Source organism: Thamnophis elegans, chromosome Z, assembly GCF_009769535.1.
Source record: "Thamnophis elegans isolate rThaEle1 chromosome Z, rThaEle1.pri, whole genome shotgun sequence".
In the NCBI taxonomy this organism is placed as follows: domain Eukaryota; kingdom Metazoa; phylum Chordata; class Lepidosauria; order Squamata; family Colubridae; genus Thamnophis; species Thamnophis elegans.
The window spans coordinates 71,681,938-71,754,026 of record NC_045558.1 but is presented as its reverse complement, the minus strand read 5'-3'; positions in this window follow the sequence as shown (position 1 = coordinate 71,754,026).

The window sequence follows — 72,089 nt, the reverse complement described above, 5'->3', positions numbered from 1 at the left end:
GCATCCCAGAGAAACATAAGAGAAGAATTATAGTATTTTATTTATTTGATTTCAGTGCCACCAGTGTCAGCAAATGATTCTATAGTTGAATATAACTGAAACTTTAAAAATAGGTTTACTCTTTTGTACTTAAAGTGCAAAGTTTATCAAGTCCAGACATAAAAAGACATTTGGTAACAGTTTTATGCACAAACTTTTTCATTGTTCCAATATATTTTATAACTTTATTACAAGCAAGTCTGTGAAAAGATGTTCAAAGCACTAACAATGTTTAGTTTTGAGAAAAAAATACTGAGGGCATGAGGGGAAAATGATAGTATTCTTCAAATATCTCAAAGAATATCATGCAGTCAGAATCTTGTCTGTCATCCTGTATAAGGCATACCAGATTTACATTATAGGAAAATAGTTTCTAACTTAATGTTAGAAAAAAAATTCCTAACAGAAGGAGCAGTTTGACAGCAATTACTGAGATGAGTTTCCCTTTGTTAGAGACCTTCTAGTGGATGTTTCAGCATCTGTCAGGGCTGTTTTAAATTTGATTTTGGCAAGGAGCAGTACTTTGATTTGATACTCTTTCTAATACATTTTCAAACTACAACAACCAAAATACACTAATATATTGTAGTTGTGATTGAAGTTTACAATATCAAGAAGGTAGAAAATTGAATAATTTCAATCTTCAGGCATTAAGAGGTCTAGTAATGTGAAAAGGTAGATAATTGAAGTATTTATCAGTTCCCAGTATAATGTTATGTCTTTACAATCTATGCAGTCAGGAAAGCCAAAGAATTGTTTGATATAATACTTCCTTTTGCTTTAGAAGTTTATATTCCTTTTTCCTAAGCAGTTCACAGTTATAGTTTTGGAGAAACCATTATGAAATGGGATGTAAAAGTCCTGAAAATTAAGTATTCAAAGAAATTAAACAAAACAGAGAGCAGCAGTATGCCACTAAAAGGCCATTTTCGACCAGTGAATATGGATAAATACCAAAAAGAATTGATTATAATCTTTGTCCAAAAATCCTTTGGATCAATATAGCGGCATTGGACCACTTTTTACATATTAATTATTTCTTTGAGATTTGTTTTGGATGCTTCTGGTGCCACAATAGGAATTATGCTTCAATTGAATGGTATTAACTGGTCCCTGTTAGAAATGAACAGTTGAGGAAATTTGTGAGGGAAATTTCATGCGTGTGCTAGAAACTCAAAAGACCAAGTGGCTGATGCATACATGTGCAACGGCCAGCTGGTCTTTGGGTTTCCGGCACTCTGGCGCGCATGTGCACACATCCAGTTTGGGCACTTGGTGCCAAAAAGGTTCTCTATTACTGCCCTATACATTTCAGACAAATGGTTGTCTAATCTTTTCTTTAAAACTTTCAATGTTGGAACTTCTATAACTTCTGAAGGCAAGTCATTCCATTGATTAATTATTTTAATTGTTTAGAAATTAGGTCTAGGTTTCTTCTCTCCTTGATTAGTTCCCATCCATTGCTTCTTAGTCTGCCTTCAGGTGCTTTGAAAAATAGGTTGATCCCCTCTTTTTTGTTGCAACCCCCTTAAATATTAAGATACTGTTATAATGTTATTTCTAGTGAGTTTTTTTCTTATCAAGCTAGACATACCCAATTTCTGCAACTGTTTTTCATGTTTTAGCCTGCAGTCCCCTAATCATGTTTGTTACTGTTCTTTGTATTCTTTCAAAAATCTCAACCTCTTTTTTCTATTGTGGCAATCAAAACTGGATGCAGTATTCCTAGTGTGGTCTTACCAAAGCATTATAAAATGGTATTAACACTTCATGTGACCTTGATTCTATCCCTCTGTTAATGCAGTATAGGATTGCATTGCTGGCTCATATTTAAGTAATTGTTCACTAGGATTCCAAGGTCCCTCACAATTACTACTATTGTGTTAGGTACCATACCTGTGTATTTGTTTTTTCTTGTCTAAATATAGTCTTACTTTTTTCACTATTGAAGTTCATTTTGTTAGATATGGCCCAGGTTCAAATCTGTTAAGATCTTTCTGTATCTTCAGTCTATCTTCTGAGGTTTTGGCTATTCCTTACAGCTTGATTTTTATCTGCAAATCTGATGAGTTCCCTTTCTATCTCCTCATCTAAATCATGATATTGAAGAGTACTGGGCACAAGACAGAGCATTGGGGCATTTTGCCCCAACTGGAGCTTCTGGATGCTCTTCAAGGGCAGCTCCATGTAGAGGGTGTTGCAGTAGTCAAGAAGGGAAGTGACTAGGCATGAATGACTGTGAGTAAGGACTGTTGGTCCAGGAAAGGGCATAACTGGCACACAACCTGCAGCTGCGCAAAGGGCCTCCTGGCCACAACTGCCACCTGCTCTTTGAGCAGGATTGTGAGTCCAGTAAAACCCCTAGATTACTCACAGGGTCTATTTGGGGTAGTGCCACCCCATCCAAGACCAAAGGTGGCAATTCTCCCTGAGCCAATGAACTGCAAACCCAGAGTCACCCAATCTTACAAGGGTTTATTTTCAACCCATTGCTCCCCATCTAGCCCCTAACAGCATCTAGGCATTGGGAGAGGGAGGACATGGCATCACTTAACTCACCACGGGCTGAGTATCATCGGCGCATGATGGCGCAGAACGTTCCAGAAGTGGGTTGTTACATCTTTATCTGCCCAGAAACTGAGTCATAGTTGAAGCCCCGCCTCCAATCCTCTCCTGCTTGGCTCCAATTCTGACTCAGTCTTTGCCTGATAGAGACATAAAAACCTTTGCTCATGAGTTTTAAGTGTGCTTAATTTTTCTCTTTTTTGTTCTATTTGGCTTTAATTGGCTTCCACAAAACATTTACAATTGGTTTTATAATTTTCCAATTGGCTTTAGTACAAATTTCAAATTTGCACTTTGGTATAGCTCCACTGAGTCAGACGGGAGTGCCGCTAACAGCACCGGAGATCGGGGCTCCAAAAGTGGGCTTTTGTTTCGGTACCGCATGTCTGATTTTTGGATGGCCCGACTTGTGTGATCCCACTGTGAGTTGCCACTGGGGATCAGCAGCCAGGTTGAATCAACGGCAGCACTGAGAAGAGCATGCACACATCTGAAGATCAACCATGGCTTTGGGAGACAGTGGCTGCGATCAGAGGAGCCAGGCACTCTGGGTGCCAACTTGTTTAGGTGCAGCAGTGACGATTGGCTTGGCCGGGCATTCTCGGAGCCGGCCAGCTGCCTCAGACGGACATGAAGTTACATGGCCACCATTTTGTCGGTCATGCTGCAGCCTAGGTGACCGCCATTTTGTTGGAGCCATGAGGTGATAGGGGCAGTGGCCATTTTGTTATCAGGACACTAGTACCAGTGGCCATTTTGTCATCATTGAAACGGCACGGTTCATTTGGGGCTGTTGCTTGCCTTGACTGGTCGCAAGAGCCCGGTGGAGCAGTTGCCAGGCCATTTCCCCTTCACCAGGAGGAATCATGTGGCAGTATCATGAGTTCCTACAAGGGTGTGGAGTGCGATGGTGGATTCCTCTGCTAGATTGGAGTGACCCTCTAAGGCTGCCTCATCATCTTCTTTGAAGAAGGCACAGGCAGGCCATAAGAAGAAGAATGCCTCCTCAGCTCAGCATATTCCCAAGGCAGTGCCCAAGCAGCCAGTGGCCCCACAGATTGCTTTATGCATTCCTTCCCCTTCCTCTAGTTCCAGGGATATTGGGGAAGATAGTGTCAGAGAGGGCAGAGGTCATCCTGGTCGCCCCTTACTGGCTTTGCAGACCTTGGTTTGCAGACCTAGTAGGTCTGTTCATTGCCAAACCATTGAGGATTCCATGGGAGAGGATTTCTCTATGCCAGGGGGTGCTGGTCCCTCCGGAGCCTCAGTGACTCCAGTTGACTGCCTAGTGTTTGAGAGGGAACTTCTGCGGAAAGCTAACTTCTTCTCAAGGGTGATGAGGATCATTGTGGCATCTAGATGCCCCTCCAAGGCTAGGATATACAATGCCACGTGGCTGGCTTTCTACAAGTGGTGTCACACGGCAAATGTGGACCCTAAAGGGCCATTTCTCCCCCACATCCTGGAATTTCTCCAAGATGGTCTGGACAAGGGCATGTCTCATAACACGCTTCACAGGCAGGTGGTGGCATTGTCCACCATCTTGGTGCTGGACAGCAGGGAGAGCCTGGTCCGACATCCATTATCAAATGGTTCATTCAGGGGAAGGCTAATCTTAAGCCACAGTGGTTCACAGATTCTCATCATGGGATCTGACCACGGTCCTCTTGTCTCTTCTTAAAGAACCTTTTGAGCCATTGAGAATTGTCTCCTTGCAGTTTCTCACTCTCAAACTTGTCTTTTTAGTCGTCATCACATCTGCAAAGTGCATATCAGAGCTAGGAGCTGTCTCAGTGAGGGAAGACCTCTGTGTGTTTCATCCCAACACTCTGGTGCTGAAATTAAACACCACCTTCATTTATAAGATTAACTCATACTTTCATAGGGCTCAGGAGATTGTTCACCCTGATTTTTGCCCCAATCCTTCTTATGGGAGGGAGAAATCTTGGCATAAATTGAATGTCAGGAGGGCTCCGTATTTAGATTTAGCGGACTGCTCCTTTTCAGAAAACGGAAGCATTATTCATTTCTTTTCAGCCTTCTGCATTGGGTTCTAGAGTCTCACCTTCTACCATAGGACGTTGGCTGAGAGCGTGTATCGCACGGGCTTATGAGGCTCAGGGTAAACCTGTGCCTCGGGATCACAGCACACTTGACTAGAAGTGCTGCCACTACGGCAGCATGGAATACTCAGGCCCCGATTGGGGATATTTGTAGGGCGGCTACATGGGCATCTCCATCACCATTCATAAAGCATTATAGGTTGGATGTGTTTGCATCCGCCAAGGCATCCTTCAAAGGATGCTTCAAAGATTGGGAACTTCACCATCGGGAACTACGGACCAGTAACTTCCCCACCCTGAGGAGAGCAGCCTTGGTTTGTCCCACTTCTTGAACGTCCTGTGCCATCAGCTGGAGAAGGAACGTTGGTCCTACTTGAACGTTCTCAGCGTGGCTCAGAACGATCCAGATCTTTCTCTGTCAGTCAAGTCTGTAGTCCACTGGGCTGGGTGAGCTGCAGGGAAGGGGCTGATCTTCTCTTGTTCTCTAGGTTGGAGCCGCATCTTTGTCAGAATTGGAATCAAGCAGGAGAGGACTGGAGGCATGGCTTCAACTATGACTCAGTCTCTGAGAAGATAAAGATGTAACAACTCACTTCTCGACTCTCCTCTGGTCAGGTTCTTCTCACCCATTCCATCTCACTCAGTGGCTTCATATAAATGTTGAACAGGAGTGGAGAGAATACCAAGCCTTGTGGAACCCATAAAGTAGTGGCCGAGGGCTGGATCTCTCCCCTCCTATCAACACTGATTGAGAGCAGCCGCAGAGGAAGGAAGTGAACCAGGATAGCACAAGGCCTCCCACTCCCATCCCCCAAAGCCACCCCAGGAGAATACCATGATCTATGGTATTGAAAGTCACCGAGAGGTCGAGTAGAGGAAGGATGGATGCACTACCCCATCCTGCTCTCACCAGAGATCATCCAAAAGTGCAACGAATGCCATTTCTGTCCCAAATCCAGGTCTGAATCCTGATTGGTAGGGGTCTGTTTCATCAAGCAACCTCTGGAGCTGCCACGCAACAACCTTCTCAACAATTTCCCCCAAAAATCCTGATCTGCCCATCAATATTATTTATTTATACTCTCAAGGTTCTTTGCCTTTTCCAAATTCTGATTTATGACTGTGGGTTAATTAGATCTTCTTACCAGGCTTTCATCTCATCTCCTGCATGCTATTGTTCAGTTGCTTTGGCCTGAAGTCAGCTTCAAGTGCAGCTATGTTGCCATGCTGCTGCACTGATGCCCATTCAGAGGGCAAATCTCAGACTTACGAGGGACCTGTTGCATTCCCTCTGGGTCTGATGAGACACTGCCCCTTCTTCACTTCCTCCCCCCCCACAGGGAGATTTCAATCCAAAAAGGATCGGCATTGGTTTGTCAGAGTTCATGTGAGGCTCTTCAGAGCTCACCCCCCCCCCACCGCTGTCCAGCTGAAGAACCTCCGGTCAACTCAGCAATGGCATCTTAAGAAGAGGGTAGACCACAGCCTCCTTAAAGTGCTGGGGCATCGCCCCTCCTGTAGAGAAGCATTAATCATCACCAGAGCCCACCTACCTGTCACCTCCTGGGAAGCTTTCACAAGCCAGGATGGACATGGGTCTAAAATACAGGTGCTTGCATGTGTACTCCTAGGATCCTGTTACTTCCTCGGGAGCAACAGGGTCAAACTGTTCCCAGATAACAGGGCAAGAACCTGCCTTGGGTTTCCACCAGATCAGCAACCACACTGACATCTAACTGGGAACAAAGTCAAGCGATTTTGTCTTCTAGAAAATCTGTAAATTCCTCAGCGCACCCCTTCAGGTGGACATCAATCAACTCCTTCCCTAGGAGGAGGTGCTTATCTTAAAGAAGGTCCCTGGGTGCAATTATTGTGAAGTATTTACATTTCGCCCCATGAATCACCACAAGGTAGCCTTAGTAGTCTCTTTTAAATTCTTAGGAGTGTTTATTAGTCAAGATCTCGCCTGGAAAAACAACACGTCTCTGGTGATTGGAAAGGCCCAACAGAGACTTCATTTCCTTAGAGTCCTGCGAAAAAATCAGGTGGAACAACGGCTGATGACCTCTTTTTATTGGTCCACCATTGAAAGTGTCCTCACATATTGTATTACAGCATGGTATGCTGGTTTAACAGCTGCGGACAGGAAGGCACTACAGAGAGTGATCAATTCGATACAAGAAACCATTGGTTGCCCTCTGACACCACTGGATCACATCGCCAGATCTCGCTGCTTTAGCAGAGTAAGGAAGATACTCAGAGATGATTCACACCCTGGTCAATATCTCTTTGCACTTCTACCATCAGGCAGAAGACATCAAGGTATAGCCAGCCGAACAAACAGTTTTAAAGATAGTTTCTATCTTTGGGCTGTGAGACTTTTAAATATAACCACAATCACTCCATACACACGCTAGTTATTTTTTCTTTTTCTTTCTTTTTTTCTTTCTGTTATAATTTTGCACCAGTGAGGTTAAAACCAATTTTGTTGTATTTAAGTACAATGACAATAAAGATTATACTTCTACTTAGTAGCGGTTCTTACCCATGTTAAATCAAGTTCATTCCCTGTCTTCCTCCAGCGGTGCTCTAGACATCTCCTCATCCCTCCCAGTTCCTCTGTATACCATGGGGAAAAGAGAAGTCTATGGGTGAGGAAGGGTCGCATGGGTACAATCCTATCCAGAGCCTCAGTCACCTTCCTATTCCAAACAGTGACTAATAATTTGGCTGGACTGTACAATAGATCTGCAGTTATAACACCCAGTTCCTTTTGGAACCCATCTGGGTCCATTAGTCAACTTCATTTAATTGAGGCTAGTTATAGCAACTATCAGTGAGACAAGTGGCTGTTGAAAGAAACAATAACAGGTAGCTGTATATCCTAGAGAGTGGTTAAGGTCAAGATTTCTTATCTTTCTGTAGGCAAGCATACTCACTGCTGGTCCTGTCTGCTTGTGCTGACAAGAGAAAAAGAGGAATGGATTATATATAGAAAACTTATAGTATAGGTTTTGCTAAACAAGGCTTTCAGTGACTGGATGCTTTTGGAATTTTGGTAGATAGTTGATTTTTTAAATAAAAGTATTTCATATTTTTAAAAACCCTAGATAATTTCCAATGTTTACACTCAGAGGTGAAATTCTTATATTGTACTAAGTCATTAAGCCATAAATTATAATTTATAAAATTGCAGTACTGAATTCACAGCCTTAATTCCAGGGATAAGCACAGCTGCCTTTATCTTGGGAGTTCCTGTTTTAATAATCCATGGTAAACTTTTGTTAACATTGAGGAAGAGCTGAGTTGAATCAAGAGGTATAAAGGTATTTTAGATTGCAGCCAAGCAGAGATAGAAGGGTAGATACAGTACATGTTCATATTTGGAATTTGGAATCCAGTCTAAAAGATGTACATTAAGCTAGACTGGTCATCTACAAAGCCAGGAAGGGATGGTAAACAGGACGTAAACCCTTCTAGCAGATAGTGCTTCCTATCTGCTATCTTCCTATATATGGGAAGGAGAGAAGCAATCTAGAACTAAGGAGAAATTTCCTAATGGTGAGAGCAATCAACCAATGGAATAACTTGTTTTCTGAAGTTATGGGTACTCCGTTACTGGGGGCTTTCAAAAAGAGACTTGGCAATCATTTATCTGAAATAGTATAGAGTCTCTTGCTGAAGCAGTGGGTTGGACTAGAAGACCTACAAGGTCCCTTCCAATTCTATTATTCTATGGTCTATGATCTATCTTTCTGATTTGTTGAACTTCTGAAGCTATTTGACCAAAACCCATTTTGTTTATGAAATTACAATGAATAATATCCCATAGTTTTAAACTGAATTAATTATATCCCAAATATGATTTTTAGAACCATTTCAAAGTCAGTAGGCCTTATTTCATGAAAAAAAATATGTATAGTATTGAAACTTGATTGTAAATATAGTTTCATAGTTGTGTTTGAATCCCACATTTAATTTCCTACTTTCATCACAATTCATAGTGTCAATTGGTGTTCAGAAAGTGTACAGAAAAGCACACATGTCTGTATGTTGCAGGTAAAATCCAAAAACTTTCTTGCTGGCTTTTAACTTTCTGAGAAAAGATCTTGATTGTCAACACCAGATGGTGCTGCAGGACCTTGGCTATTTTACAGAGCTCATAATCCTATTAACAAATCCTTTTAATAACAGAAAATGTACAATCTTCATTTCAGGTACTGGGAAAAATTTGAATTTCTTGACCTGTTTTGCTTTAGTGAACTCCTATCCTATCGTCAATCAGAAACAAATGCTTTCAACATAGTAATTCAGTTATTCTTTGTTTGAACTCATGGTGCAAGTAGTATTTAAATTTCAAAGTGTATTATAATATATGATTGGGCAGTGACATCCACTGGGGGAGGGAGTCAAAATGGCAAACACTCTGTTACAATCAAAGCCCTTTTTAATGTACATGCAAAAAGGATGGGGCTTTGATCACACACTGTGCTTCCCATCTTGCAAAGGTTGACACCCACTGTGGATGCTACAATAAAAAACATTCTTATAGTCATTATTTGAAGAAGGCTGTTCTTCTAACACCATTCTTGTGATAGTGCTGTGGTTTAAATTAAGTTTTTTTTTCTTTTGGCAGCCTCTTATAGCAGTGAATGTAATGACTTTTTCATTTGTAAGAATTGGCAGGTAGTAATTGTTTTATGCAGTTCCCTGGGGGGGACAAATATGGGATAATACTCCATGATTTTGAAGGCTTCAAGGTTTGTTTTGGTGCTGAAATTTCCTTTATCCCCACCACTGGATACCACAGGAGAAAAAAAGACCCTAAATCTATCCAAGACCTGAGGGGAGGAAAGTTGGGGGCAGGGCAGTGTTAATCTATTCCATTTGTAGCAGTCATTGTCTTCCTGCTAAGATGAAGTACAGACTTTGGATACCAAAAAGTATACCCTTGTAGTGGGTATTTTCATTAAATCATTCAATTTAATTTCAAATGCCATTAAAAAATCAGTGTTAGGTTATGTTCTTGGAGTCTGCCAATGACACCTGGACCATCATCACCAAGATTAGCTTTTCATGCTGTCATCTTAAACTGCTTTTTGTCTGTGTAGACAATTTACAATAAATTGTAAATTTATTGTTGTAATAAATTTACAATAAATGTTAAATCATTTTTTAAAAAATCAAGAAAATGCCCCAAACAATTGTTTGTTCTCTTTCATTACAACATAGTTCCAATCAGAAATGATATATGAGAATCAGGCTGGCTCCAGGGTTGACCTGCTTCTTTATGTTTTGGTATTACTTGGCCTTGAGCTTGTAGGTGGCTTGAAAGTTGTCATCTTCAATTTCTCGTATAGCCTGGAGTTTAATGGTGCTCTCAGATATTTTCCCAGAATTCGTTCTCTAGCATGATATTTCTCAACTTTGGCAACATTAAGATGTATGAACGTCAACTCCCAGAATTCCCCAATCAAATTCTTATTCATTAATCCAATCATTTGGTCATTTTATGATCCAACATATTATGTGAAGGCAAAAAAATTGATTAATTAATTTGCAATTAGTACCCTATGCTTGATGATCCATCAAGAGGCCTAGTTATATATTGTGTTAACCAGATATTTTACAGTCACCTTGTTTTCCAAAGGAAAAATGAACTTTATTAACATATTAATATTAGCACTTGTCATAATCACTTTCCATATTGGAGAAATTAATAGTGGGAAGCAATATTGTAATTAGTCAACATCACCGTAACTGTACTTCTTTTATTTAATTTGGAGATAGGGTCAACAGTTATATATAAATGCTTGAAAGAAAGGGGGGAAAAGTTATGTGTTGGTTTCCAGTTCCTCTTCATTATTGCAAGTTTAACATTGTTGCTGAAAGTTAAAGTTGCAGTAAAAACTTTATGCCAATATTAGGACTGTGGATAACTAACCTCCCCCTCCCCCCTCTCCATAGTCTTACATTTCAATTATTGGCAGTCTTCATTTTGCAATTGCCTCATCTAGCAACTATTTGCAGTTACAACAGTGATGAAAAGTAGTTTTTCATGAATAAATTTACAACCTTCACAGATCTGTAAAGCAAAGGAAAGCTGAAATACAGTAATAAGCAAAGGTGCTATTTCACTTAGTGACTACTTTACTTAACAATTGAGTTGCTGGTCCCAATTGGGTTGCTAAATGAAAAATATCTATATATCTTCGGTCAAGTATGATATATTGGTGTTCTTCAACATGACTGAAATTGGGACCTGGTTTCCAGTGGTGAGATAAGTTATATGGCACTCATTTCACCAGATCTGATTTTACAACAATATTTGCAACAGTCATAAAGCAAACATCATGATTGTAAATGTGAACCTATTTTTCTGAATGGGTGTTTCTTTCTGGAAAGCAGTAAAAAATATTAGAAACTAGCAAAAATGTACACACGATGCAGTCACATGACTATAAAGACGAGCTGGTTGCCAAATGCCTGAAATGTCATGTGACCATAGGGAACACATTATTTTACAACTGCCAGAAGTGCTTCAGGATGATACATTTGTCATTTTAAAGCAAATTCACCAAATTAAAGCATTCACCCTAAGTTTACCTAGCAAGCTTTATAACAAAACAAGGGTTGAAACCTAGTATAGACCTCTAAGCCAGCGGTCCCCAAACTTTTGGGCACCAGGGAGCAGTTTCGTGGGAAACAATTTTTCTATGGATTGGGGTGAGGTGTGGTTTTTGCACACTATCTAGAACTCACATATGAACAGATAAAGCTTCGGTTTACTTGCATGGCCCAGTTCCTACTGGTCCATAGACTGGAAATTGGGGACTCTTGCTCTAAGCAATGCTGCCTTCCAGTTCTCCAAACATCTCTTTTTCTGTTGTCTTTGCAGCAAACAATAAAACAACAGCTCACTTAGAAGCTATGGTCACTGCTGCCTGGTCTTTCTCTGCCTGAAAAGCAATATTAGACATTTTCTATAATAAGGTGGCAGTTCACCTGCTTCTCCTCAAACACTGCTCTTCACCATCAAAGCTGACCAGAAACTTGTCTATTTTATATCTTGATAACCCTCACTTTGTTACATGAAATCCAAAACTATTAAAATCCAAAAATCTTTATTATATGAATGAAACATTCACTTGATAATATGTTTATAATAGTACTCTCTAAGCAAAAAGTCCTAAGAAAGAGAATCAATAAGATTTTTTTTCAAATGATTAGGTCAAAATTGTCTGCCTCTTGTTCTTTTGCTGAGCTGTGAAGAGAACAAGAAGATGGCTACTGACCTAATCATCACTTCAGAATTAGTAAGTCATATTATTGGAAAGATGAGAAGCCTGCAATTCTTTCTAGGCTAAACAGACTGCTTCGTCTTCTTACTGACTAGTTCAAAACTGTTGTCAAATTGGTATTGCAAGGACACATGCTTACTGTAGATATTCTTAATAATATGTATACTCTAGATGTTGTACATCCCCCAAGATAAATCAAAACATAGGCCGGAATAGGTGGCAGGGTAACAGTTATAAACTAGGGAATTATAGGATACATAGAAAACAGGATGAGAGCAATAAGTGAGTAAAAGGATAAGGGGTCCCCTCCTCACTTGAATGGAAGTAATATACTAGGGGGCTGACACCTGCTTTTTCAAGTTATTTTTGCAAACGGCTGGAATAAATGGGCATAAAATTTCTCTGTCTTCCTCTGAATCTTGTTTTCATAGCATAAGGCAAAAATTCTAGTTGCATAATCCTTTGACCAAGCAAAGGAACAAATCAACTCCTGAACCGGTTCCCTTGGTGTTGCTGCACTGCCACCATTTTGCTTTTTGGTCCCTGTGTGTGCGCGTGCGCAGTTCACTGCAAATTTACAGTTCACTGCATGTGCAAAGAACAATTTACACTGGACAGCGCACGCGCATGCAGCGCATGTTGCAGGCAGGTTGCAAACCAGTAGTAAAACCGGCAGCAATCCACTCCTGTGTATATTATATATAGAGAGAGACTATCAGTGCTAGGAATCAGTTGTCATTCAAGGTTCAGCCTTTTTTGGCAATAACCAAACAACAAGATTCACACTATTTATTTTTGTTCTTTATTGCCATACCTTTTCTTTTGCTATGCATTATATTCTCTGTATTTTGTTTGGGTTTATTGTAGGCATTTTGGAATCAGACAATATTCAAATTGAATAAATTAAATTTATGGATTATTTTCTAATCAGAAATTGATGTTTCTATTGTATTGGACTTCAATTACTCTAATCTGTAATGATTAGAACAAAGAAATTAGTCCGAGAGATCTGAAAAGCAACTATTTGGGAATCTTATGTCTTTATAATTAATTTTTATTTAGCCTGAAAAGAGTGCTTGTACAAACTTAGATTGAGTATGGTTTTATATATTTGCTCTTCAAATTGAATTTACGAGGCAAAGAGATGTAACAATTCTAATAAAACAATCTTAAAAGTTACTCATTGAATGTTTGTTGATATATAAATATAATTAAATTGGCAATCTGTGTATTCTATTGATTATACCATAATAAATTATTTAGTATTTCTATGAAGATATGTTTTAAGCTACTGTTGTTCACCAATATCATTCTTACTTAATTTTCTAACAATAAATTGGTTGTTTTGTTATAAGTTAGTTTGAAAGATATAGTATGGAAAACCATTATTGATAAAGATTAATAAAGTTATATCCAATATCCAGTCAAAACTAAGTACTTTATAATATGATCATATGAATATTTTACTCATAATTTCTAGGTAAAGATATATTTTAACAATACAGCACCCCTGATTTTAGCCAAGGAACCATGACCTTAGTTTCATTGCAATTAATTTTTTAAAGACAGAATAAATTGTGTTTTACTTTCATTAAAATGAATGATTTTTCATACAAATCACCTGAGAATACCCTTTAACAGTCAGGATGTCCAGATGTATGGGGGGTAAATTGTGATAGGGTGCTTGGAATGTTATACATGGGGAACAGACGAGGAGCCAGATTCCAGCAATGCTGTTTATTCAAGATAAGAGCAGACTATAAACCATGCAGCTTCTGGTTGATAGCTCCCTTTAAGGGGAGCTATCAGCCATCAACCAATAACTTTAAAATAGGTCCTGCACTTACACGGCAGTAGGAAAAGCCTCTACTTGTGCCTGTGTGGATGTAACACTCTTCCCACCTGCTGGATATTCCATTAATTTAGTACTACACAAACATAATCATCCAGATACATTGGTTTTTGATGGCTTTGTGTCGACTTGTGGTTCTCCTGTATTTCTATTGGGCCCCTATCCTTCAACCACATCCTCGATACTTCTTCAACTACATCAGATGGATTACTAATGCTCTCCAGGGTCTCCAGCTGGGCATATCCCTCAACTGAAGATGAAGAAGAGCGAGACAGACTCCGTGGTAGTGGACCCTCAACAACAGGTGTTTCATTCTGCACTAAACTTGGCCTTTCCAATCCCCACCCAGGTTCACTTTTTTCCAGCTCCCTAGCAGCTGTCCCCAACGCATGGTTCCGAAGCTGGTCAATATGTCAACGCCACTGTCATCCATCCTCGAGCTCCACCCAATATGAATGGGAACCTGTGACTTCTGTGATATGTGCCAGCACCCATAGGAATTGACAGGTACAATTTTGGGCAAATACTCAGCCACCTTGCTCAAATGTTCTGCCGTATTTTCCCAGTCTGAAAGGGTTTCTATTGAATTATCTGGATGTATTCTGTCAAAATTTGTTCTCAAGTGATGACTGGGCTCCTACCGGTGGCTACACAAGGAGGGACATGTTGGTTGAACAAATACTTATTAAGTTTCTCCTAAGGGTCCCCGGGGCCCATTTGAGTCAATGCCTCTTTTGTCGTTCACACCATTTGTTCTGCCTGCCCATTACTCGCTTGGTGAAATGGTGCAACAAGGTTGTGATGTATTTATTGATTTGCTAGGAATACCTTGAATGCAGTTGCCATAAATTGATGCCCATTGTCCGATACCAACATGTCCGGCAACCCATGTGTTGCAAACATTTTGTTTAGTACCCTGGTAATGGCATCCATCATAGTTGACCTCATCATGGCCACCTCCAGTCATTTGGAATACACATCAATGACAATTAGAAAAGACATTCGATTTATTGGCCCCACAAAATAGATGTGAACTCTAACCCAGGGGCCTTTCAGTGTTTCCCAATCCCATGGTGGCAACTGAAGGAGGTGCCAGTCTCCATTCCTGGAATGCTTGGCACACTCTGCAATATCTCTATCTATATTTGGCCACCTCAGATAGCTATGAGCCAACGCCTTCATCCTTACGATCCCGGGGTGACCTTCATGTAGAGTCTCTAGCAGTGATTTCCTTAGCCTTGATGTTATCACTACTCGGTTCCCCCACAGCAGACAACCCTTTTGCACAGAAAGTTTGTACTGCCTTCCATGGAATGGCTTAAACTCTACACTTCCTGTCTCTTTAGGCACCCCCCCCCCCTCATACCCAGTTTAATGCTTGCATGATCTTTTGATCTTTTCTTGACTGGTTTGCCACTTCTGCAGCTGTAACAAGTTTGGACGGCATAGTCTCTATTCGCAATACCGATGCTGCTGGAGCCTCCACTAGATTTGGTAGCGGACAACGGCTTAGGCCGTCAACATGGCCCAGTTCTGTGCCAGGTTGATATATAAATCGATAGTTATACGCTGCTAAAAACTCCATCCAGCATGTCATCCATGGGGACAGGACCTGCAGTGTTTGCTGGTCCCCCACAATTAGTCCCAGCCGCAGCTTATGTTCCATTGCTAAATCAAATTTCCTTCCATAAACATATTCATGGAATCTCTTAATACCAGAGACTGCAACCAACATCTCTTTATCAAGTTGGCTGTAGTTTCTCTCAGCTGATGATAGCGTCCTGAAAAGAATGCTATTGGAGCTTCACGATTGTCTAGATTGTCCCCCCCGACTCCAAATGGGGATGCATCACAAGTCAGGACTAACAGCAGGTGTTCATTATAACCAAGCATTAGTGAACCCCTTGACTATATTAGACAATTTTTGATTAGCAAGATTTCATAACTTTCAGTATTACATTGGCAGCAGAGGGTAGTGGTTAAACTTGTACAAAGAGTATAGCATAATGAGCTGAATTAAGCAGATCCAAAGCCAAATGAAGTCAACTCAAATTTATAAATGAAGCTTGCAAGACTAGTGACCCATGAAATGAAAGAAAGTCATATACCAGCCATACCAACATATACAGTATGGCAGTCCATTAAAAGCTCTGTTACCTTTCTGATTTTGATGTCTGTTTGGGACTGGAAAAATGGCATTATTGAGTATATGTCTCCATTTTTCTTGGTTGGTTACCCTGCATGTATTCAGTATAGATAAATAAGCAGAGTGCCACTGATTTCAGTAAGACTTAAATGCATTTAGCTTCTAGATTACATTCCAGAGCTTTGGATAGTATATTTTTGTGACATTGCCTGAATTACATTTATACAGTTATTGATCCTAATGAAACTAAAAGAGGGTATTCGATGTTAAACATAAAGTACCTTTCTTGATTTAGGATTCTACAAGGCAAAGGAAATAATGATGTGGTAGTGAAATAAACTGGGTATCTTATGAAATAGTTAGAATGACTGGGTGCTACTGATATCCACTGTGATTTTTAAAAAATTGCTTCGTAGGTTTTGTGCAGTCAACAACAATATAATCAAAGTCATGCCAATATTGTCCCAGTTTTACAAAGCAGTGAGTTAGTATTACAATGTGCTGAACTCTAAGTGGGAATGTGTTGTGCATATGTTTATGAGTAGGCTCTACTCATTATACTTTTACCAAGAAAGAACAATAGAGGAACTCATATGATTGCAAATTGTTTCAAATCCACAATGGTCAGATCCACAGAGATCTTTTTGCAAACACTGGAATAGTCAGTGCACCAGTTAATCTTGAGTTGTTTAACTTCACCTCTGGTGTCCGCTGCTCCCTCCTGTTATAATACAGATAGACTGCTGTGACTCTATTAGTTGTTCTGCCTGGAATTTCACTACAAAATGATTGCTCAAACAAAGAATATGTGTTGTAGAAGGTAAAGGGAGAATCCAGTGTGAATGATCGTGCTGTGAAGATCTCATAAACTACTCACAAAGAGCATTCTCAGAATTTATTTTTTTTCTGTATTGCAACCATATAGTCTGGTTCATATGTTCATAAATTCCAGACTGTAATGGTGAGAATAAAGCAAGAATTGAAAAATTCACAGAACAGGGGCAAGGTCTCAGAACTATTTCTATACTATAAATTAATGCAAATCAAATTACCGGTAATCCTTATTTTAGTGATAGACCAGCATAAGAAAGTGGGATATAGTCTTAAAAAGAAGCCTATATCTCTATCTCTCTCTGTAGATTATAAAAGTAAGCTTCCATATGGAGTTATAAAAGACTAGAAAATACTAAAATTCTATTTTTGTTGGCATTCTGATATTAGCCATTGAGACTTGAATATTTCCAAAAATCATATATTTTGTTCTCATATCCCAGTTACACTTTAAGGCTCTATTTGTCAAGGAAAAATGTGTTTTCCCCATGCACTGCATTTATAATATTTTGTTATGGTTATGATAGCTGCATATATGAAGTTACAAATAAAACAACTTCCCACAAAGCAATTTGGCAGTTTTTTTAAAAAAAACAAAATCCTCGGGGCTTCGAGGGGAGGAGCTGCCGCCGTCGGGAGCCAAAAAAAAGCTCCTGCCAGGACTCTGGTTCGTATATCTTATAAGATCTATAGATATCTCCCCTTTCTGGCAGAAAGGGGCAGGGAGGAGGTCAGTCGTTAGGATCTCTTTGTAATTCATAGCTTTTTTTTTGCTGTGAATGGAGAAGAGATTCAACATTAGCTGAGCCTTTACTCCGGCCAGTTTTCCGCGCTGCCTTTTTTGCAGCCTAGGCAGATTGCCTCCCCCCCAGGACAAAGCTAAGCTATTTAAAAGCCAATCCGGGCGGGGACCATTCCCGAGGAATTTCTTCTATTACTATTTAAAATACCAGCTTCAATTTCGCAAAAGGCTCCCTTTCTTTTTTAGCTGCGTCACAAGATGGCGATCTCGTAGCTTTTGTGTTTGATCTGACGGAGCTAGTTGACCCTACCCTCCTGAAGGCTTCTCCGTACTAATTGCTAAAAGATTAACTGAGGGGAGCACAGACTTTGATTTTTGGCTCGCTTGATTGCTTGTCTTTTATTTTTATTCTGGAATGGCTCCCAAATCTAAACAGAAGCGCTTCCTTAATAACATATCTCCAAAAACTGCTATGAAGGCGCTACCCTTGTCTCCTACACCCTCCACGGGAGATTTGCTAACACAAGAATTCCTTCTCAAAACGCTTAATGATTTCAGACAGGAGATTAATCAACTGATATCGGATTTATGTGATCAATTTGATGCTAAAATTGCTCAGGCAAAGCAGGATATGATCGGTGTAATGACAGTCATGACAGATTATATTGCTGAAACAGAGGACAAATTGGAACTTTTGGAAGAAACTAACCTTAATCTGATATCAAAAATTCAAACGTTAGAACAGGAAATTGAATCTGCCCAAAAGAACTTGTCATGATAAATTATAACAAGACTGCCTTTGCGATACGAGTTAGAGGACTGCGTGAAAACCAACAGGAGAATTTGAAACAGACATTCTTTGAGGCTTTCAGTCGCTTGGTGGGAAGTCCGGGACTTAACTTTGATTGGCAGATTCAAAGAATTTACCGCCAGAATTCCTGGGTAGCAAAACAGCGACAGCTTCCGAGGGACATAATAATATACTTTACTACAAGGGAATCTAGAAATGAGATAATACAGAGGCTCTACGGAAAGAGGTTGAGAATTGATGGGGAAGACTTGATTGTTTTTAAAGAGATACCATTTCAAATATTAAGAACAAGAAGACAGTACGCTTTCTTAACCGAAAGAACTCAGAAACTCTCAGATTTCATACAAATGGGAAGTCCCAGCTGGTATTACAGTTACATTTGGCAACCAAAAACACCGCATTAACTCCGTTTGTGAAGCCCGAAAATTTTACTACGAGACCCTGAAGGCGGGACTTCCTGATTCATCCGGATCTGGGGAGAGACAAGGAGAAGGAGAAGACAAACAGCGAGACACGTGGCTACAAGGCGGAGGGTGTTGTTTTTCTCTTCCGGAAGGGCAGAAGACTAAGGAATAAAGACTAAGCGATGTTTGTAAAGTTTTATGATTTCCGTCTGGGATAAAATGGAAAAGTGGCATATCGATGATGAGACATGGAGACTGAAAGAAGCGTTGCTGATTGTGGACACATATTGTACAGAAGTTTTGTCTGAACTCTAACTCAAATTGTGCATGAACTATTTTCTTAGGCGAGGAGAGCGGAAATTGTGATCTTTTTGAGTTGCGGTTTGGGACGAACGGAGTTGGGAGGTGCGTGGGAGAGGGAAGGGCAGCGAAAGTTTAATTAGATTACCTGGGGCTAGAACGCAAGCTGATGTTTGTTTGAGTTGCTATATCAATATAAGGTTAAGAAAGATTGGTCGGAGAATCTTCAGGAAAGTGGAGTAAACATGGGAGGAGCAATGAATGTGGATAAAATATATATGTGGATATGGATAAAGGCAGGGTGGAAGGTAAAAAATTTACATGTGGAGGTGGGTAAGGATAGAAAGGGAGGTGTTGGAAATGAAAAATGAAAGAAGTATTTGAGTTTAATGGTGTTATAGAAAGGTTTGGATATTTGGATAAAAAAGAGATAAATTAAAGGTCTGAATAGATAGACAAAGCAAGGAGACTTTTAGTTGGGGAATTCTAATTGATCAACTTACCTGGCTCTAATACAGTTTGAAACCCTGCAAGTAGCAAAATAATCGAAATTTGGAATGAGTCACATTGTTTAAGATTTACAGATAATGGGAAGCTGTGTTAACGTAGTGGGTTTATTGACCCTTTTTGTTTCTTTCTTCTTTTTGTGTGTGAGTGTGGGTGTTTTTTTTTTTTGTTTATTTCTTATTTTCTACTATTTTTCCTTTTTCTTTTGGCTTTACTTTATCTTATTTTTTTAATTTTAAAGTTAGCTGGCCTTATTATACTCAAATGCTTGTTAAAGAATTATGCCGGGTATGGGACCTGCGAAGCCGTAAGGGGGTTGGGGAGGGGGGATTATAGGGGGGAGGGGGGAGGGTGGAATTACAGTTTCAATCCTTAGAACAATAAGAATTCACTTGTGTACTGTGGCTCGTTTTTCTTTTTTTTTTTTCTTTTTTTCCTTTTCTACTTTTATTGTAAAAAACAAATTGAATTGTATGGATACACCAAAGTGAGGAGAAGAGGGAAAGAGAAGGGAGAAGTAAAGAGGGAGTGAGAGGGAATGTAAGGAGGGTGAAATGGAGGGAGGGGGAGACGTCTGAGGGGGTAGGGAAGTAGAAGAGGGGAATGCTGGAGGGGTGAAAGGAAAGTTGGAGGGGGAGAAGAGAGGGTGTATGGGGGAATGAAGTGTTATGTTGGGTTTTTTTTCTTCCTTTTTTCTTTTTTTTATGCACAGTATATAAGTGATTGTATAAAATGAAAATGAAAATGAAATAAAAATATGTTTTATAGGAAAAAAAAAAAAAAACAAAAAAACAAAATCCTCCTCCCTGCCCTCAAATTCTTCTCTTCCTTTTGAGTCACTTCTTATCTATGGTTTGATCTTTTGCGTGTCTGCAATTACACTTTTACTGAATCACCAAAGAGCCTCTTCTAATAAAATGCCGTGCCTTTTGATTATTCCAGATGCTTTCTCCATTGGCCATTCAGGCTTGTTAAACTGGGCCTTTGTATGTCTGTCCTACTTCTGAATGTACTGTTCCTTAACATCTTTTAGCAGAAAGATCAGAATTCTGTTTACCTGTAAGTATTTCTGAGAAATGTGTTCTTGGACTCTTCTTGTAAACTTTAATTTCCTGGGATTCCAAAGGTGTTCCTAGGATTTGCTTTCACAAGGAAAAGAAATAATTCCTGCTGTACTATAAAAGGGATGGGTACACCAATATTTCACCCATCCTAATTAGATGTCCTTAGTGGTGAAATGTTTTAGAATTGGGTCAGAAAAACATTTTTAGATCTCTTTTCTGATCCTGGTTCCCATCAAAGAGCTGATAAACAGCTCTGGCCAAGAAGCAGGTAGACAGCCAAGCTAAAACAGACCTGTTCCTGAGTTAGAAGATGCAACCTGATTCATCCGACTGATGCACTCGCAATTTAGAGATGTGGGCCAGCATATAGAACTGAAGAGCAGATTGTGACAGGCTGAAGGAGTTAGTCTGGGAGTTCAGGAGAATGGCTGGAAAACTGAGACTGGCCATAAAGACTCCTAGTCCACACGTTCAAGAACACCTTAGATCCTGAACTGAGGAGAGCTTGCAGCATAAGGGAGGGTGTGTGTCTCAGAATGGATGCAGAATTGGTACACCACTGCAATCCTGCTGGACCATGATCTTCACCACCATCGAAAGCCTACTGCAGAAAGACCTGCTACAAGGTCTTTGGGGTGCCGAATGCAGATGAAGCAAGCTGAGAAGCCTCTCCCCTCCCAAAGGGGGGGCAATAAAATGTTACTGGTGCAGTCAACCTGGCCATAGAGCATCAGAGTGCCTGGCTCCATCCCCAGTCCCACAAGTGTGTGCACCACCCACCAGCGTGATAAAGAAAAGGCCCCAAAAGCTACTGGAAAAAGGTTGTCTGGTCCAACAACCTAAGAAGCCTGATTCCCAACCTAAAGAGACGAAGAGTCCAACCACTGGGGAGATCCCTTCCACCTCGGAGAAGGAGGAGGAGAATAGTGAAGACGACCCGATGGTAAGTGCACCCATCCACCCCTTTACCATCAAAAGCAAATTCCAAGTGCCCGAAATGGAGGTAGAAGGGGAAGTTAGGGTAATTGTGGACACCGGCTGCATCCAGTGCTTAATCAGCATGTCTATTGTAGAGCAGCTAGGCATAAGCACAAGACGCCTAGCCCATCCCATTCGGTGTGAGCAGGTAGATGGAACACTAATGGGGGGGGGGGCAGCCACACTAATTAATTGGTAAAGTTACTGATAGGCTGCCACTATGGTTCTTCAGATTCATCATGGCTCCAAAAATGCATGAATCAATTAACTTGGGGCTTGCATGGCTGTACAAGTGGGCACCTACAATAAAGTGGGAGGACGGCATTCGGAAATTGATTATCAGCTTTGGGCCGCTACCACCGGTGAAGCCAGAGGGCCACCCTGGGACGATTGAACCCAATAAAGCAGACGACCCAGAGCCTGCAGCCTATAGCAATAGCAATAGCAGTTAGACTTATATACCGCTTCATAGGGCTTTCAGCCCTCTCTAAGCGGTTTACAGAGTCAGCATATTGCCCCCAACAACAATCCAGGTCCTCATTTTACCCACCTTGGAAGGATGAAAGGCTGAGTCAACCCTGAGCCGCTGAGATTTGAACAGCCGAACTGCAGAACTGCAGTCAGCTGAAGTAGCCTGCAGTGCTGCATTTAACCACTGCGCCACCTTGGCTCCTCTGCCGCAGATGCAAAACCCCCAGAGATCCAGCAAGTACCAAAAGAGGGACTTTTGGGGAAAACTGAGAAGCTTCAGATTCAGGTTTTCCCAATTGTGCCACACTGGCTCCCTTAATAAATTGGAACTTTGAGCAGTACTTTGCCTTGGACTCGGATTTAATTTTGAGTGCTATCTGTAATGCTGACAGGTGGATGATTTCTGTGTAGATGTGCATTTTATGTCTAGATGTTATTCAAACATTTTTGAAGGAATACATATTTCTCTCCCATCTGGTCTAGCCAATCTATGCCTCATATGTATAATTATATTACTGAACAGGAATATAAAATCTAAAAAACCTGAAACATTAGGAATGAAACTATCATCAGAATACAGTAAGGCACAATACAGGTGAAACTTGAAAAATTAGAATATTGTGCAAAAGTTCATTTATTTCAGTAATGCAACTTAAAAGATGAAACTAATATATGAGATAGACTCATTGCATGCATAGCAAGATAGTTCAAGCTGTGATTTGTAATAATTGTGATGATTATGGCTTACACCTCCTGAAAATCCCAAATCCACAATCTCAGAAAATTAGAATATTATATGCAATCAATAAAACAATGATTGTACATCAATGTTCCCTCCAACTGCCGGGTAGTGTTTTTTAATGTCTTAAAATATGACTTAAAATATTCCCCCTCCCCCCCTCCCTCCCTCCCTCCCTCCCTCCTTTCTCTGCACCAAACTCTCTCCTCGAGAGGGTGAAGTCAAGGAAGACTCTGCCCGGAGACCGATGATGTTGTGAAGGGAGAATTCCCATTGGTCATCTGGGGCTTCGTCGGTTCCTGGGAAAATGCAATTCACTAGTTGTAGCCTGCATTTCTCTGCACATCCTGTGTTTTTCAGGCATTGCATCATCTGAAACCCCGTTCTGGGCTCAGCAGCCTTTCTGCGATTCCTTTGCTTTGCGGAGAGAGGGAAGCAGCATGGAGTTGGATTGCCTGAGCCAAAGGAGTCCATCGGATCTTGAAACTTGATTTTTGAGCAGTACCAATCCATTCCACTCTTTCCTTTCTCTTTCTGTCCTCTTCCTTTTCCTTTCCCTTTTTTCCTTTTCTTTCTCTTTTCATTTCATTTCCTTATTTTCTTTTCCTTTCTTTTTTCTTTTCCCTTCCCTTTCCCTCCCTTCTTCATCCTTTCCTTTCTTCCTTCCCATTTCCTTTCCCCTTTCCTTCATTTCCATTCCCTTTCCCTTTTCCTTTCTCTTTTCCTTTCCTTTCTGTTTTCCTTTCCTTTCCTTATTTCCTTTTCCCTTCTTTTTTCTTTTCCCTTCCCTTTCCCTCCCTTCATACTTTCCTTTCTTCTTTCCCATTACCTTTCCTTTTTCCTTTCCTTCTTTTCCATTTCCTTTCCTTTTTCCTTTCCTTTCTCTTTTCCTTTCCTTTCTCCTTTCCTTTCTCTTTTCCTTTCTCTTTTCCTTTCCTTTCTGTTTTCCTTTCCTTATTTCCTTTTCCCTTCTTTTTTCTTTTCTCTTCCCTTCCCTTCCCTTCATGCTTACCTTTTCTTCTTTCCCATTTCCTTTCCTTTCCCCATCTCCCTTCCCTTCCTTCCTTCCTGGGGGTCTGGGGGAGAGGGAGGGGATCCTTTTCCTCCTTGCCCGCCTCCCCAACATCTGCTCTGATGCAATTATGGCTAAAAAAAATTCAGGTGCTCAGGCACGAAAATGTGCCGCTCAAACACTATACTTTTCCGCACACACTGAAAAAAAACTAGAGGGAACATTGTTGTACATAGAACAATATCAGACCTCTGAAAAGTATAAGCATGCATATGTACTCAGTACTTGGTTTGGGCCCCTTTTGCAGCAATTACTGACTCAATGCGGCGTGGCCTGGAAGCTATCAGCTTTTGGCACTGCTGAGGTGTTATGGAAGACCAGGATGCTTCAATAGAGGTCTTCAGCTCTTCTGCATTGTTCGGTCTCACATCTCTCATCTTTCTCTTGGCAATGCTCCATAGATTCTCTATGGAGTTCAGGTCAGGTGAGTTTGCTGGGCAATCAAGCACAGTAATCCCACGGTCATTGAACCAGGTTTTGGTGCTTTTGGCAGTGTGGGCAGGTGCCAAGTCCTGCTGGAAAATGAAGTCAGTATCCCATAAAGCTTGTCTGCGGAAGGAAGCATGAAGTGCTCCAAAATCTCCTGGTAGATGGCTGCGTTGACCTTGGACTTAATGAAGCACAGTGAACCAGCACCAGCAGATGGCATGGCTCCCCAAATCAACACAGACTGTGGAAACTTCACACTGGACTTCAAGCATCTTGCAGTGTGTGCCTCTCCATTCTTTCTCCATACTCTGGATTCTTGGTTTCCAAATGAGATGCAAAAGTTGCTCTCATCAGAAAATAGGACTTTGGACCACTGAGCAACAGACCAGGTCTGTTTTTCTTTAGCCCAGGTAAGACACTTCTGATGTTGTTTGTTGTTCAGGAGCGGCTTGACAAGAGGAATACATTACATTTTCCTGACAATCCTCTCCAGGCTGCTTGTGCACCTTTTTCTTCCACACTTTTCCCTTCCACATAACTTTCTATTAATGTGCTTTAATACAGCACTTTGGGAACATCCAACTTCTTTTGCAATTACCTTTTGAGGCTTTCCCTCCTTATACAGGGTGTCAATGATAGTTTTCTGCACAACTGTTAGGTCAACAGTTTTTCCCGTGATTGTGATTCCTACTGAATCAGACTGAGAGACCATTTAAAGGCTCAGGAACCATTTGCAGGTGTTATAGCTTAATTAGCTGATTACAGTGGGACACTTTGAGCCTAGAATATTGCACCTTTTCACAATATTCTAATTTTCTGAGATTGTGGATTTGGGGTTTTCATGAGCTGTAAGCCATAATCATCACAATTATGACAAATCACGGCTTGAATTCTTGCTTTGCATGTAATGAGTCTATCTCATATATTAGTTTCACCTTTTAAGTTGCATTACTGAAATAAATGAACTTTTGTACGATATTCTATTTTTTTGAGTTTCACCTGTATATACAACTATTACTTGGTAATAGAAACATAACCCCAGCCCATGGTGCAGTCAAAATGAAAGGTAAAGGAAAATTTAATTTGCTTACATTAATATAATCAAACCCTCAAATCCCAAGACTAGGTATAATTATCCAAAATAAAAGTCAAATATTTTTATATTGAATATAAAATTTAAGGCTGCAAAGTTTATCCTATGAAATGGGGAATGGGGAACAGCTGAAAATAAGTGTGAAAATTGAATTAAACTTTGGATAGTGTAAGAAATATATTTAATTAACTTTCCATTGTCATTTTGCTCTCTTTCCAGTGACGTGCAGTCAGGGGTGGCAGGGGAGGCGGAGCCTCACCACTGTCATCGTGAAAAGAAAAAAAATTAAAAGGAAAAAGGCTGAGCTAATTGCTGCCAGAATCACCATGGATGACTTTGCTTAGTGCTTAACTGTTTAAAAAAGCCTCTAAAAGAGTACCTTCTACAGGAGAAGGCAGGAGAACCACGTGCCTCATTTAGTCTGACTTTATGATAACTCGAGCAGAGTTAAGCAAGGGTTAAAAGCCGAAAAATTCCTTATGTAGATGAAGCATGTGGTTCTCTTGCCTCCTCCTGTAGAGGGCGGTTTTAGAGGCTTTTTTTAAACAGTTAAGCAGAGTCATCCATTGGGGACTCTGGCAGCAGCTAGACCAGCCTGACCTCAGCAGCTCTTGCCTTTTTCCTTTTACATTTTTAAATTTTCATGATGGCAGGCAAGAGCAGAGTTGAAATCCTCTGTGAAACAGCTGAAAAAGTTTGTTTGAGAGTGAAGAGAGGAAAAGGGGTAGGAAAGGCAGGGAGGGCAGCCCGCCAGCTTTCTTTCTCTGTGTCCGGGGCAGCCCGCCAGCAGAGGCAGGTCTTTTGCCCATCTCTGCTGGCGGGCTGGCGCATTCTTTCTTTTGCCCAGAGGTGGTACCCCGCCTGAGCTGCCCACCTCTGGGCAAAAGAAAGAAAGCGGCAGCCCATCGCTGGCTTTCTTTTGCCTGCCTCTATGTCCGCCGCGGACATAGAGACGGGCAAAAGAAAGCAAGCTGGCGGGCCTGGCGCTTTTTTTCTTTTGCCCAGAGGTGGGCAGCTCAGGCTGGCAAAAGAAAGAAAGCACTTTAGACAGTGGGATGTTGGGGGAGAAGACTGCCTCACCAGCCATAAATCTCACTGCACATCACTGTCTCTTTCTGATAGTTTTTTTTTCATTATGGAGTAAGGTATCAGATAATGTGATTAGAATGATCTAAAATTATCACAAAAGTGAGTTACATTTTATGAGATTTATGAGAAATAATTAGTATTTGGATATATCTTTCATTTCTGGAAGCATCTGAGAGCCCAGTTTATTCTTTTTCATCTAAATAGACAATTTAATAGATATAACAATTATGTTACAATTTTTCATTTTGTATATTTTTAAAACCAAGGTGTCAGCCTCTGCTTTGCTGCTGCTTCAGCTGCCATTGTAACGGGGAGGGGTGGGGACACGGTATTTGAGAGGGGAATCATGATGTGCTGGAGAAAGATTCTAGACGCTGACCTGACCATCTTACTGCGGATGTGGAGGAAGGGAGTTTCCCGCCAAGGTTAACTATCCGGCATTCCATCCTGGTGATGTGTTTTGAAGTTATCTCCCACCTGACAATTGGGTGCATTATAATTGGACTATGGACTGGGGTGTCAAAGGGAGGGGATTGAATTATACATGATATTCTTCGCTTTCGCGCCTAGTTAACCAGATACAGCTTAGCTTTGCTACTGTTCATTTATAATTAGTAAAAGTACACTTGATTTCAAACAAATGGAGTTGAGTGGTTTCTTTCCTGATTATTAAATGAAGTCGCAGCTATAAGCTGAATCTCAATAGCACCCATCCTGAAGCGAACAACTTCCGTGGGGGGTGCCCTCACAAGAAGAAAAGAAAATGTCTTTGCATGAAAGCAACCAGGAGGAAGAAGTGGGGGCAGCGGTGGGACCATCGCTAACAGAAAGACTGGCCGAACTGAGAGTGGAAGAACCTGCCATCCGTCCCAGATGGACTTGGGGTGTGGGACAGAAAGAGGAACCTGAGGAATTACAAGCTGGAGTCACGAGAAGGAGGCCAAAGAAAAAACCAGCGGCTGACTGGAGTGGTACTGGAGGAGAAGACTACAAAATCTCCCACGCCATGAGGCTCCTCAAAGAGGCATGGAGTGAACGTCGAATTCGAGAGAGAGCTGTGGGAAGGGAGCCAACAGAGGAGTTGGAGAAAAGGTACTCAATGCCTAGCTTAAGGTAAACTGGAGGGGCCGAAGGGGGATGTGCACAAGAAAACCCAGAACCAGCCACCCCCCCTGCGGCTAGAGACATTCCAAGAGAAGGGGGGGGGGCAGGCAACGCCGGATGGCTAAGGTCCCACCCTTAAGCGTAAAATATGATGCAGATCCCAGAGGCCTCGGGTTGTTTATTATTCAGGTCTGGAATTATATGGAAATATATGGACCTGATTTAGAGACAGATGAAACTAAAGTGAGAATGGTGTTAATGGCTTTGGAGAAGAAAGCGGCCGACTGGATGGTCGGGCTACATAAATGCAATTCCCCTCTCCTAAGGAATTTTGATGAATTTATGGCAGCCATGAGAAGAAGGTTCGATGACCCTTTGACCGAGCGTCGAGCTAGGCTGAAATTTACGGCCCTTAAACAGGGAAAGAAAACTGTGCCTGACTAGGTGCAGGAATTTCAGGAATTGTCAGCCTATTTAGGGGGTGGTCGGAAGAGGCCTTGCTGGATCAATTCGCTGATGGCTTGGATAAAGATGTTTACCAGCAATGCATAAACAGACCCCTTCCCCGTCATTTAGAAACTTGGTATGAAAACGCAGCAGACGTGGAATTGGATTTAGTCAGATTGTGTTGCATGAGAGAGGGAGAAGTTGAGAAATCCCCCCCAGCACCTAACCACCCCCCCCCCCGCCCAAGGAGTGAAGGCAGGGGAAGTTTTGCGGGCAAAGCCAAGCCTTTCGCTTGTTTCCGCTGTGGAAAGAAGGGGCATCGTGCTATGAATTGCCGTATCAAACTGACTCAACCCACTCCACCCCCCCCCCCCCAGAGGGAGGGGAAACTGGAGAAGACTCCAAGTAAGAGGAGGGAGGTTGCTTTCGCTGCTGAGAATGTTTCTCAACGCTTCGAGCCAGAGGAGGAGGGAGACGGAAGCCCCAGCTCGTCTGACGAATCTGATGACAAGAATTCTTAGCGCTGGGTAAATTCCCAATCTGGTCCTATGCTTATCCCAATTGAGCTCAGAGTGCCCTCTTCTGGCCCAACAGAGAAACTTTTAGCTCTATTAGACTCTGGGTGTTCCCGTTGCATGATAAGCCCTGAGATGGTGAAGAAACGGGGCTTAAATAATTTAGCTATTATAAGCAGAGATATTACCAGAATAATAAATTTTGTATTACAAATGGGGAAAAGTTGTTTAAAATAAGAATTCTGAGTCCTGGGTCCTGCTTGATCTAAAAAAAAAGTAAAATGAAAGATCCAAGTATTTTTTAATAAAAACATCAGCTAATAATAGCACATTCTTCAAGACACCCCTAGAATTAAATCCCCCCCAATTATTTAGTAAGTGCCTAATTTGCTACTGGAAAGAAAATGACATGGTTGCTTCTAAATTATTAAGCAATATTTTGATGGCATTGACAGATGACAGAACAAACAGAGCAATATTGACCAGAGACATCAACGCATGGATAAATTCTTTGTCCCTGTCCTTTAAAGTGAAATTGGAGAAAAACAACAACAACTTATGAGCTAGCTACACACCATGGTGGAGAGATCCACAGAATATATAAAGATAAAAATAAAAAGTCCCCATTTGTCCAAAGATATCAGCACTTTACTTGAAAAACATGGGTGCAAAGACAGTGCAGATGAAAACAAATCCAATAAATACATCATTTGTGTTGGTGGATCTGTCCTTAAAATCCTGCAACAATTGTGCCATCATTCAGAAAAGCTGAAATACTTGTGTTTTCCCCTTAAAAGCATTTAGGAAGGATATACATCCACATTCACACTCACAGATTTGTAAGTCAAGCTATAGGCCAGCAGGTATAGCATTACTTTAGATCATTAATATTGCAAGCCCTCTTTTATTTCCCTTCCCTCCTCTGCAAATGCCTCCCTCTTTGGTTTTAAGATTTTTTTTGCTGTATACTTTTTTCTGAAAACACAAGAGAGTCAAGCCTTCCAGACAAATGCATTTACCTTGACTGAATGCATCTTCAGTTGTTTTTGACAATGGCCTAGAGAATACTTGCACTTCACATTGCAGTTATTTTTAATATATATTAATTACTGCTTGGGAAATGGACTCAGTGTACAAGTCTAATTTTTGGTTACCTCACCTACTTTTTCTATCCAGGGAGAAAAAGAATGAATAGGTCAATCACCTGACATATTTCCATCCAATTTCAAGAGTAGAATGTGTTCATTTTCTGACTAATGGTATGTCATTTTGCAAAAGCCTTTGCTTGCGAATTAATCCTGGAATCAAAACAGATTTTCCAGGGAGCAATGTTCCATCAAGTATTGATTTTTTTACACTGATAGAGCCTGTACTCTCTAATTTAACCTGACAATGATTGTGCACAATGGTCTGGGAGAACCTTGGCAACTCACAGAAGGAACTTTTACCATCTGTTCTGTTTTTAACTTGGGAGGGAAGGGGGAAAACAATAGGAAGAAACGGTATAGTTGTTCAGAGATGGGGGAAGCATTTTTCAACTTCCCCCTACTGTTGCTGAGTAAAGCAGAGAGAAATAATAGATACCTGGTTTCATCTATCTGTCTTTTCTGGGTTATTGCTTCAAATAGATGCCTAGCCTGCTTGTGTGAATAAGCCACAAGAATCCATTTGGATGTGTCTTTGTGCAAGGAATTGATGCAATAGATAGATAAGAGATAAATAATAGATAGATAATAGGAAAGTAGGTAGGTAGGTAGGTAGGTAGAGATAGATAGAAAGAAAGAAAGAAAGACAGACAGACAGACAGAAAGAAAGAAAGAAAGAAAGAAAGAAAGAAAGAAAGAAAGAAAGAAAGAAAGAAGAGGATGGATGGATAGTCAGACAGGGCGGCCGGCAGATAAACTGGCAGATTTAGAAATTAGCTCTATTATATGAATTTCAGTTGATAGTGTTCCTCCTTCATTTTTTTATTTTTTTATTTTTTGCAAACTGTTACTTATAATTATATATAGAAGAGTGTATGGATGACTTTGGAGAAAACTTCAGTAAAATATAAGCTGGGAAAACCAGAAAGAATTAGAAATATATATATATTTTGCACATTGGAGAGACCCTTTGGACAGGCAAGTTTTGCTGTTTTCATTTGGCGAGTTTCCACCTCCTTAAAGATGATGGTGTAAATTTTATTTTAAAAGTTTACAAGAACTTTTTTTGTACTATGCAGCAAAAAAGATAATATGGATATATTAATAATTTATATATATATATATATGATAGATAGATAGATAGATAGATAGATAGATAGATAGATAGATAGATAGATAGATAGATAGATATAGATATAGATATAGATATAGATATAGATATAGATATAGATATAGATATAGATATAAAAAATAACAGATTAAAGCAGAGATGACCAACCAGTGAGCCACAGACAACTGGTGGTATGTGAGAAAATTTTGTGGTTCACAGTGCAATTTTAGTGGTCCATTTACTCCATATTCCAGACCGGGAGCAAAGCTTTATCTCTTGCTGAGTCTTGTGGGTGTTTCTTCTGGCCCTTGTTGGTGCTGTGCGACTGGAGACATGTGACTTCCCCTCCGCCCCAAATTAGGTGTGTGTGTGTGTGTGAGAGAGAGAGAGAGAGAGATGAGAGATGAGAAAGAGAGAGAGAGAGAGACAGAGTGATGAGAGAGAGAAAGAATAAGGTGACCAGACGTCCCGATTTCAGCGTGACAAGCACGCTTTATAACAATTTTTCCCGTTTCCTGCTGCGTTTTTATAAAGTCCCGATTTTCTGGCTTCATGTTGAAAGCCCAGTGGATTTGCTTAAGAAATCCTAACCGGGGCAAGACAAAAGACACCCTGTCTAATGCCTCTGTCTCAGTACTTTCATTGAAGATATTAAAACGTTAAAGCAACAAAACAGACCTCCCCCCGTGCCGCTTTTTACCTCATTTTATAAGAAAAAAATGATCTAGTACCATAGAGCTGCAGGAAATGGCTAGAGAGGTTACTTCCTGGATTTTCCAGAGGGGAGGGGCACGGAGCTTGGAGGTCTGCTCCGAAAAATGGTGGCATTTTTCCCTGACTAATTTCACCACTTCAATTTGTTCAGTTCTTTGTATTAACATCTACATCATTCTGGGTTTACTTGGAGTGCAAGCCTGCTGGTAAGTGGGTTTTTTCTTTTATTTTTTAATGTATTTTAAAATAGTATTTTATTTATTGTGCATAGGATTTATTAAAATAGTTTTATTCTGTGTGGATTTAAGTTAAGAACTCCCTGTTATTAAGCTTTCCTCAATTAATCTCTGAGTAGATTCCCACCAACTTCAAGATCCCAAGGGCACATCTTGGAAGCTACACCTTTGCTTAGTTTATAGATGATGCCTTTCCTTAAATATGAAAATAAATACATTTATTGTTCAAATGTGTACATCTCAATAGAAATGACTCTCAGGGGTGACAACAATCCACTAAAATAATAATATAAAACAGTAATTACAAAAACAGGAGCAACTGTTATGAAAATTATTAAAAAATAAAGAATAAAAATGGAGTTATTAAGTATATTAATTGCAGCAACCACAATACAATACCTCGGTCCTTCTTTTCATTAAATTAGACATACCCAATTCCAAGGAATTAAAAGACCCTTGCTCCTGGGGAGGAAAGCTATGGCAAATCTAGACAGCATCCTAAAAAGCAAGGTGACCAGATTTTCAGTAAAGAGGGACACCTTTGACTGGAGGTGGGGGCTTGATTAAAAATTATATAAGGAGCAACAAAAATTTTCGTACAACGCAAAAATAGTATTGTAATATTTTTTTTATTTCAACATAACTACAATTTACAAATATAAATTGTAACTGTTGCCAAACATCAAAATTTTGATCGCATGACCATGAGGATGCTGCAACGGTCACTAAGTGTGAAAATGGTCGCTAACTGTGAAAAATGGTCATCAGTCACTTTTTTCAATGCCATTGTAACTTTGGTCACTAAGCCCATTATATCACCTTTCTTGCCACAGTTCGTAAGTGAATAACTGCAGCTGGTATTTTGTATTTTGGATAGAATCTTTTTTTAAATTGTCTTAGACTATTTTAAAAAAGATTCTATCCAAAATACAAAATACCAGCTGCAATTATTCACTTAAGAACTGTGGCAAGAAAGGTGGTATAGTGACCAAAGTTACAATGGCATTGAAAAAAGTGACTGATGACCATTTTTCACACTTAGCGACCGTTGCAGTATCCTCATGGTCATGTGATCAAAATTTTGATGTTTGGCAACAGTTACAATTTATATTTGTAAATTGTAGTTATGTTGAAATAAAAAAAATATTACAATACTATTTTTGTGTTGTATGAAAATTTTTGTTGCTCCGTATAAAATTTTTAATCAAGCGCCCCCCCCCCCCTTGGTCAAAGGTGTCCCTCTTTACCAATCTGAAAATCTGGTCACCTTAAGAAAGAGAGATGAGTGAAGAATGATGTATGTATGTATGTATGTATGTATGTATGTGCGTGCATCTCCCAGTGTTTTGTTTTCTGTAGGAAACGGGTCCAAATGGCTCTTTGAGTGTTTAAGGTTGCAGAAAGAGGCGGCCAACCTAACTGCCTTAAGGATCCCATCCCATCACTGGGAGTCCAGGTGCTTCAGCAAGCAGCATACTGGATTCATATTAGTGGTCCGTGGGATTTAAAATTATGAATTTAGTTGTTCCTGAAGTCCGAAAGGATGGGGACCCTTGGATTAAAGGATCAAAAGAATTTGGAATTACAGATCTGAATTCTTTAGAAAATATTTTATCATGGGTAAATGGTGTATGCTTTTATTTTCTTTTATAATAAGGAAATACTAAATATTTGACACTACAGCAAGAAGATAAAGGAAATGGAACAGAAATCCTTAGTGAAAATTTCTGAATATCTTTCAACCATTTCTATGGATGTTCTCAGTCGTCCAGGTCACAGTTACCTTTTGAAAAAGCATCTTTGAGATCTTTCAACCATGTTTGATCAAACATGGATCAAATACTTGATTAAATAGAAAGAGCATGTTCTAATTAGGTTGTAAAACAAGAATGAATGACAATAGATGTCTATGAAATTAATTTGAAGAGGATTTTAAATGTAGGTACAAATAGATCTGATGGATATCTCATTTCCTAAGGAGATGAGCAGATATTAAACCAGGAAAATGATCTGGATGATTTTTTTCCTTCTGGACAATAAAAAGAGCCCTGCTAAGATTTGCAAGTTCTAGACTTCTGGGGGCGGAGCCTGTTGCCGAAGAGGGCTCAACTGAGCTCCTCTCAGAGATCTGGTCTGTATATCTAAATAAGATCATAGATATCACCCCTTTTTGGCTAGAAAGGGGCAGGGAGAACCTCAGTGGCTAGGGTCTATTCGTAGTTCACAGCCTTTTCTTTTTTTTTGGCTGTGGACAGAGATTAGATCCAGCGTAAGCTGAGCTCTTATCTCCAGCCAGTTCTTCTCAGCTGTTTTTTTTGCAGCCCTAGACAGGTGACTCCCCCCTCAGGACAAAGCAAAGTTGTTTGAAGCTATGATTAATACGAGCGGGTCCCACCCCTGAGAGATTTTTGCTTTTATTACTATCTTAAACACCAGCCTCATTTGTCCTAGAGGCTTCTTTGTTTAAATGCACTTCAAAATGGCGATTTTTCTCCGTTGGTGACTGATAGGGGATGTACTTAGCCGGCTTTACCTTCCTGCAGACCACTCCTTATTAACTATCCAAAATCTATAAACAAAATAATTTTTTTTTTGGAAACAGAGGGGAGCGAGAGCGCTGTTTATTTGTTTATTTATAATGGCTCCCAGGTCAAAACCGAAGCGTTTCTCTACGAATGTGCTTAAAGAATCTACTATGAAATCGCTGCCCTTGTCTCCTACGCCCTCTACTGGAGAATTCTTAACACAGGAATTTTTCTTTCAAATGCTTAATGACTTTAAACAGGAAATTAAAGAATTTGTATTGGAGCTATATGATAATTTAAAGACTAAGATTGCCCAAATGAAGGCGAATACGTTTGTAGCCGTGTCTGCGCTGACAGATTATACCGCTGAAATGGAGAATAAATTGGAAAGTTTGGAGGAGGCTAATTCTAATTTGACTACTAATATCCAAACATTACAACAAAAAATTAGAGATACTCAAGAACAGCTCGTTATGATAAATTTTAATAAGAAGGCATTTGCAATAAGAGTCAGAGGATTGCGCAAAAAGGAGCGAGAGAATTTGAAACAGACCTTTGTTGAGGCCTTCAGCCATGCAGTGGGAAGCCCGGGATTTAATTTTGATTGGCAGATTCGGAAAATCTATCGCCAGAATTCGTTGGTAGCGGAACAGCGACAGCTCCCGAGGGACATAATTATATATTTCTCCACAAAAGAATCCAGAAATGCGATCATGCAAAAGTTTTACAATAACAGGTTGCGAGTCGATGGGCAGGATTTGATTGTCTTCAAAGAAATACCATCCCAGATGTTAAAAGCAAGAAGAGACTATACTTTCTTAACTAAAGAGCTTATAAACCACCAGATACAATATAAATGGGAAGCCCCAGCCGGCATTACGGTCACATTTGAGAATCAAAGATTTCGTCTCAATTCTGTTTCGGAGGCTCGAGATTTCTACTATAAGACTTTGAAGGCAGGACTTCCTGATTCACTTGGAAAAGAGGAAAGACAAGCCGAAGGAGAAGGCACGCAGCAGACCACATGGCTGCAAGATGGAGGAGGTAGCTCTCCCTCTCTCGGAGAAGCAGAAGAGCGGAGATCGAGGATTTAGACATTCCAAAATATTCGCCAAAGTTGTGGATTGAATGGGGGTTTGCGATCTCTCTCCGGTAGAAAAAGCGGAATTGGATATTGGTGGTGTGATAATGGGACTGAATTATGTGGATGCTGAATGTATATTTCACGGGACTTGTATGTCTGAACTTTAATTTAAACTGTCCAGGACTCTAAAATGAAGAGAGTGGAGATGGTAACCTTACTGAACTTTAGTTTGGGAGGAGGGAGCCGGGTAACGCAGGATAGGTGGAGGGAGAGCGAAAGCCTGATCAGAGTATTTCGAGTTAAAAGGTAAACTGACTTTTGTGTGAATTATTGTTTGAAAATAAGGTTAAGAAAGATTATTTGGAGGGACTATGGGAAATAGTGGTAAACATCAGAGAAGCAAGGGACGAGGGTAAAATGCATGCGGAATGATTTACGTTGTTTAAATCCTATTAGAAGGGAAAGCTTGATGAGATTATTTTAAGATAGAATGCAAACTGATTCTTGTGTAAAGTATTATTTGAATATGTGGAATGATTCACGCTGCTTAAATCTTACTAGAAGGGAAAGTTTGGTGAGATTATTCTGAGCTAGATTGTAAACTGATGTCTGCACAAATTTGTATAAATTTTTATTTGAATATAAGGTTAAGGAAGATGAACTGGAGAGTCTACAGGAGGTTGGGGTAAATAACAAAGAAGCAAGAGACGAGAATAAAATACATATAGAATGATTTATACTGTTTAAACATAAATAAAGATGGGGGGCTGAGCTTAATACAAAGTTCTTTTTTTTTCTTTTTTTCTCTTTTTTTTCTTTTCTTTTCCTTTTTATAATTTGTAAATTCTTTTTATCTATTTTTTTATATTACTTTTATCTTTAATTCACACGATCATAAGATACTTTAGAAGGGGTTTGACAGAGGGCAGTGCCAGGTGTGGGCCCTGGGAAGTCGGGGGGACTAGGGATGGGGATCTACGGGGGGTGGGTGGGTGGGTGCTAATATAGTTTCAATAAGAAGAAGAATGCACTTGTATACGGTTGTTCTTTCTTTTTTTCTTTTCTTTCTTTATATTTTTTTCCTTGGTTTATTTTATTTTTTATTTTTTATTTTTTATTATATTATAGTTCAATATTAATAAATAAGAGTTGAATAAAGGAACACACCAAGGGGAGAGGTAGAGGGAAAGAGGAGGGAGGAGTAAGGAAGGAGTAAGGGGAATGTAAGGAGGGCGTAAGGGGAATGCTAGGAGGAAGGGGAGAAAGGAAGGTTTGAGGGGAAAGGGAAGTAGGGAAGGGGAGTGTTAGAGGGAGGAAAGGAAAGTTGGAGGTGGAAGATGGGGTGTATGGAGGATGGAAGTGTCAGGTGGGGTTGTGAATGATGATGAGTTGTGTTTTCTTTTTTATTTTATTTTATTTCTTTTCTTATAGCAAATATTCAGTATATAAGTGACTGTAAAATGGAATGTGAAAATGAATAAAATATATTAAAAAAAAAAGATTTGCAAGTTCTAAATCTAAAGGATTTTTGCTTTGAAATATAGATGAATAGCAAACTATTCCTGAAGCTTATTTGATGGGATTAAAGAATAGTTTAAAAAAAAAAATCAGGGAAGGTAAGATAAGATTGGCTTCTTTGAGCAGGGTTAAAAGAAGAAAATAGTTACATCTGGTTGCCCTTACTGGTGTTTGGTTAATTGATTAGATTGATTGATGTACCATTTGGATTTTCTGATCCTTTTCTAAGAGATGGGCTGTGGAAGGGAAAAATTATTTTGTTTATAAATTGTGATAAGTTATTAAAAATAGTTTTTACCTGTTTGAATGAAAGGGAAAGTTACTTCTTTTTCCCCTTCTCTTTTCCTTCCTTCCTTCCTTCCTTCTTCCCTCCCTCCCCTCCCTCTCTCCCTCCCTTCTTAGTAGTTTGTATTGATTTTTATTCTCTTTGTTTTAATTCTTAATAAAATTATTTGAAAAAAGGAAGTGGAAGTAGTGTCTGCATCATGTGTATCTCTGTCTGAAAATGGTCAAGATGGCAATTGCGGCAGCAATAATGAAACCCATCCTTCATATACCGTATTTATCGGCGTATAACACGCAGTTTTAAAACTAAAATTGCAAGCTTAAACCCTGCCTGCGTGTTATACGCCAATACTGCGTGTTATACGCCGGGTCCACTGTTCCCTCTAAGGTGCGCGGCCGCGCGGCCGCGCACATGGCAAGAAACCCCCGCGCAGAGGTTTCTAACTCCCGCGCAGAGGTTTCTTTCAAAGCAAACGTGGGGAAGTCCTTTGCAGGCAGCTAGAACTGGCTGCCTGCAAAGGACCTCCCCAAACTTGTTTCAGCGGCAGCTCTCAGCCTGGCGGCAGCGTCACACAGACTGTGGAAGGAGGGGGAGGAGGAGGGAACCAAAGAGAGCTTTTACCGAGTCTGCGCCCCACAGCCAGGACCGTCCTGGCGCCTCCAGCCGCGTTTCTTCCCCGCAAAGCCCTTCGGGCAACCCGAGAGTTCCGCTTGACGCCAGAAGGGCTTTGCAGGAAGAAACGCGGCGTTTCTTCCTGCAAAGCCCTTCTGGCGCCAAAAGGAACTCTCGGGTTGCCCGAAGGGCTTTGCGGGGAAGAAACGCGGCTGGAGGCGCCAGGACGGTCCTGGCTGTGGGGCGCAGACTCGGTAAAAGCCTCTCTTTGGTTCCCTCCTCCTCCTCCTCCTCCTCCTCCTCCTCCTCCTTCTTTCTGGAGCCCCTTCCTCAAAGATTTGGTACCAAAGCAATGGCGGTGAGGAAGTTGTGTCTTTTGGATTTTGCACTGTTGTCTTTTCAATGGTTCTCAGACTGGTTGAACCTTTAGCAGCTGGGGTGATATTCTTTACTGTTAAGGTTACAATTGGATGTGTTGGACAAATCTTAAAAGATGAAACTTTTATTAAAACGTTTGACTTAACTAAAAACGTCTTCCTTTTTCTTCTTCTTCTTAAATATGATTTATTTATTTATTTTTACTTCAGAAGTTTGATGACCGTTGTACAAACTAATCCAACCTAAATGTAGAGGAGGAGAAGAAGGGGGGGGGATTTAAAAAGAGCAGAGGAAAAAGAAAAGAAAGCATGAAGAAAACATAAAGAAAGGGATGGGAGGGAGGGAAGGAAGGAAGGCACTTTATGTTGAAACAGAAAATATTATATAAGGAAGAAAATGGAAATAACTTAGGAAGGAAGGAAGGAAGGAAGGAATTGCACTTAATATTGAAGGAAAAGAGAATGAAGGAAAAAGTATTGGAAGGATTGAAAGAAGGAAGGAGGAACAAAGAATTACACTTAATATTGAAATGGAAAAGAAAATATAATGAATGAAAGAAGAAGTATAGGAAGGGAAGGAAGGAAGAAAGAAAGAAACAAAGACTGTTGAAACAGAAAAGATAATATAAGGAAGAAAATGGAAAGACGTATAGGAAGGAAGGAAGGAAAAAAGGAAGACAATGTTGAAATGGAAAAGAATATAAGGAAGAAAATGGAAAAAAGTATAGGAAGAAAGGAAGAAATGTACTTAATATTGAAACAGACAAGGGAATGAAGGAAAAAATATTGGAAGGATTGAAAGAAGGAAGAAAGAATGGAAGGAACAAAGACAATGTTGAAATGGAAAAGAATATAAGGGAAAAAATGGAAAAATGTTAGGAAGGAAGAATTACACTTAATATTGAAACAATTGAATATAATGAAGGAAAAGGAAACAGGAATAAGGGAGGGCTGAAGAATTCTGGGAACTGAAGTCCACCCCTCGTAAAGTGACCAAGGCTGGGAAAAGAATCCACACTAGTAGGGACAATGCAAGCTATGCTTCACCCCGTCAGTCCATCTTAGCGTGCAAGAAAGACATCAGACAACGCCATAGTTGCTATGGTAGCATTTGGCTATGCGCAGCGATGCTCTCCTGGTCTTTATGGGTGGGAGGGGGGCAGTTGAGCTATGATGCTAATCCCCTCGTGGGAACACAGAGGGTGGGAGAAGAGAACCAAAGAACTTCAAACTCCAAGGTTCTGGAGTGGAGAATAAGGGGATCAACTTTGTCTAAATGATATTGACATATAAAGAACGGTTGTAGGAACTGGGTATGTCCAGTTTGATGAAAAGAAGGACTAGGGGAGACATGATAGCAGTCTTCCAATATCTCAGGGCCCAGGGTTGCTCCAAAGAAGAGGGAGTCAAACTATTCTCCAAGGCACCTGAAGGCTGGACAAGAAGCAATGGATGGAAACTAATCAAGGAGAGAAGCAACCTAGAACTAAGGATAAATTTCCTGACAGTGAGAACAATTAACCAATGGACCAACTTGCCTCCAGAAGTTGGGAATGCTCCAACACTGGAAGTTTTAAAGAAGATTTTGGATAACCGTTTGTCTTAAGTAGTGTAGGGTTTCCTGCCTAGGCAGGGGGTTGGACTAGAAGACCTCCAAGGTCCCTTCTGTCATTCTATTCTACGATTAGGGGACTGGAGGCTAAAACATATGAAGAATGGTTGCAAGAACTGGGTATAATGAAAAGAAGGAATTGGGGAGACATGATAGCAGTCTTCCAATATCTCAGGGGTTGCCACAAAAAAAGAGGGAGTCAAGCTATTCTCCAAAGCACCTGAGGGCAGGACAAGAAGCAATGGGTGGAAACTAATCAAGGAGAGAAGAAACTTAGAACTAAGGAGAAAATTCCTAACAGTTAAAACAATTAACGGAACAGCTTGCCTCCAGAAGTTGTGAATGCCCCAACACTGGAAGTCTTTAAGAAGATGTGGGATAGCCATTTGTCTTAAGTGGTGTAGGGTTTCCTGCCTAAGCAGGGAGTTGGACTAGAAGACCTCCAAGGTCCCTTCCAATTCTATTTCTATTGTATTCTCTATATTCTATTCTTTCTCTGTTCTATTCTAATCTCTTCTGAACTAAATGTTTATCTAGAACTCAAATAAATAGCTGCTTTTTGGTTTTATTTTTTTTAATATTTATCAGTCTCTCTTTTATTCCATACTTCTGGTTGAAAGACTATTCTATGTCATGCTAAACAAATGCATATTCTAGTGGTGGCGGGAGCTCGTTGGCATCTTCAGCAGCAGCCCTGCCTCCTGTGAAAAAACCGAAGATGGAGCAGATCCACGCAGATGACGTTGCTGCAACATGACTGGAGGAGGAATTCTGGGAGTTGAAGTCCACAAGGCTTAAAGCTGTCAGGTTTGAAGACCCCTGGGTTTTTTTTCCTAAAGGGTTAGGGGTGCGAGGGTCTTGTAACTTGACAGCTTTAAGACTTGCACGCTTCAATGCCAGAGTTTCTGAGCCAACATTTTGGTTGCTAAGCAGGACCGTTGTTAAGTGATACTGATATTATATAACACTTTTAATTAAGCGGGTACCTTGAATAAACATAACTTTGAGTTTCAAATAATACTGATTTCGTTGTTGTCTTAGGTGACATCTGTGAAAAAAATTCAGGTGCTCAGGCATGAAAATGTGCCGCTCAAACACTATACTTTTCCGCTCACACTGAAAAAAAATTAGAGGGAACATTGCTTGCAGCAGTGGCGGCAGCTCTCCAGCCACCTGCTGTTCGCTTTAACCCCATCATTGAACAAGCGGCGGCTGGAGAGCCGCCCGCTGCCTGATTTAACCCCATCCTAGCAGCAGCGGCTCGCAGCGGCCAGAGAGCCGCCCGCTGCCTGTATTTTTTCTCCATCATTGCGGGTGCTTACCTTCCCGCCCGCCTGCTCTCTGGTCCCAAGTGTACGCGCCGGCATTCTCCCAATCAGCTGTGAGTCCGCAGCCGCCCGCGCTGCTGTTACTTCTGCCGTACTTCTGACGAGTGACGTCCCTGACGTTACGCTGAGGACGTTACTCGTCAGCGCAATTAAAGAGTAACCTGAGTCTGCTAGCGACACAGGCCAGGTACTGTGGTGAAAACAAAAACATATAGAAATAGGGGTTTATGTGGGGGGGGCTTGTTATGTGGCGCAGGGGGAAAGAGTATGTGATATGGGGGGTGGGGTTATATGGTACAGGTGGTATCAGGACTATGTGGTACAGGGGGATTAGGTTGTACAGGTGGATCTGGGGGGGGATTAGGTGGTACAGGGGGATCAGAGGGGGGAAAATGATGTGACAGAAGAGGGTGGGGAAGTGAAGTGGCAGAGGGGGAAATGAACCGCATGTCTGACGGTAACTTTTATTGTTTAAACAGCCATAGGTAAAATACTGTATATCCCTGATGGAATCAAGACAGAAGCGTTCAGCATATACAGCTGCTTTCAAGTTAAAAGTTGTAGAATATGCCAAGCAACATGGGAATAGGGCTGCAGCAAGGCATTTTGGAGAGCCACCAACAGAATGCACAATACGAGAGTGGCGAAAAAATGTCGAAAAAATCAAGATGTTACCAAAATCAAAATGTGCTTTGCGCAGTGGCATAACGAAATGGCCACAACTAGAAAGTAAAGTGAAGGAATTCGTCCTGAACCAAAGAAAAGCAGGCATTGCTTTATCAACAAAAATGCTGACTTTTGAAGCTGTGAAAATCAGCAAAGAGCTGCAAATCCAGGATTTTAAAGGGACAACGTCATGGTGCCAAAGATTTATGAAGAGGCATGACCTTCGGATGCGAACAAGAACAAGGATTGCCCAGCGTATGCCAGATGATTATGAGGAAAAGATAATACATTTTCATAGATTTATTATCAATGCAAGAAAAAGACAAAATTTTGAAATGGGTCAAATCGGCAACATGGACGAAGTTCCCCTCACTTTCGATGTTCCTTCAAATAAAACTGTGGATTCAAAAGGTACTAAAACAGTAACAATTAAAACTTCAGGGCATGAAAAAAATCGTTACACTCTTGTTCTTGCCTGCACTGCAGATGGAAATAAGCTGCCTCCATTGGTAATTTTTAAAAGAAAAACGTTACCAAAGGAGAGAATTCCTAGTGGCGTACAAGTGCATGTTCATCCAAACGGATGGATAGATGAAGAAGGCATGAAGCTTTGGATTAAAAATGTGTGGGGGAAGCGCCCAGGTGCTTTGTTAAAGAAGCCATGCTTATTGGTATTGGACGCATTTAGATCTCATCTTACAGAAAGAACAAAGGCGGAGTTTCAAAAGTTCAAAACTGATATAGCAGTTATTCCAGGCGGACTGACCTCACAATTACAGCCATTAGATGTTTGCATTAACAAGCCCTTCAAAGCTTTTATGCGTGAAGAGTGGAATAAATACATGTGTGATGAAACTCAACATGAAGTTACAAATTCTGGGCGAATGAAAAGACCTAGCATTTCAAAAGTGTGTCAGTGGGTGAAAACATCATGGGACGCAGTCAAAGAAGATATTGTTATCAACTCTTTTAAGAAATGTGGCATAAGCAATGCTTTGGATGGGGAAGAAGACGAACTGATCTATGAAGACAGTGAAAGCAGTGAAAGCAGTGCTCAGTTTGATTTTGAGGATACAAGTGAAGATGAGGAAGAGTTTTTTGGTTTTCCAAAAAGCAGTGATTCTGATTAAGTTTTTTTGCTCAAAGAGGTGTTTTTTCATTTCATATTTGCCTTTTAAGAGGAGTTAATGTTATAATTCATGTTCTAATGTTATAAATTTTAATCCAACATTAAGTTCCGAGCTTCCAAGTCATTTATTTTTAATGAAAAAAATTTTTACTCAAATTTTTGTGTTAAAATGGGGGATGCGTGTTATACGCCGGTGCGTGTTATACGCCGATAAATACGGTATATATCATTCAATATTGCATGAACATACAAAATACAATGGTTTGCCATGATCTCTATCTTGATTCTGCCTGAAGATGCTGCTGTTAAATAAAATTATTAACTTAATTGTTCTTGGCAGTCTGTTTTCCAAAAGATCTTAGGAGCCTTCAAAAAAAAACCCTCAGCATTTCCAATATAGTGAAGCTGATTTCCCAGGATTTTTACGTAAGTCTTGCACTATATTATTACATTAGAGTCTTCATATGAGGAATGCCTGACACAAGTATTAGCATATTAGAAGCTTCCTGGTACATTAAAAACACAAGAAAGTCATATAGATGATGGTAGGTAGCAACCAGTGGTGGGTTCCGGATCCTGTTGCAACTGGTATGGTGCAACAGGGCCAGAGTCCACCACATAAATGCGCGCAGCGCACACATGCATACTTATCACCTGCGATGCTCTGCACTCCAGCTGATCGGCGGAGCATCGTGCAGGTGCCGTATGCTCTGTGCGCATGCGCGGAAGTCTCAAAGAGCTTAAATACCGGTAAGGAGTGCAGCACTGAGAAAGTGGCTGACCCAAGTTCATCCAAATACATCTGTCATAGATGAAGAAAGTTCTTGCTAACAAGAGTCCATTCAACAATCAACATTTTGGTCTTTAAAATCTACCTTGGATTTTCAGAAGAGACAAATATGCTATTTTACACTAACTGTTTATTGAAACATCAGTGTTTCAATAAATCAATTGTTTATTGAAACTTCATTGTTTCAATGCCAAATTAGCAGTAATGGAATCATCAAAAATACTGAAAAAATATAAAATCTAAATAGCAATAATACAGCCGACATGTCAAAATTAAATCTAAGAAACAGAGGATCTTTTGGACATTAACCACCCAGAAGCATGATTGAAAATAAATGTACTTCCTTGTCGAACTAAAAAGATGAAGTTCAGCACTGTGACAATATGCAGTAACCCAGGGCTATCTGCCATCCTGTCATGTGAGCTTGCTAACATATTGCCTATTCCTTTTAGCTGATACCAGAATGGATATTAGGAAAGATGGCATACTTTTTCATAGACAGTAAGTTTCGCATAGGAAAAAAAAAGGGAGGAAGTGTTATTCTTGCTGCACTGACAAGAGGGGAAAAAAATTGGAGAGTGACTTCTGGAAAGAGGAAGGGGGTTGTTTGTTTGACAAATTAAAAATAGATTCTAGAAAGCATTAGCTGATGAAAATTTGTTAGTTCCAAAAGAAGCCTGAGGACAAAACTGTTGCTGCAGAGCTGGTGGGGCCCAGAGGAGACCCACAGAAGAATGGAGGAACATGAGAAAATTCCACTTATCACAGATAGCTTCAATGGGAAGCTAATGAAAAGAGAAGATGGAAGCCATATTCTGTCACCCTAAATGACAAAATGCCAGCCATACATAATAATTTCATATACAAACTTTCCTTACTAATTCATATATTTTATATTTTAAATTGTTATACCACTCCAAGTCACTTTATGAGATAGGTGATCTTTAAATTGGATGGATAAATAAATAAGTAAGTTTAAGTAAGTAAGTAAGTAAGTAAGTAAGTAAGTAAGTAAGTAAGTAAAAAATAAAGTAGGATCCAGAAATAAGAATATACACATTTAGACTGTTGGATCATACATATCCATTTGAGAGAGTTAAATTTAAAAATAACTTGACCAACTGTCCCTAAACCAAGCCTTTTGTTTATTACTTTACTACTGCTTATGAGAAAGGCAGATTAAGAAGGCAGGAAAATAGAAGAATAGGATTTAACTCAATAATGTATTCCTTACCTACTGTAATTAAATATGCCCAATATTCTTTCATATAGAAAAAATAAATTAAAAACTTGCCTTATTTTGCTAACAAAAAAGGAAAAAAAACACAATTTAATATGCTGTTGCTGTGAATGGGTTCAAGTTCTATAAATCATGCCCTTATGATAAACATACTTCAAATGTGTTTATGACATTTTAAAGAATGCTTAAAATTATACTTAAAGAGAAAAAAACCTACTTTGTAATAAGCGGAATAGCAATTCAGTAATGAATCAGATATAAGATGTTATAGATTCTACCAAAGGACTTCATATAATGGGGTCAGTTTGAGTGCTTGAACACTACCCATTAGGGATTTATTTCATGTACCAAAATGAACTCTTTGTATTGGAATTTGGCTATAGTTTATTTATCCTGCTACAATTCTATATAATAGCTAGCCAAGCATAGATCTTCAAGACCAAAGAGAAGTTTTCAATTGATAGTGTGTGTGTGTGGGGGGGGGAGCATCGAAGTAGAGTAGAGAGCTCCTTTGCTCTGAAAATAACACTTTTTAAAAAAAGAGGTAGAAAGATGTTGCATATCCCTTTGTAATAGATGACTTTAGTTGTCCTGCCAATATATGCATTTTTATGAAGTTTTGACTTTAATAATTTGACTGCATAATTTATTTTCTTAAAGGCAGTCAAGAAGAAAAGGAAGATGTCTAATGTTTTTAATCAAATGAGCCTCCTCCTGGTTTAGCACAATGATACCTGAATAAATCCATCATTGGTGAAATTGTGCCCTGAAAAATAAAGTCTTTGAACATGTATAAGCGATAGATTGCGTACCATCAGAGGTGGGTTGCTCCCAGTTCAGCCCAGATCAGGTGAACCAGTAGTGGCGGTGGTGAGAGGCTCCGTCCACCCACCCTGATGCTTCTGCGCATGCGCATGTGCACAAACCAGTAGTAAAAAATGGAAACCCACCACTGTATACCATGATACAAATCAAGATTGTCTGCCAGCAGATATATTACAGGCATGGATATCCTGAGGGTACTGAAAATAGTTGTGAGAAAAAGATAAAAGAGGACAAATCATGTATTAAGCATGCCTCTTATTTGAATACATGAATACCCAAATACTTACACGCTAGAAATTGCTAGTGTTCAACTCCAGATAAATTGCTGTATTGATTGTTACAAAACCAATTAATAAAAAAGTAAAAGTCCTGAATTGTCTTCAGGAGTAATGCTTCTATTATGGTAACAGACCAGAGAATATAGCATAAAACGCACAAATTTCTAAAGTAGAAAAACTCCAAAATTTATTTTTTCCTTTCAATGACAGTGGTGTGAATTAAGGAAACAATTTGATTTATCTTCATAGTCCCTTTCCTGTGAATTTACCTTCTGTTGAATATAGCACACATTAAAGCTTATAATGTGAAAAATCAGTCAATCAATCAATCAATCTTCCTCATGGTCACAGACCAGCAAACAAATCCATGAAAAATGGGATGCACCAGGATTAGATCTGTGGAGAAGCCCCACAGCTCTATGGCTCAAAGCTGGGAAAAGACAGTATCTTGTTCCACCAAAGTTTATATCATAGTTTCAACATATCACCCAGAATTCTCCCAGTAGTTCCTGTCTATCATACTCTAGAATTCTAGTTTCTATGCAATTATTTTGTCAGTGCCAACACATTTAATTTGAAAGGGATGAACAGGCAACAGATGTGTGATGCAATTTTTAACCCTCAATCTTCAAACCATAGAGAACCATCTGGGAACAAAAACAGTGTCATATTGCTATCTTTCTGATGGCACCATTGTTCTTCTGACAGAAAGCTGATGAAGGCTGCTGAGTAGGTTTATTCTTCTCTATCTTTTCTCTTCAGCTTCAACCAAAATGCTGCCACTAATAAGAAGAATCCTTGAGCGGGAAGTATAAAACAAACATTGGTACTTACCTGAACATCGCTTCTCAGGGTGTCGTGGGAGGGGTCACAGTTAGGATATTGTCACAGCCTGATTGGTCGAGACTGAGTGTCAATCTTGAAGCCACACCTCTCCTGTAACTCCCAGTTTGTTGCGAGGTCATGGTAGAAGGTCAAGTTGTAATGATAAGAAAGGGAACTGTACCCAGGCCACCCTGACCCTAACTCGTTAGACAGAAATAGGGATGTGACCCCTCCCGTGACACCCTGAGAAGCGATATTCAGGTAAGTACCAATGTTCATTCTCCAGGGCATTGCTGGAGGGGTCACAGTTGGAACATACCCAAGGTACTGTCCTAAGGGGGGGGGCACCTCCTAAATCCCGAGATGTCAGAGTGGCCACTACCTGTTGGAGTACTCTTCAGCCGAAAGATGCCTCCACGGAAGTGAAGGCATCCAGCCTGTAATGGCAAATGAAGGGTGAGGTGTCGCCCAAGTGGCTCCCCTGCAGATGTCCTCAAAGGGGGCCCTAGTCACCCAAACTGCTGTGGTAGCCGCACTGCATGTGGAATGAACTGTGACCCCCTGTGCTGGCGTCTGTCCCTTAGCCTCATAAGCCTGAACGATCATGGCTCTCAACCAGCAACCAATGTTTGAAGGGGTGACCCTTGCCCCTATGGTTGCAGACTGGAAATAAACTAGAAGAGCTTCAGACTTATGCACGGATGCCGTGCGATGCAAATAAATGTGCAGAAGATGACCAAAATCTTTCTCTGTCCTGGGAGGGAACTGGGCAAAAATCTGGCAGGATGACCTCCTGGGCCCCGTGGAAAGTGGTGTTGACCTTTGTGATGAAGGTAGGATCTAACCTAAGGACCACCCTGCCCAGATAGAATACACACAAGTCGTCCCTGGAACACAAGACCCCCAGCTCAGAGATGCGCCTGGCCAAAGTTATGGCAATCAGGAATGCAACCTTGAATGTTAGAAACTGAAGACTAACTCTGTGTACAAGGATTCAAATGGTGGGCCTGTCAGGGCCTGGAGAACTAGGGACAAGTCCCATGTGGGGAAACGGTGGATGGTAGGTGGGCGCAGGTTTGTAGCCCCACTGAGAAACCTGTTAATGATCAACAACCTAGAGGCCCAGAACCCTCCCCCACTAGGACAGTGGAAAGTGCCACCAGTTGGCGGTGAATGTATTATGAGAGAGGCCCTTGTCCAGACCTTCCTGCAGGAAATCTAGGACCTGTGGGGGATAAGCCAAAGTGGCCACTATGTTGGCCACCTGGCACCACCAGGCAAATGTCAACCATGTGGAGCCAAAGATCCATATGGTTATGGCCTGCGAGCTGCCTCTATAGTTGCAATCACCCTCAAAGAATAGCTGGTGTTCCTCAGGAGGCTCCATCACATTCCAGGCGGTCAAGTGGAGCTACTGGGGCTCCAGGTGGACCAAGATGTCCTGGTACAGATGAACCTTTTCCTGTGGAATCCTCCACAGGGGAGGGGGAGAGAGACAGTAGGACTAGGTCCATCTACCATCGTCTCCGAGGCCAATGTGGTGCTGTGAGGACAATCTCTGCCCTCCCTACTTCTACCTTTTTCAGGGTCTCTGGGATGAGTGAAGGGGAGGGGAAAAGTAGAGAAGACCACTTGGCCATCTGCTTCAAAGAGCATCTGTCCCACTCTGCTCCTTGGCTCGGAAAGGGAGAAAAACTAGGGAAGCTGGGTGTTCAGCGAGTTCATGAAGAAGTCCACTTGTGGGGTGCTGAAGTGTTGGCAGATGCTTTGGAATAAGTCTGGATGTAACTGCTATTCTCCGTGATCAACGGTCACTTGGCTGAGCCAATTATCCTGATGATTGGCTACCCCAGAGATGTGATCTGCCACTATGGAAGCAAGGTGTCTCTCTCTGCCAAATGCCTGAGTCTCAATGTCTCGCTCCAAAGAGCCTTGGAATGAGTCACCCCTGACAGTTGATGTGCACCTTTGTGGCAATGTTGTCCATCAGGAGGAGGATGTGACAGCCCTTGACAGCCCTTCGGAAGTGGAGCAATGCCAGGCGAGCAGCCTTCAACTCGAGCCAGTTGATGTTGTGGTGCAGGTCTGCCACTGTCCATCGACCCTGCACCATCTGTGACTCTGGTAGAGCCCCCCAGCTGAAGAGGCTTGCATCTGTCATGATGGTAATCCTTGCTGGTTCCCTGAACTCAGACCCCTTGGACAGCACAGGGGAGATCCACTATCAGAGGGACAGGCATATTGAGACCAACACCCGAAGAAGGCAGGTGGAATTGCTCATCATGTTCCTCTGGTAGGGAATGAGTGCCCATTGAAAAGTCCTTGCATTGGCTTCCGGTGGGCAGAGCCTGACAGGGGGTTGTTATTTTTAACAGCTCTGGAATCTGGCATCGTTAAACTGTCTAAACAGTAATCCATCAAGCTGTCTAGCAGTTTATTTACCCTCTCTTCGGGCCTAGAAGAGAGAGGTGAGAAGCTATGCATTGGAAGCCCTCTAACTAACCCTCTCAGCCTAAATGCTGGGAGGAAGGGGGAGGGCACCGGCTGCAGCATAGCAGCTCCGAGCCCGGGTTCATTCTGCCTTTTGTTGCAGAACAAAGGTTTTCGCTCATCCTCAGCATAAATGATTTACTGTGGACTTCAAGACGAGCTGAACCAATATTTGTGAACACCTAATTGTATGTATAAACCCTTAGCTCCATTTGCAAAGAATTCCTTCTGCTAATTACTTGCTGAAAGTTCTATAAAAAATGCACCGAGCTGTGTAGGAGGGGCGTGACTCGGATAGAATTTTTGTGAAGCGAGAAATGATTTATTATCAAACCAAATAGCAATTGCTGTATAATTGGACTGCTTGGACTTTTTAACTGACTAAAGAAGATTAAACTTGATATGGCTTCTAAGCAAAAAATTTCCTCCCTCCTCCCCCTGCATCGAAAAGTGTCAGAAATTCACCAGCACCTTCTGCTAAATTACAGTCATTACTTCCTTCTACTTCTGCAGGGGACCCCTTGACAAAGGAAATTCTGCAGAAAGAATTGATTGATGCATTAAAAAATCATGCTGTTACAATGGAAGCAAAACTTAAGGAAGAGATAGTTGCTTCTAACAAACAGATGTCTGAAGAACTTATGACATGTAACCAAATGATTAGAGGAGATTTTCTGATGGCTCTGAATTCTCTATCTGGTTATGTATATAGACTTGAAGAAAAGTTAGAAGATCTTAGTGACTCTAATATGAACTTGGTAATGAAGATGGATACGGTCCAGCAAAAGGTCAGCGATGCAGAAAATGAAATCATAATGTTACAGTATAGACAAATGGAATTTGCTTTAAGGATAAGGGGCCTCCCTGAAAATACACAAGAGAACCTGAAACAGATTCTCTCTGAAGCCTTCGACCTGGTGGTGGGAAGGTCAGGAGGGAATCTTGATTGGCAAATCAAAAAGGTTTACTGCGTTAATTCCTGGCTGGCAAGACAAAAGCAATTACCAAGAGACATAGTGGTTTATTTTGCCACTAGAGATATGAGGAACACGATATTACAGGAGTCCTACAAAAATAAGATTCAAATCGGGGGTCAGGAGGTGACTGTCTTGAAGGAGATATCACCTAAAATGCTGAGATCTAGGAAAGACTATGCCTTTTTAGTTGAAGAGCTTAAAAATCGCCAGATACAGTTTAGATGGGATGCGCCAGCCGGCATTGCATTTAGCTACCTTGGAAAAAGACATCGCCTCAATACAGTATGGAAGGCCCAAGATTTCTACAGCAACATATTGAAGGCTGGACAACTCCCTCCCTCTAGATTTAGAGAAAGAGAACAAGAAGGATATGATGGAAAGCAAACCACTCAAGTATTAACAAGAGGGGATCAACTTGTTCTCGCAAAAGGTACAAGAAGCTAAGGAACAAAGACAAGACTGCATGGTTACTAGACAAATGGAACAGGAATTAAAAAAGCAACGAACACAAGCCACTGTTCAGGAGCCTACAGGTGTTACATCAGAAGCAGTGGGAGGAGCCAGGCCAAAGGTTAAATTCCAAGATGTTCAGATGGCTCTTAAAAAGTTTCAGGGGGCTAATGATGGCAACTAAGTTTCTAACTTGGAATGTCAAGTGATTGGATCAACTTAACAGATGATAGAATACTCAATATTGAAGGGTATGATTTGGTATATGGTTGGCATGCTTATTTGCTATATAACGAAAAGTCCTCGCATGCAGGCGCGCCCAAGCAACAATCCCGATGCATGATATCATTTGTCCGAGCAACCACTGGAACAGTCTTTTTGGAATGCAGCTGTCAAACAGAATTCAGCTTGTTCTGGCGATCCTGAGAGAGAAACACCATCCCTGCCACAGAGTCTATTTTCGCTCCCAAGTGCAGAAATCTTGTAGATGGTGTAAAGTGGCTCTTCGCAAAGTTCACGGAAAAACCCAGATGTTGAAGTGTCTGGATTGTTAGTTGAACATCTCAAGCTGCCTGCGCAGATGATTTTCCTTGAACCAGGATATCGTCTGGGTAGCATTGAAGCCTCATCAGGATGGCACGAAGGTAGGCTGCCAATGCTGCTAGGACCTTTGTAAATGACCTGGGGACAGATGCTAAGCCAAAATGGAGGACCCGATACTGGTAATGGGACCCTGCCTGAGAAAATCTGAGAAACCTGCAATGAACTGGAAGAATTGAGATGTGAAGGTAGACCCCTGTTAAATCTATTGAGGCTAGGTTGTCCCCCCACCTGATCCCTTGCAGAATAGACCTCAGAGAGGTCATCTTGAACCTCCTGTATATTATGAATGTATTGAGAAGCTTCAAGTCTAGGATTGCCCTCCAATCCCCCAAATTCTTTGACACTATGAACAGATTGGAATAAACCTTCAATCATTGTTCTTCTGGTGGAACCGGTTCGAGTACTTGGATATCCAACAGGTGGCGAATCGCCAGAGCCATAAGCTTGCAATTCACTGGATTCTCGATGTGGTAAGCTGCCTGAATAGATTCGAGGGGAGAAAGAGGAACTCTAGTCTGAGCCCCTCCCTGACCGTGCTGCGTACCCAGACATCGGTTGTAATGTGGTCCCACTGATCCGCCAGGGACTGCCTATGGGAAGGTTCAGGTTCAAATAATTTCCCTTTGCAATAAGGACGACCACCTGCCCCACGAAAGGGCCATTTGGACTGGGCCTGGAACCTCTGTCTATCCTGGTACTAAGGCCTGGAGTGTTGTCTATCAGACTTGGGTTGAAAATAGTGTTGTTGTTGATAGTCAGGTTTCGGGGCTCGGAAGTCCAGCCTTCGGGAGTAAGGGACAGGCCTAGATTCAGTGCATTGGCAACACCTTTTTCTTATCCTTGTTCTCCACAAGAATAGGCTCCAAGGATTCCCCAAACAGTGGACCACCCACATAGTGGCCAGGTACCACTTAGATTTATTGTCAGTCTGCCAGTTTCAGAGCCACAGGAGGTGTCTTGAGGTTACTGAGGTAACCAGAGCTCTGGACGTGTACTTGACCAAGTCAAGTGTCACATCCGCAGAGAATTGGGTGGCTGCAATAATCTTATTAACGTCCTACATCAGCTGGGCATCATCAAGGGAAATGCGATCGTGCAGCTGTCGTAGCCACAATAAAGTGGTATGGTTAAAAAAGGATACTGCAGCTGCAGCCTTAATAGCCCATGCCAATGCTTGGAATGTCTTGTGTAGGGTGAGTTCAGCCCTCTTATCATTGGGCTTAAGCTTGTCTACATCATCCCCGAAAACTAGGGTTGAAGAGGTAGCTAGGGCAGCGACCAGGGTGTCTACTGTTGGAACCTGCAGGGCATCCAAAAATTCCTTGTCCATATTATAGAACCGGCGATCATTGCTGTCAGGATTCAGAAGTTCCCTGGGCATGCCCATTGGTTTTTGATTCCAGAAAGCTCCAGAAAGATGGGTAGAGCAGGTACATCCTCCTTTTCTGTGGACATCTTAGAAAACATGATCTTGCCAGGTTCGTCCTGATAATGGCTGCAGCTAGAGCAATAACTCCAGCGTCCAATTTGGTAGTAGAACGAGCCTTACTTAAAAGTGCCTTAAAGAGGTGGGGGAAAGCCCCAAAGATGCTGGGGTGTCTGGGACAGGCACCCCCTCATTATCTGAGAGCTCAAGACCCTTATGCAGCTCCTCTATCACTAATGATAACTTGCTAGTGAGAGATGGAGAGGCAGGCCTATGGCCTCCTTGATGGTACTTTGATTGGGCTGAAGATTGGGCCTGTCACCCTACTTAGACCTAACGGGGGCCTGAAGTGGTTGCTTTTGCTGTCTCATACCTGAAGCAATGCCCAAGGAAGTGGCAGAGGTCAAAATTCTTTTAAAACTTTTTGTAAATGTGTTTTTATTTTTTTTATTTTTTTCCATTTTCATTTCGTACAGTCACATATATACTGTGCATAACCGGGGCCATATAACATTAAACAATAAACACAGCCATTCCTCTTGTCAACAATACCCCCCAAAATACAAACCCAATGTACCACTTTGACCCTCCATACACACTTTCTTTCGCCCCCCTCCAACTTTCCTTCTTCCCTCCAACATTCCCCTCTACCCTACTTCCCCTCCCCCTCTATCACTCCTCTCTCCCAGTACACTCCCTCCCTTCCTTCTCACCCTCCCTCCCGTCCTCTCTCCCACCCTCTCTACCCCTCTTTCTTCTAACCCTCTACTCCTCCCTTCGGTGTATTTCTACTATCTATTAATATATTCAGCTTGTCCTATTTTTACAGTGAAATTAAAGAGCAACAGTATATAAGTGCAATCGCGTTACTATAAAATCTAACACATACTATATATCCCCCTCCCCCTCCCCCCTAACACCCCACTTTTTGGTAGGTTATCCAGATCAGCTAGATCCTCATAAGGATCAGCAGCTACCTTCTCTGCCTCCCTCTGGGGGGATAGGCTGAGCCTAAGCATCAGGTGCCCTCCAGGAGGACTCCCATCATGTCCCTGACGACCCTGTGTGAAACTGAAGGTGAGGGAGAAACCTCCAGTCTACTATGCCCCCTAGGCCTAACAAGAAACATAGGGGTGAAGGCGAAGGACTGGAAAGCTAAACTGGAGATTTAGACCTGGGAGAGGGGCTAGCCCTACGTGCCTCCCTATGATGCTCTGTCTGAGCCACTCTCTTGTCCTTAAGAGTAGCCCATGAAGGGCACTGAGAAGCCAAGGCCTTGGCCCTACAGGCCCTGGTAAGGGATCTGTGGAGAAATTGCTATCCCAGGGGAACCCACTCACTCTGGGGCCTCAACACCTGCCCCGGGCCTGGTGTCCGCAATTATTATCTCACTTGGGAGATACTCACGCCCACTCTCTCTCACAGATGCAAACAAAGGCCCTCTTGCTCAGGCATCGTGATGCAGCTCCACATGGCCATCTTCCGGCACCATCTGGCACCCACAATCTCATCACCTTGCTGCCCAACACTTGGCCATTCCAAAGTGCTCGCCAGCATGATTGACCTCACCAAAATGGCCACTCGGCCATGTGGCCCTCTTAAAATGGCTGCCGGGCCATGTGGTCACACCAAAATGGCCCGCCCAGCTTGCATGGCTGCTCTGATGTGGCCGCTCAGCACACATGGCCGATTACAAGTCTTCACAGTCCCACTAGAAGAAAAGCAGCTGCTCATCCCCCCCCCCAAAAAAACAACCCTCTGCAATGCAAGAAGGCGGTGTGGGAACCAGCTGCTCAAAGCTAGTCATCCCCAGTACCAGGAATCGCCCAGGCTTTGGAAAGCCGAACCAACGCTCCGGAACCTCAACAGATGGCAGGAATGGCTTGCTTGCAATGCCAGCAGCTTTTAGTTAAATTTGGAAAAATAGCCAACCAGCTCACAAATATAAAGAATTGTTTTGCTCTGGAGCTAAAATTATCACACTCACCTTGACCAGACTAAGTGACAAACTGGGGGCTACAGGAGAGGTGTGACTTCAAGATTGGCACTCAGTCTTGACCAATCAGGCTGTGACAATATCCCAACTGTGACCTATCCCGCGATGCCCTGGAGAATTGTAGTGTATGCTTACATTGTTATAAATTATTATAAAAATATTTCCATGTATAAAGGTTATGGCATTTCATGCAGCACTTCTAGACAGCTCTTCTTATTGTTAAATAACTGCTTTGCACCCTGAAATTCCCCCCCTTCTACCTCTCTTTCATTTCATTTCCTAAAGACCTTTGAAAAGTGGTTGCTACTATCTTTCCTCATTTTGTGCAAGAGCTTGGGAACATTAGCAAAGTGCTTTAATAACATATACTTTATAGAAGTCAAAAGTGCTCTATTATGTGTAAGTGCCACTAAAGTAAATAGTGCTTGTCTTAATAGAAAACTTCAAACTTTTGCAGCTACCAGCATATCAAAGACAATACCAGGCATTTGTTGTCATGGAAGTGAAATCAGACAAGTTGCCCTGGCTCTTTGAAGATATTTCCAGATCAACTCTCTTTGATCTTAAAGGATCTGTCAAATTATGAATGTTTTCCAAGGATTTCAAATGGTTAAAAACACACACAATTGTAATGGAGCTGTGCATCAAAGAAATGTCTGCCTGATTCAGCCAATCTAATCCAGTGAAACTATCAGAGGAGTCTTTGTTCCAAGCATCCATCAGCCAGGAACTGAGGACAGAAATCCCACAATTATTATTCCCCTTCCTAGAGATCATGAAGTTTTAGAATAAAAGAATAATGATTAACACTGAGGAGACCTACAAGACATAGGGAGGTCAACACATCTGATCAAGAAGTTATTGTATAAACACCACAAGGAATTTATTTGTTTAAGATAGAGAAAGGAGTTTGAAAAGGTTTGTAAGCTGCCTCGAGTTGCCTCTCAATTAGATGAGTGGCATATAAATCTAATAAATAAATAGAATATTGTGTTTTTCTACCTTTCTTATGTAATCAGTTTGCTTAAATGATCATGAGGAAGTTGGCACTTGAAAAATAAAAAAAATTAAAGTAAATATTGCAGAAAAGAACAACAGCAATCTTGGATATAACCGAACAAACCAAATGAGGCTTAAAACTCCTAGTTAAAAGGATTAAGGAAGAGAGTGAGACATTTGGACTCTCCTGAACATCAAAAAGACCAAGCTCATGATTACTGTAAGGAAATAAAAGGTCAACGTTACAGTTGTCAATGAAGAAATTCAATGCATGCAAGAATTCATTTTCTTAGGATCACAGATTGATCAAAGCAGTGAATAACATTCAGAAATAAAGTGTCAGATTGCACTGCATCAAACAGCAATGATGAGAATGAATCAATTATGGAAAGGCAAGATCATCAGTCTGGCAACTACTATATTTTTCAGAGTGTAAGACACACTGGAATATAAGACGCACCAAGGTTTGGAATAAGCATTTTTTTTAAAAAGTAGGTAGATAGATATAGGAATAGAGAGCGAGAGAAAGAGGGAGAAATACAGTAGCTAGGTAGGGAGAGAGAGAGAGTACTTAGGTAGGTAGGGAGATAAAGGGAGAGAGAGAGAGAAAGAGAAATATATATATATAGAGAGAGAAATACAGTAGGTAGGTAGGGGGAGAGAGTGTAGGTAGGTAGGGGACAGAGAAAGAGAAATAGAAAGGGAGAGAGAGAAAGAAAGAGAGAAATACAATAGATAGGTAGGGAGAGAGTAGATAGGTTGGTAGGTAGAGGGATAGAGAGAGAGAATTAGAGAGCATGAAATACAGTAGATAGATTGGGGGCGAGAGAAAGTCGGTAGGTACGGAGGTAGATAGAGCGGGGAGAAAGCGCAAAATACAGTAGATAGGTAGGGAAGGAGAGAGAGTAGGTAGGTAGGTAGATGTTTCCAAGTGTATTTATCCATGTGCTGGAGAAGGAAATCGCTGACAATCTGCAGCACCTAAGAATTTGTTTCTGTTGGCACAGCACTTGATCAATGTAATTCTCACCAATCAGTTGAAGAGCTTTCCAAAAGGAAAAAAAAAACGTTTTTGCACTCTGCAAAACTTCCAAAAACAGCCCGTTTTCCGCAAAAACGGGCCTGCTTTTTTTAAATGGTATGAATAGCCTTGCGGGGATTGTATAGTGCTCCTGGGGGTGGGGGTGGAGCAAAAATGAACAGAAAACGGCCCGTTCTTCGTGAAAACAGGCCCATTTTTTTGTCAAAAAATTGCATGCATAGCCTTATGGAGGCTTATAGAGTGCTGCTGGGGATTGGGGGGCAAAAATGGCTCGTTTTTGCTCATTTCTGCCCTCCCCAGCCTCCATGAGCTCTCCGAAAGCCTCCATAAGGGTAGGCATGGTGATATTGGTGAAGGGGCGGGGCTTTGGGAGGCAAAAAATGCTGTATTTGATGTATAAGACGTACCCAGATTTTCAGCCTCTTTTTTTCAAGAGCCAAGGTGGCTCAGTGGTTAAATGCAGCACTGCAGGCTACTGCTAGATCAGCAGGTCAGCGGTTCAAATCTCACCGGCTCAGGGTTGACTCAGCCTTCCATCCTTCCGAGGTGGGTAAAATGAGGACCCAGATTGTTGGGGGCAATATGCTGACTCTCTGTAAACCGCTTAGAGAGGCCTGAAAGGCCTATGAAGCGGTATATAAGTCTACTGCTATTGCTATTGCTATATTGAGGAAAAAAGGTACGTCATACTCCCAAAGATACGGTAAATACAGTTTAGACTGCATTATTATGGTTTCCATTATTATCCATGGTTGCCAAAGCTGGATCATAAAACTACAAGACAAGAGATTGACTCAAATTGATTCATTTGAGCTCTGATATTGGAAAAGGATCCTGCAAATTCTGTTTATGGCAAATATAAGAAACAAGTATATATTCAAGAGCCTGAAACCAGACATTTTATTGCATGGTAAAATTATAAAATCCCAGTTTATGTATTTTGGTCATATAATGAGACCAAACTCATTGGAAAAGGTGGCTATGCTTGAAGTGGTCAGCAATAGAAAGAAATGAGATTACCCAAAAAAATCTGGTGGCTGACTCCAACGGGAGTAGAAAAGAAGTTGTACAAGATTGGAAAATGTGCAAAGAACTGTTTCATAGAATCATTGAGAATAGGACACAAATGAACAGATAGCAGTGACGTGCAGTCAGGGGAGGCAGGGGAGGCAGAGCCTCACCACTGTCATCATGAAAAGAAAAAAAATGTAAAAGGAAAAAGGCAAGAGCTGAGCTCAGGTTGAGCTAGTTGCTGCCAGAGTCACCATGGCTGACTCTACTTAGTGCTTAACTGTTTAAAAAAGCCTCTAAAAAAGCGTCCTCTACAAGAGGAGGCAGGAGAATGACGTGCCTCATCTAGTCTGACTTTAGGCATTTTATGATCACTCGAGCGGAGTTAAGCAAGGATTAAAAGCCTAAAATTCCTGACGTAGATGAGGCATGTCATTCTCCTGCCTCCTCCTGTAGAGGGCGCTTTTTAGAGGCTTTTTTAAACAGTTAAGCAGAGTCATCCACGGTGAGGCAGCAACTAGCTCAGCCTGACCTCAGCTCTTGCCTTTTTCCTTTTACATTTTTTTTCTTTTCATGATGACAGGCACGAGCAGAGTTGAAATCCTCTCTGAAACAGCTGGAAAAGATATGTGTGGGTCGGAGGGAGGGGGATGAATTCAAACTTCATCCTCCTGGGGCTTTGGACAAAGGCTGGAGGGAAGTGCTCTCGCTCCCCAAGTGTAGTTTAATTGCAGGCACAGCCACGTTGTCTTTTCAAACCTGTAATCAGTGAAGCTGGGCTGGATCCTTCCGGGGCTGTGGGGAAGTGTGTGTGCTCCAGTATGGCTCTTTGATTGGCTTCCTGACTCCTCCTGTCGTCTCCCTGACTCCCTCCAATCCAACTTTGTGTGTTTGTGTGCGAGAGAGAGTTTGAGTGAGAGAGGGAAGGTGGTAGGAGAGATAGTCCAATCCAACTTGTGTGTGTTTGTGTGCGTGTGTGTGTTTGAGAGGTGAGAGGAGGGAGAGAGGGAGGAAGGAGGGGAAGGGAGAAGAAAAAGAAAAAGAGAGAAGGAAACTTATTTCGCAAAGGAGAAAAACATGCTGTCGCTTTAAATTTGAACTGAGCATGCCTGGCTGTGGAATTCTGGGAGTTGAAGTCCACAAGTCTAAAAAAATTTGAAACTCACCACTGTTTCAGTGCCTCACCAGCCATAAACCTCACACCCACAAAAAACAGGGAGCAAAATAAATTTTGAATCATTGTAAAGCAGATGAATAAAAGATTAGAATCTCAAATAGATCTGCTATGATTAAACTGATTTGATATCTTCATAAATGACTTAGATGATGGAATAGAAGGGGAACTTAGTAAATTTGCGGCTGATATGCCAGGAATAGCCAAACACCCTAGATGATAGGCTCAAGATCCAGATGGATCTTGACAGACTTGAACACTGGGCCTATCTAAAAAATGTTTTTTCAATGTAGAGAAAAGTAAAGTCTTAACCTAGATTAGAAAAACCTAAAATACACATATAGCCTGGGTGAAACCAGGCCTAATAGCAATAACTGTGAGAGGAATTTTAGTGGGTAACCAATTGAATATGAATCAACAGTGTGTGGTGGCAGCCCAAAAAGCCAATGCAATCCTAAGTCACATTAACCAAGATGATTAGGGTACTGGAAGCTAAAATATATGATGAACAATTGCAAGTACTCAGCATGGCTAGTCTAGTGAAGACCAGGGAAAACATGATAGCAGTGTTCCAATATTTGAGGAGCTGCCACAAAGATGAGGGGGGTCAAGCTATTTTCCAAAGCACTTGAAGGCCAAACAAGGAATAATGGATGGAAATTGATCAAGGAGAGATTCAACCTATAAATAAGGAGAAATTTTCTGACAGTCAGAACAATCAAGCAATGGAAAAGCTTGCCTTCAGAAATTGTGGGAGCTTCATCACTGGAGGCTTTCAAGAAGAAACTGGACTGTCATTTGTCAGAAATGGTCTAGGGTCTCCAACTTGGGCAGTGGGTTGGACTAGATGACTTACAAGGTCCCTTCCAATTCTGTTATTCTGTTATTCTATTAAACTTTCTTCTTATTGTAAGCTAGAAGGAATTCCTCCTTTTTTCTTGTATTTATTGAGATCAGCTTGAAAATCAGAGCAATTACATATAAAATAATATAAAACTGCAAAGACTAATTACAATAATCCAGAGATCTCATAATTGTGTGTCATTGGAAATCTTAGAAGAAGGATATCTGAAATGTAAACAGCATTTTAATATATTCAGAACTCATCCACATTGATGATAAGAATACAGGAGGAGGGAAAATATTATGACAAATGTACTAGAAGTGGCAGCATTCTATTCCCTGAAATAACTTAAAATATTGTTTCCTTTGAGCTGACAATGGCAATCAGAAAATAAAAGTTTTACAATGCTATATACTAAACTCTGAAGTGGGACTTTAGGTTGCTTTGTGTTCTCCTAAAGTTTTTGTTTCTAGAACCTGGAGGTGAAACTTGATTTGTATTAAGGATTTATGCTCCTAGTGTTTGTGAGATGGATTGTTGTGAAAAGAGAAAAAAGCCTTTAGGGCAGTGAGGGCGCATCTTTTTTGGGTCGTGTGCCAAAATCAGGGGGAGCACAGGGGGTTGTGCAAGAGTGTGCCACACCCATAATTCAATGCGCAATCCCAGCGTGCATGTGTGTTGCAGAAAATGACAGGCGTTAGACTTCTCAGGATACAGGAAAGGTTTATTTGGCAGCCAGGTTCAGAAAGCTAGCCCATGGCTAGCATTGCAAGTTCTGAACAACCTTAATTAGCGAAGCACGCATTCTTATACATTCCCAAAAGCATTGCAACACGGAAATTCTCAACATGTATTGGAGGGGCGTTCGAGGAACGCTCTCCACCCTCCCATGTTCTATTTCTAACATACTTTTTGCTGACCTGCGGCCCCAGAACTCACAGCCACCAACAGGAAATGCAGCAGATTAACCTCCCGCACAAACCTAGAGCCTCATTAGGATACGCTGCTTCCATTTGGAAGGGATGCTATCCTGGGCCCAGGAGAGTGATCGGGCCTCCTCTTCCACTCCTAACCGAGTGGGTCTACAATTCTTTTGATACTTGCCTGCAGACGTCTTCTTTTTCAGCCGGCGTAATTTTTAATTAACTTGTCCTGTCCCTGGTCAGATTCTTGGATCGGTGGTGTCCTCCGGATGCCCAAGAGAGGTCATCAGCCTTCTTCCAGAGAAAGGTCTCTGTGGCGCCTGAAGATGGGCGAGATGGTCTCGATGGGGCACCGGTCGGTCCATTCCGTCCTCAGCGAAATATCGCTCTAACTCCTGGTTGGCTCGCCAGAATATGTTGCAGAAAATGACAGGTGTTAGACTTCTCAGGATACAGGAAAAGTTTATTTGGCAGCCAGGTTCAGAAAGCTAGTCCATGGCTAGCATTGCAAGTTCTGAACAACCTTAATTAGTGAAGCACACATTCTTATACATTCCCAAAAGCATTGCAACACGGAAATTCTTAACACATTTCTTAGTGGTTACCTTGAGGAGAAAACCTTATAAGGAGATGAAGGTCTTACTTCTCCTTTTGTTTCAGGTATGGCTTACGTGTTATTAATGAACTTTAATTGAACTTTGTGGTTTGGACTTTTAACACAGTTTGGACATAGGGACGTGCAAGATCATCCTGTGGTTAGTAAATGGGGACACTTCCTTTAAGTAACTTCTAACTGTTCCGGTTATTCTATTGCAAGTTCCAACTCTTGTCTATGTGACTTTTAATATAGAAGTAAAGGGGTTCTAAGAGGCTGTCCAGCCTGATCCAGTAGGTTTCACACTTAATGTCCAAATCTCACTTTACGGCTGCTTTATGTGCACATGACCAGAGCTCCCCCCATTTTTGTATGCTTTTTTTGCCCTTCCCAGGCTCCAGAGGTTTATAGGAGCCTGGGGAGGGCGAAAACAGTCCCCCCCCCTGAGGCCCTCTGGAGGCTTCAGGAGCTTCCCTGAAACCTCCCAAGCACAAAAAAACCAGCCCTATGGGCAAACCAGAAATTCAGGAATGGACTTTGGGTTTGCTTGTAGGGCCGGTTTTAGCCCTCTGGAGCTTTCAGGGGCCTTCCAGAGGTTTCCCTGAAGGCTCCGTAGAGCAAAAAATGACTCTGAGTAAACCGAAAATCACTTCCGGTTTGCCCCTAGGGCCAGTTTTTTGCACTCCAGAGGCTTCAGGGAAGCTCCTGAAGCCTCTGGAGGGCCTCCTGGGGGATGGCAAGGAGGCTGTTTTTGCCCTCTCCTATAAAGCCTCTGGAGCCTCAAAAAAAGGCTGAAGTCAGCTGGCCAGTGCGCCCATGCGCACTGGCCAGCTGACAGGGCAACACCTTGCGTGCCCTGACAAATAGCTTCATGTGCCACCTGTGGCACGCATACTATAGGTTCACCATCCTGGCTTTAGGCTCTCAGGGAAGATTCATTATTAGCTGACTGATGACAAAATGAGATGAATAACATGGGAAGTATTCTCCTCTTTTACTTACCGTATTTTTCGGAGTATAAGATGCATCTTTCCCCCCAAAAAAAGAGAGTGAAAATCTGGGTGTCTCTTATACACTGAATACAGCATTTTTGGCCTCCCAAAACCATGCACACACCATTTTTCTCAAAAATGGATGCACAGAGGGTTTGGGAGGTCTGGAAGGTGCTCCTGGGGACTGGGGAGGGCAAAAATGAGCGAAAAACATTTTTTTTGCTCATTTTTGCCCTCCCCAGTGCCCGGGAGCACTCTGCAAGCCTCCCAAACCCTATGCATGCCCTGTTTGTTGCAAAATAATGGGTACATTTGGGGGAAAAAACTGGCCATTTTTTGTTTGTTTTTGCCCTCCCCAGTCCCTAGGAGCACTTTATAGGCCTCTCAAACTCTCTGCATGCCCACTTTTTCACAAAAATGGGGCATGTAGTGGGCTTGGGAGGCCTGCAGAGAGCAAAAACCTTTTTAAAAAATTTACCTCTTCTAAATCTTGGTCCATCTTATACTCTGGTACGTCTTATAGTCCAAAATATACCCATAGTATTTCCCATAGAATCCAAGCAACGCTCAGCAGAAACCAATGGAAATGGATTAGCCATATTGTATGACTCTTTGGCAGCTGCCTAAAATTACTTCCAATCATGATTCTCATTCATTTTTATTAAGAAGAATGGGATCAGTTTAAAAAAAAACCAGCAAATGATCTTTTTTGCATTAAGAATGAATCTTATCTGCATGTGAATTATGGTGGAAACTTTGTGACTCTCTTTGTTATTGGAGCCACATGACTGGGTTGGCGATTGGGTCTCTTCATTGTTAACTTGCAGCTGACTGTTTATATTACCAGAACCTTTATTTTTCTGGGAAACTAAGTTGAACCATTACAAATAGTAATAGGACTACAGTGGGAATACAGAAGTAATGTTGAGATAATTACTTATACAGGTTGTCCTTGAAGAGCATCTGGAAGCTGCAGAATATAGTAAGATAACCCATCTAGGGTGTCCCTAAGGTTGTCCATGTAACACCTATGCTACATGATCTGCATTGGGTGCCAGTTTGTTTCCAGGTCCAACTCAAGATGTTGGTTATTACTTTTAATGCTTTTATAGCATGGAATCAGTTTACCTAAGGAAATGTTTCATTCCAATTACATCGGTCCATTTCACCTGCTCAGACAAAGAGAGTATGTTGTGTGTCACTTTGTTTTTCCGTGGAAAAATCCAGGAAGAGAGCCTTCTGTATCATTGTGTGCACCCTTTGGATCACCTTAATCCCTGAGCTGCGGTTGTCCTATCATTCATCTGGTCTTCAGAAAGAATGTTAAAATCTGGGTTTGGTTATGGGAATTGAAGAATGTTAGGAAGCTGTGAGGATGGTTGGTGTTGTGGGGGTGTTTTCCCCACCTTTTGCAGTTTGTTAATTTTTAATACTTTTAAAATTCTGAACATTTAATATTCTTTTAATTCTGTTTTATTTGCTCTTGTTTACATCTTTATTATGTGACATGTTTATTGTAAGCTATACAGGGTCATTTCAGTGATATGGGGAGCACAGAAATGTGATGAATGAATGAATGAATGAATAAATTGACATATGCTAAGAGGTAGAGCTACATTGCCAGGAAAAACTGGAAAGCCTTTCAGGATAAATCCCAGCTATGATGGCCAAAGCACAGAAAAGGAGCACAGTATTTCTCAACCATGGCAACTTTCATATGTGTGGACTTTGACAACTCCCAGAATTCCCCAACCAGGAGTTGCTGGCTGGGAAATTATGGGAGTTGAAATACACAGGTCTGAAAGTTGTTAAGCTTGGGAAACTCTGATCAAGTAGGTCCACTACTCAGCAGAGTAATATTGAGTGGAAGAAAATTTGTCCAGGTGTTGCTGAATAATGAAAAATTATCTTTGTTATCCTTTGTATCAATAGCTGAAGCTGAAGGCATTATCAGGTCCACTTCCATTCAAAACACAAGGAAAAAAAACTCCCAACTCCACTGAAGTAGAGAAGAGGTACTTTTTAAAAAATAAATAAATAGAGAACAAAAAATAAAAAAGAGAAGAGATACTTTTACTGGATTTGAAATGATAGCAGTGAAAACCAAGCAAGATCTGATTCAAAAGGCACAAAAGATAAGGATGAAAGTTTCCCCAAATCTCTTCCCCAGGATCCCAGGCTGAATGTCCAATCCACATCCTGCATAATATCATATGAAGCTCATCTTCAGATATTTTCGTCCATCTGGAGTTCTAAGACAGTTGGCCTTGTAAACAACTGCACTCAGCAGCACAGTAATTATTGAGAGTAAACCTCCCTTTTAATTCACAGGGGTCTTCACCCCACAAGCTCACTTCTCAAACCCAAATGCCAACCCCCTTCACCTACTAGGGCAGCTGATAGCAAGTATGCATCAAAAGAAAAACCCATGCTGGTGATCTGGCTGACAGGCACTTAGATTGGCTGCTTCATTGTTCCTCCTGCTAAACATGGATGCATATTCTCTCTTCCTGAGTAGAATTGGTTGCTTTCTGCCAAAGATACAGCTATATCACAATTTTGTGTTGCCAGGTCTGATTTCTGTTTTGAGAATGGATGGATGTACATTCAAAAACCAGAAAGGACACATTTGAGATGGCCAATTTTTCAATTGTTTTTAATGTCCGGTTTTTCCTGATTTTTATTTATGCTGGGGGAGGGGGTTCTTCCTATGAAAGAATTTTACCTAGTGTCAGGTCTAAGAATGGGTATTGCAGTTCTTGAAAATAGTGTGAACTGAATGGAATTGTCCATATCCCACATTAAATGAAAGAATCTAAGATCTGAATGAATCTACTACCTTTGACAGACTCTTTGACAAGATAGGAGGTCAAAAAGTCAAGAGGACAGACATGACCATGCAATTGAGGTCTCACCCCTTTTGTACATGTCTCAATGTTACATATATGCACCAAAGGGTGGGTCTTTGATTAGAGAGCCACAATTGCCATTTGGATTTTTTATTCTGCATTATATCCATTCTATTCCCAAAAGGTCCTGGCCTTTGCATTGTGAAAAAGGAGAGGACATAGATTCTATGATGGCATATGAAATTGCACAGGATGGGTTGCTGCCAGTGTTATTACCGGTTCGCAACCCACACACAACTTGTGCGTGCACCAGACATGTGCTGTACGCACATGTGCTCTTCAATGTAAATTGTTTTGTGTGCATGAACAGACAATTTACAGGTAACTGTGCACGGACAGTAACTAAAATCCAAAATGGCAGCGGTCAAGCAGCAGCGAGGGAACCAGTTCGGGGGCATGGCAGGCCTGAGACAGTGCTGGTTCTGTGACCCAGGTCTGAATTCCACTACTGGTTTGGCCGAACCGGGCCGAACCAGCAGCAATCCACCTCTGGAACAGCAGCGATTCACCAAAAATAACCACTAGGGTAATGACTCAATAGATAATTATGTTCGTACAGGACAATATCTACAAATATAGATATCAGGTACTACGTGTAAATAATTACTGAAATGCATTAGTGATTATATTTATTAAAAATGTAGAAAGGAAAAATGTGATCTGTTTATTTTCTTTTCAGTGATGGTGAAGATAAGCACATTTTAAAAATATTTAAACAAATTAGCTAATTTCTCTGGGGTTCTACAATTGTTTTATTTTATAGCTGGTTTTCCTATAGCCCAAACAGATGAAAGAAACAATAAAACTCCCCAGTTCAAAATTCCAGTTTGAAATCAAGGTAAATAAAAGCCTATGTCATATTATTTCAGATTGTCCAGCAGGTAGTCCCCCCCCCTTTTTTACTGCTCTTTGATTTTTTTTTCTAATCAAGAAAAACTTTTTAAAAATCCTTTTTTTCAGGGTTACATTTTTATAGAGCAACAGATGTTTTGCAAGCACTGCATAATTTTTCTGTTTGGCAGCAGTTGCAAGTAGATATAAAGGTCCTGTGTCGGAAAGCATCTTGTGATGGACCACAGCAACATATCAAACCAAACAATTTTCTATTACCCATACTATACATACTACTCCATAAGATTAGCGAATGTCATATAGAATATAGAAAAGGAATAGTAGCAAACCAAATAAATTAAAAGCATGTGTTACAAAATAAGTGCAAGCTGGCTTGGCATTTAAGAAAATTGCTAAAACCTGGATGTTTTGGGTAGGGATTAGTAGTATGTTAAATTCCCATCTCGCAGGAAATGATTGTTATGGAGGATGGGTTTTTCTAAGTGAGAAGATGAAGAGGAATTCACCATCGTTGTCATCATCATCATTATTTCTCATGTTGGATGATGCTTTTTATTATATCACTTTTGCAGGTATGCTAGTAGCATTGTTAGCTGCTTGACCTTTTTCTGGGGCTGATTGGCATATTAATTTCAGTAAATATGTAAGTAGATAAATATCCATACTTTCTAATTTGGAAATTATCTTTGCTTTAACTACATCCATATATATATCACCCATCATTTCTTGTTTTAACAGACATTTCTACTTCTCGCTTATTCTATGACTAGCTGGATACCCATGCTTTGTGACAAAACTATGTGCATTGCAGGAGGTATCCGATTCATTCCAGTTCAATCTGTTGGCTCAATAGTAATTGAAACACATAAGGGAATACTGCTCCCACTGCCTTGAGTCCAGAAGCAGTTCCATAGGTGGAAGGTGTAGACATTTTGGTGAGGTACCGACGTTTAGTACTGTAAGGAGCCCCAGACTGATCCTGAGTGAAGGAGTGGAGCATCCAAGCACCAGTTTGAACTAGGTAACGGAATGTGAGGTAACTAGTCAGCTTTCAGGTGGGGAGGGGGGGATAGAACTCCCTCAGAGTGTGTTAATTACTGTATAAGAAATACTAATGATCTGGACTTCCTGGGAGGAGCCTACTGGTGGAGGCAGCAAAAAATCAGCTGCCTCCGAATTCCTGGCTACGTACCTGTTTAGAGGATCTTCCATCTGACGTCTTATCAGGTTTTCTTATCCTTCAGGCAAGAAGGAAAGAAGAAACTGTTTTGCTGGCAAATGCTCTTCGATTTTTGCAGCTTTTGTGCTTGCAAGGAAAGGGGGGCTAGCCCAAGGCAGAACGGCTGTCCGTGCTGGGAACTTCAAACTGCCTTGTGCAGGACAAAGTAGGTCTCTCCCACTCTGCTCAAAGTTTTGTTTGATTTATTCTTATCACGAGCTGAATCCGTTTACTGTGGACAATAATTGCTTATCAACATTTTAGCTTCTTTTCTTTTTCTCCTCCGAAAAATTATTTACTCAGAGGCTTCTAAAATGGCGCCGAGCAGGCTGGTTTCTCCGGTAATAACGAACACTTTTTGCTAAATCCTCACAAGAATTCAAAACAAAAGAGATTGCTTATCATTTGTTTTGGTTTCACAATAGAAGAATTTTACTCCTTCATTAACCTTGCTTATTTGGAAGTTAAATGGTGATGAATCTGCTGAATGGTCTTGTTACAATGTTTACTCACTGAAAGTTTTGCCAAGCCTTAAACTTCAAAATAAAAGCCTCTTTACTTAAAGCTGCATATTCAGGCAATAGTGTTTCATTAACTGCAGGCAGATAAATTTTGAAATGGCCTCAAAACCAAATATTAACTTGAAGTCGTCACCCTCTACTTCCAGGGGCACATCTTCAGTGCCTGGCACAAAGCTGCAGCCTCCGCTTCCTACACCCCCTGCTGGGGATGTGTTAACGAAAGAATTTTTCCTGAGTAATCTAAGCGAGGCTCTTAATGCACAGACAATTAAAATGGAAGATAAGTTTAGAGATAATAGAGAGGTGGTAAAGCAGGAGAGAAAAGAGGAAATAAAAGAAATGAAAGAAGAAATTAAAAGTGAAATAAAAGGACTTAAACAGGAGCTGTATGAGAAATTTGATGCTAAGGTTGATAAAATTAGAGACGACATGCTGAGTCTTGTAACTGTATTAACAGAACATATTTCTGGAGTGGAAGATACTCTAGAGGTTCTTAATGATGCCAATGCTAACTTAACAGTGAAAACAGAGGTGGTGGAACAAAAAGTGGAAAATGCTGAAAAAGAAATTATTATGATACAGTACCGACAAATGGAGTTCGCATTAAGAGTAAGGGGGCTGCGTGAGGAGAAACAGGAGAACCTGAAACAGATCCTATTGGAAGCTTTTGACCGCCTGATGGGAAGACCAGGGACCAACCAAGACTGGCAAATTGACAAAGCTTACCGCGTTAACTCCTGGCTGGCAAAGCAGAAGCAGCTTCCTCGAGACATCGTTATATACTTTACTACAAGAGAGTTTAGAAATATGGTACTGCAAGCATCTTATAACACTAAGCTTCAAATTGGCGGTCAAGACCTGGTTGTTTTGAAAGAGATACCACCTCAAATGTTAAGAGCCAGGAGAGACTACGCTTTTTTTGGTCGAAGAACTCAGAAATCGTCAGATACAGTATAGATGGGATGCACCATTTGGCATCATATTTACATTTGATAAGCAAAGGTACCGCCTCAACTCTGTATGGAAAGCCCGAGATTTTTATTATAATATATTGAAGGCCGGACACCCTGCACCATCTGGACCTAGAGAAAGACCACAAGAAGGACAGGATAGACAGCAAACTACACAACCACCAGATAAGATGGAGCATCTCTCTTCTCTAGAAGTGCAAGGTGCTATGGAACCAAGACCAAGCCGCATGACTACTAGACGTATGGAGAAACAAGCTAAAAAGCAACAGCATCAACAATCATCGGCCATCGATCAAGGATCTACAACAACAAATCTGGAAGCAATGGGAGGAGCTAGACCTAAGGTTAAACAGGCCGTGCAGGAAGCTCTAAAAATGCTTCAACCAACCAAAGATGACAACTAAGATTTTAACATGGAATGTCAACGGACTGAACTCTCCACAGAAGAGGAAGAAAATATTTCATTATCTCAAACAGTTTAAGAACGATGTAATTTGTTTGCAAGAAACTCATATCAAGTCAACTGATCAAAAATATTTGATCAACTCAAAACTTGGCCAACATTTTGCAGCTTCTGCTATGGAAAAGAAGAATGGTATAGTTGTATACTTAAGAAAAGATATGAAAGCTGAATTAATAGAAGCAGATCCCTTCGGAAGATATATTGCTTTAGACTTAATCTTAGAAGGGAAAAAGACATTACTTTTGGGAATTTATGCTCCCAATCAACAGCAAGATAGATTCTATAGAAATCTTCATGCTAAATTAGTACAGTGGGACTATAGTTCCTGTATACTATTGGGTGACTGGAATGGAGTGATAGACACTAAGAGAGATAAGAAGATTTCCCGCCTAAATACCAAGATGCGAGCAAAGTTACCCAAATCTTTCTTTGACATTATGGATGATTTTGAATTGAGAGATATTTAGCGAGAAAGAAATGCAGAGGAATGTGACTTCACTTTCTTCTCGGACAGGCATCAATCCCTCTCAAGGATTGATTTTATTCTAACCACTAATGATTTGCTTTCTAGGGTCAAGAAAACAAAGATTGCAGCTAGGATCCTTTCGGACCATAACCCAGTTTGGATGGAGTTGGGAAGGGTAGTGCAGGCAAGAAGGTCTTGGAGATTGAATGAAAACTTATTTAGATATGAAAAGTATATTAATGATTGTAAAAAATTACTATCTGAATATTTTGTTTTGAATATGAATAAGGGTACATCTATGGAATTTGTATGGGACGCAAGCAAAGCGTATATGAGAGGAGTTTTGATGAATATAAATAAAACACATAGAAATAAGCAAGGGTTAAAACGAACAGAACTGGAAGAGGAAATTAAGAGAAAAGAGTTCGAGTTAACAATGAACCCAGACGATACAAAGGTTAAGGAAGCTATTAACATATTAAAATCTCAATTTGACATGTTGATCTCTGACCAGGTGGCTACTAATCTATTATATGCAAAACACAATACTTTTTGTAATGCAAACAAACCTGGCAGATGGTTAGCTTATCAGATTAGGAAAAAAAGGAAAACTCGAAATATATCTAAACTGATTTACAGAAGGAAGGAGGTGTTTCAACAGGAAGAGATTCAAAAGGCTTTCGGGGAATTTTTTACAGAACTGTATAAAGGGGATAAAATTAATGGTTTAGACATAGACAAATATTTAGACAAAGAGAAAATACCTTCAGTTAGAGAAGAACACAGGCAAAAACTGAATCAACCAATAACCTCGGGGGAAATCCTGCAGGTAATTAAGCAATTAAAGTCAGGGAAAGCACCAGGTACAGATGGCTTGACAGCGGTTTACTATAAAAACTTACAGTTAGAAATGGTAGAACCTCTTAGAGAATTATTTAATATGATTCAAACGGAAGGTAAAGTCCCCCCATCTTGGAAGACAGCGTTTATATCTTTGATACCCAAAGAAGATCAAGATACTACTCAACCCAAAAATTATAGACCTATTTCATTACTGAATGTAGATTATAAAATTTTTACTAAAATATTAGTAAATAGGTTAATGTTGGTCACTCAACAATTGATACATACGGACCAAACAGGTTTTATACAAGGGAGACAGATGAAAAGTAATGTTAGATTAATTATTAATGCATTAGAATATTTGGGAAAGAACAACCAGATCCCTGCTGCGTTTATATTTTTGGATGCTGAGAAGGCCTTTGATCGAGTTAACTGGCAATTTCTGTTGAAGATATTGCAAAAAATGCAGATAGAAGATAATTTTTTACAGTCAATTAAAGCAATATACCAACAGCAAACAGCACAAATCATAGTCAATGGAAGTTTAACAGACTCTTTTCAAATTGGAAAAGGTACAAGACAGGGCTGTCCTTTGTCCCCATTATTGTTTATTATAACTTTGGAAGTATTGTTGAATAAAATACGGGGCTTGGATGGTTTAAAAGGGATCAAGATTAGGCAGCAAGAATATAGAGTCCGCGCTTTTGCGGATGATTTGGTCATAATATTGGAACAACCGCAGGAATCCAGTATGGTTTTAATGAATATGATTAATCAATATGGTCAAGTGTCGGGCTTTAAAATAAACTTAGGAAAAACCAAAATATTAGCTATAAATATGAATATTAAACAAAAGGAAGAATTAGGATTGATGCTAGGATGTGAGGTAGTTAAAAAAGTCAAATATCTTGGAGTTAACATTTTAACTTCAAATGGGAAATTATATAAGCATAATTATGAACCACTTTGGCATAGCATACAGACAGAGATGAAAAAATGGGAGAAATTGCACTTATCTTTGCTGGGTAGGATAGCGGCAGTGAAAATGAACATTTTACCAAAATTTTTATTTCTCTTCCAAATGTTACCTATACTTAAAAAAGATGCGAACCTTTTAGAATGGCAGAAGGGTATCAATAAATTTGTGTGGGCAGGAAAGAAGCCGAGGGTAAAGATGAAAATAATGCAAGATGTACGTGAGAGAGGAGGATTGAAGCTACCTAATTTAAAACTATATTATGATGCAGTGGTGCTATCTGTAATTAGTGATTGGATTCACTTAACCAATGATAGAATATTGAACATTGAGGGACACGATCTGGTATTTGGGTGGCATGCTTACCTGTTATTCAACAAAAAATTGGATAAGAACTTTAAAAGTCATATTTTAAGAAATGCTTTATTGCGGGTCTGGAAGAAATACCAATATAAATTAAATGACAAGTTACCCATGTGGGCAA